Source organism: Ailuropoda melanoleuca, chromosome 6 (genome assembly GCF_002007445.2).
Source record: "Ailuropoda melanoleuca isolate Jingjing chromosome 6, ASM200744v2, whole genome shotgun sequence".
Lineage (NCBI taxonomy): Eukaryota > Metazoa > Chordata > Mammalia > Carnivora > Ursidae > Ailuropoda > Ailuropoda melanoleuca.
The window spans coordinates 115,656,983-115,728,772 of NC_048223.1; the positions used below are offsets into that span (position 1 = coordinate 115,656,983).

General features: G+C 42.5%; 2 protein-coding genes across 2 annotated transcripts; both read left to right on the top strand.

Annotated features, from left to right (window-relative positions):
* The first annotated feature begins 24,705 nt into the window (after window positions 1–24,705).
* On the top strand, window positions 24,706–42,972 carry PNLIP (pancreatic lipase). Its single transcript, XM_011222804.3, has 13 exons — window positions 24,706–24,799; window positions 24,927–24,972; window positions 26,324–26,478; window positions 31,379–31,501; window positions 33,522–33,656; window positions 34,371–34,482; window positions 35,616–35,735; window positions 35,852–35,971; window positions 36,684–36,802; window positions 38,921–39,050; window positions 40,813–40,921; window positions 41,463–41,627; window positions 42,845–42,972. Exons 2-13 carry the CDS (start codon window positions 24,927–24,929, stop codon window positions 42,906–42,908), a joined length of 1,398 nt encoding a protein of 465 aa, XP_011221106.1. The 5' UTR covers window positions 24,706–24,799; the 3' UTR covers window positions 42,909–42,972.
* Window positions 42,973–52,990: 10,018 nt separating this feature from the next.
* Window positions 52,991–68,923, top strand: PNLIPRP1 (pancreatic lipase related protein 1). Its single transcript, XM_011222805.3, has 13 exons — window positions 52,991–53,101; window positions 53,223–53,271; window positions 53,863–54,017; window positions 54,527–54,652; window positions 56,429–56,563; window positions 57,867–57,975; window positions 59,653–59,772; window positions 59,872–59,991; window positions 61,504–61,622; window positions 62,478–62,607; window positions 64,659–64,767; window positions 65,355–65,522; window positions 68,803–68,923. Exons 2-13 carry the CDS (start codon window positions 53,223–53,225, stop codon window positions 68,864–68,866), a joined length of 1,404 nt encoding a protein of 467 aa, XP_011221107.1. The 5' UTR covers window positions 52,991–53,101; the 3' UTR covers window positions 68,867–68,923.
* The last annotated feature ends 2,867 nt before the right edge of the window (window positions 68,924–71,790 follow it).

Genomic DNA, 71,790 nt, shown 5'->3' on the forward strand with positions numbered 1-71,790 from the left:
ACGGAATTATCTTGCTGGGTGCAGAGGTGTCTTTATTTTCTGTTTCTGAATCTGCTGTGGGTTAGACAAGCTGTTCACAGAAAAAAATACGTGGGCAGGTAATTTTTAGTGTTTGTTCTGTAGACTCCCCTTACGGGCACTATGGTAACAAAGCTTGCTCAGCCATAAGCACATATACTCAGGATTGTGGAATAAACACGCACACACACACATTAAAAGAATGACTTATTTAAGCATTGATTACCCAGATTTCAAGATAAATTTTATGTGTACTTTTATGAACTTGCTCAAGTGTTATTGATATAAGCTTTTAAAATGGTTAAAATTGGAAACACATCCTTCAACCCTTCTCTCTTATTTTTTTTCTGTGAAACTCTAGGCAAAAGGAAACATTTACCTATTAAATGGCATTTATAGTCTAGCATGACATGTAGAATTTCCTAGAACTGCCTGGTGAGTTTGGAAAATGTGCCCTGTTTAATGAGCTATTACAAATGGTTTTTTAAACATATAAAATTTATTTCTTACCTATCTACCTATATTTAAATCAAATTTAAATATATCATGGCTCTGAGTTTTCTGAGTCATATTTACTTTAAAATATCACTGTTAGACATCTTTGAGGATTTTTAGGTATAATTTGTATATAGTAAAATGTATACATCTTAAATGTTTGGTTTGATGCATTTTTACGTGTACTATGTAACCTTTACCAAGATCAAGATGTAAAATGTTTCCATCACTCCAGAGAGTTCCTTCCTGGCCGTTTCACTCAGCCTTCCCCCGCATAAAGGCAATCACTTCTCTGACTTTATCACCTTAACATAGTTTTCCCTGTTCTTGACCTTCCTATAGTAGGAGTCATACAATAGTACTACAAGTGTTTTTAAATTTTTTAAAAATTTAATTATTAAGTAGAATTACCATATGATCCAGCAATTCCGCTTCTATATACCCAAAGAAATTGAAAGAAGGAGCTTGCATGAAGATTTGTAAACCCACATTCATAGCAGCTCTATTCACAATAGTTAAAAGGTAGAACGCAAGCGCTCACTGATGGATGAATGGGTAAGCAAAAGCAGATATGCATAATAGAATATTACTCAGCTTTAAAAACGGAGGAAATTTTAGCACATGCTCTGACATGGATGAAACTTGACGTCCTACTAAGTAAAATCAGCCAGTTACCAAAGAACAAATATTGTATGACTCCCTTTATACGAGGTACCTAAGCAGTCAAACTCATAGAGATAAGAAGTAGAATGGTGGTTGCCAGAGACTGTGGGAGGGAAAAGTGTGGAATTATTAAACAGGCACAGAGTTTCAGTTTAGCAACATGAAAAAAGTTCTGTGGATGGATGGGAGTGATGGTCGCACAACAATGTGTCACTTAATGTCACTTCGTGTCACTGAACCGTATATTTAACAATGGTTAAGATGGTAAATTTTACGTGATGTGTTATTAAGTTGAATTATTTCAGTTATTTTTCCATTCTTTTAAAGCTAGATTCAACTTTTTTTTCTTTTTTCTTTTCTTTTTTTTTTTTTTTTGGTTTTTTTGTAGATGCTGCTTTTGGGGGTAATGACAGATAAATACAAATCCTGTGTTAAAAGAGATGTCATACGAAAGCTTTTGTAAAGTGATAAAATCACATGCTTTGAAATTACGCAATAGGTAAAATTTTGGGTATGCCACATATTTTTCNTTTTTGTAGATGCTGCTTTTGGGTGTAATGACAGATAAATACAAATCCTGTGTTAAAAGAGATGTCATACGAAAGCTTTTGTAAAGTGATAAAATCACATGCTTTGAAATTACGCAATAGGTAAAATTTTGGGTATGCCACATATTTTTCCTTTGAGACCTGTAGTCACAGAATAGTTTTAGAATCTTGAAATTCACACATTGTCTTGTTCCAGAGTGCCCTCGCATCCAGGATACCCCCAGCTCCAGCCATCAGGGAAAAGCTCAGCTATGCATAAAGTGAAAGATTCCTGGTCATGATGGGAAGCTTAAGTTCTCAGTCTAGGGTCTAAACCAAGAGAAACTGCAAACCAGTATGACTTCTCCCTCTGAATTAATGGTCATGGCCACCTGCCTTGAGTAGGAAAAAAAAAGTCTGAAAATATGACTGACCTGAGAAATAGCAGGGATAAGATACATTGTGCCTTCGAAAAGAGCATTGTTGTCATTGATATTGAAGTTAATTGTTGACACATTTGTTTGGCTGTTTGGATGTGAATTGTTGGGAGGGAAAGAAATGCCTGCTACGGACTTTTAAAAAATTGTTTTATTTCATCGTAGTAAGAACACTTCACATGAGAGCTCTCTTAACAGATTTTTAACTCCACACAACAGCTGACTCTGGGTACAATATTATACAGCAGATCTCTAGAGCCCATTCATCTTGCTTTGCTGGAACTGTATGCCCCTTGATTAGTAACTCCCCATTTCCCTCCGCTGGGTGCTGGCAACCACCCTTCTACTCTCTGTCTCTACGAATTTGACTATTTCAGATACCTCATATAAGTGAATTCCTGCATTATTTGTCCTTCTGCAACTGGCTTATTTCACTTAGCTGAATGTCCTCAAGGCTCGCCCCCATTGCCACATATTACAGAATGTCCTTGTTTTCAAAGGCTGAAGAGGTATATGTCACACTTTCTTTATTCATTCATCTGACAATAGGATATTCAACTCAATAGCATAAAAAAGAACAACCAGATTTTTAAATGGGTTAAGGACGTGAACAGACAGTTCCCCATAGAAGACATACGAATGACTAACAGGTACATTAAACAGGTACATTAAGCATTTACATAGTTTCAGACAGTGAAATTTGCATGTTTGGCCATCTTTAGAATCACTAAGTCCAAATACAATGTATAAATTTAATTTTAATTGGTATGTTACATCGGTGTTATTCTTGTTCCCCCATGTAATAAATGTATTCTATTATTAATTGCTTTTTTCTCTGAAATGGGGATTTTAGTAGCATGTGCCTCATAGGGCTATTTTAAAAATCAACTTTGTTATAAGACTTATTATTTAAAATACTGCACCCACTTAAATCATACAGTTTGATGAGTTCTGATAATTATATAAGCCGATGAAACCACCACCATAATTAAGGTATACCCCAAAAGTTTCCTCTTGCCCCCTTGCAGTCCATTCTTCCTCCCACCCTGGCTCCAGGCAACCCCTAATTTTCTTTTTGTGCAAAAGGTTCATTTATGTTTTCTAGAATTTTATTTTATTTTTTTTTAAGATTTTATTTATTTATTTGACAGAGATAGAGACAGTCAGTGAGAGAGGGGACACAAGCAGGGGGAGTGGGAGAGGAAGAAGCAGGCTCCCAGCAGAGGAGCCTGACGTGGGGCTCAATCCCGTAACGCCGGGCACGCCCTGAGCCGAAGGCAGACGCTTAACCGCTGTGCCACCCAGGCGCCCCTCTAGAATTTTAGATAAATAAGACCGTATATATCCTTTTGCGTCTGGCTTCTTTCACTCAGCACGATTTTGAGATTCATCCATATATTGCTGCATGCATCAGTTGGCCATTCCTTTATATTGCCCGGTATTATTCCATTGTATGGATATGCCCCATTTTGTTTATCTATTTTTCTGTTGGACATCTAGGTTTTTCCAAGTTTGTCTATTGGGAATAAAGATGCTATGAACACTCATGTACAGGTTTTTATATGAACACATGTTTTCATTTTTCTTGGGTAAATACCTAGGAATAGAATGACTATGTCAGGGAGGTATATGTTTAACTTCAAGAAACTGGTAAATATTTTCCCTGAGTGGTGATATCATATTACATTCCTACTGGCAGTGTATTTTCCAGTTTCTCCATATTCTTGTCAATACTTAGTATTGTCAGTCTTTTCAATTTTAGCCAATCTGAAGGATGTAGTGGTAACTTATTATCTTAATTTTTGCATTATGCTAATATATTTAAACGTATAATGAAAATTATGTCACAGTGAATGAACATAGAGGAAATCTCAACACGGAAATAAAAACTATAAAAAGGAATAAATTGGAAATTCCAACATGAAAACATAAAATATGTGAGATTAAAAATTCTGCAGATGGGCTTAATAGAAGATTGATGATAACAGAAGAATGCAAAGATACATCAACAGAAATTATCCAGTAGAAAGAACGGAGAAAAAGATTGAAAAATAATCAAGAACAAAGCTTGAGGGATCTGTGGAACAACAGCAAAAGTCTAACATACTTATTATAATTGGAGTTTTAAAAAAAAAAAGGAGAGACAGATGACACAGAACAATATTTTAAGACATAACGACTACAAAATTCTTGGAATTTGGTAAAAGACATAAATTTACAGGGGCGCCTGGGTGGCACAGCAGTTAAGCGTCTGCCTTCAGCTCAGGGCGTGATCCCGGCGTTATGGGATCGAGCCCCACATCAGGCTCTTCTGCTATGAGCCTGCTTCTTCCTCTCCCACTCCCCCTGCTTGTGTTCCCTCTCTCCCTGGCTGTCTCTATCTCTGTCGAATAAATTAAAAATTCTTTAAAAAAAAAAAAGACATAAATTTACAGAATCAACATGCTCAGCAAACTCCAGGGATGATAAATACAAAAACCCCACACCTGGGCACCATATACTCAAACTACTAAAAATCAGAGATAAAGAGAACTCTTGAAAGCAGCCAGAGAAAGACGACATATTACATATGATTTAAATGGCTGCTCACTTTTCAGCAGAAACCATAAGAGCCAGAAAAAAATAAAATGTCTTTAAAGTGGTAAGAGAAAAAAGCCATCAAACCAGATATCTATCTCCAGTAAAATATCCTTCAAGAAAGAAGTGAAATGAAGCCATTTTCAGATCAAAAACAAACAAACAAAGAGAATGTGGGCCCACTCCCCGTACTACAGGATAATTCATCAGGCTGTGGGAAAAGGATCCCAAAGGGAACTGGGAATGAAGCACATTGGAAATGGTAAATATGTGGGCAAATAAAAAAGATGACCTTTCTGCTCTTCATTTTTTAAAACTTTGTGACTTGATTTTAATAGTCTTGTGAGATATGTAATGTTAAATAGATGTAATAGATAGGATGACTACAGTGTAAAGGATATTGCATCTAGATATAGCATGTATATAAACATATAGTGATGTAGGTCTATGTATATACACTGGGATACATATATATGTATATATATATCCCTTGAACAACCACTAAAAATATAACATGCAGAAGTATAGTTAAAAAACAGTAGAGAAATTAGGAGTCCCTGGGAGGTTCAGTCGGTTAAGCGTCTGACTCGAGATTTTGGCTCAGGTCATGATCTCGGGGATCCTGGGATTGAGCCCCAGGTCAGTCTCCACGCTTAGTGTCGAGTCTGCTTGAGATTCTCCCTCTCCCTCTGTCCCCCACCCACAAGCACTCTCTCTTTCTCTCTCAAATAAATAAATCTTAAAAAAAAAAAAAGTAGAGAAATTAAAATGAAATAGTAGTAATTACAATCAGTACATTTACATAATCAGAAATAGACACAGCAAAACCTGGTGGAAAGCCTGGGATGTCATTGAAGGCCAGAAGCGTGTGGCCATAGGAGCACAGCGCCATCAGCAGTGACCAAAACCACAGTATTACCTGATGCTCAGCCTGAAAGTCATGGAGTGGGGGGACTTTTCCCACGACTTGAGAACCAGAAGGACGGTTATTTATTCCAGGCAGTTACAGCTACAGGTAGATTGAATAGAGAATATCATTTACTGGAAAGAATGGGAAAAGCCTGGACCTGGGCCCAGGAGGCCGTCATCCCATCCAGACTGCACTCTGGCCCTTGATTTCTCCAATTTCAGTAAAATGGAGAATGTTAAAGATCATTTCAAGGATTCTTTCCTTAAAAAAAAAAACAATATTTGTAATGAAGTTAGAGTATTTTAAAATAATTATTTTGTTAGGTTTTTAAAAGTTGCCATCCAGCACTAACATTGTAAGATTGTTTTTTATTGTACTTACGACATTCTCCTCTGACCATAGACTCCTTTCATTGAATATCTGTATGTTTTCATGTAAAATAACTTTCCATTAATATACAGTAATGGTAGAGATTCAAAAGCCTTTTGATTTTTTTGTAATGGACTTTTCATCATGAAAAAAAATCCTTTTTCACTTCCCTTCAATATATTTAGTTGAGGGGCCCTCTAGTGGAGGAATCCGCATACAGCACCGTAAGAGTTCCTGCTTAGACATTTAATAACCTACGATACCGCATTTTGTATATTAAAAAAAAAAAAATGTCTATGCTTATATTACAGTGAAATTATCAAGATTCAAGTTACCACCCAGATTAAACTTCTAGTTTGGATTCAAATTTAAAATATAATGAAAGAGTACATATATTGGATTATAACACTTAAATTTTCTTCTATCCCAATTAGTTTTTATTGCCTTTGGGTTAACGATGTGCTTAAGAATGTATAAAATAGCGAAAACATTATGTGATGCCCCAAAATGTATTAAAAGAGAAGGCACTTGGGTCCTGAATGATTTCCCTCTTTCCTAGAGCTCCTGCATTTTTCAGGGGAAGTGGAACCCATCTGCATGGACCATGGAGAAAGCGCAGGAAGGAAATAAACTCAGGTCCCACAGAGTGGCCGTGGAAGCTGATATGAACTTTTTGCAGGTGCTGATCAGGTAAATGTCTCCAGATTCAAAGGATCCCACATGCTCTGCTCTCCAGAATTTGTTCTAAAACCATTGCATCAGCATGAATAATGGATATAGATGCTTCTCCCCTCAACTGAACAGAAAAGTCCTATAAATGACAAGTATTTTAAATTTCATTCAGGGGTGTGTGGGTGGCTCAGGTGGTTAAGTGTCTGCCTTTGGCTCAGGTCATGATCCCAGGGTCTTGATATGGAGCCCTATGGGATTGAGCCCCACATCTGGCTCCTTGCTCAGCAGGGAGTCTGCTTCTTCCTCTCTCTCTGCCTGCCATTCACCCTGCTTGTGCTTGCTCGCTTTTTCTCTCTGTCAAATAAATAAATAAATAAAATCGTTAAAAAAAAAAACTTCATTTACAAGCCAGTTTGACTTCAATTTGCTAGTCAATTCTGCTTTTAAAAAGATAAATATATGTGAAACAATTTAATCAAGCAATTACTCTGGTCTGAATTTCATTCATTATTAGTGATGATTTTAAGAAATTGATATAATTCATCCAAAACATCACATTGGTTTTGCTACAGATAACCTCATGGGCTAAATGAACAGCTCAACTTACTTAGATACGAAAATCATCTTAGGCTTACCTTTCATGAGGTTAAGTAATTACTTTCATTATTCATTTTTGATGCATTTTTTTCTAGTTGCAAGTTCCTAAATTGATTCATCATTAAATTTAGTTCCGTTTCATAGAGGGGCAAGATGACAATGAATTACCCGAAGAGTTAGATGTACTCTTGTTTTCCTACATGACTGTAAAGTTGTGATTAATGAAAATTTGGAACGCTTTCATAACTTGCCTAAGTGGCCCCAATCCCACTGTTTCTCTCTAGTTGTTATTGTCATGTTGTCTTGGCAAATCAAGATGCCAGAGTCCCTTTAGATACATATTTTATTGCTGACTGATTCCAGAACATTTTGAAACGGTTTACCCTCCCAGAGTAGGTACTCCTCTCCTGGATTCACATCACTGAAGACTCTTGGGTTCCTACTTCCCTGGGGAGGCTGTAAAGAGGGTAGATGCGGCCATAAGGCAATTTGCAGCCTGTCTATCCTGCAACCCTTAATAGGACAGGCAACACATTGAAGAGAGAACTTCAGATAGTTACACATTAGCCTGGGAGAGCAGTTCCCAAGGGTTTTCGGTCCTAAACCACATGATTAGAAATTCCATGTTTAGGAGAGTGGGGGTAAGCATGATATTCTTTTTAATTGATACAACCTTGGAGTTGACAGATCATGTTCCACATATAAGTTTTACCTGAGCCTCAAAAGTCATCATCAGGACTCATTCAGGAGGTTCTGATTCAAGAACGTGACATAGGAAACTCCTGAACTCACCTCCCCTTGTGGCAACACCAAATCTACAGTTACATATGGGGCAATTCCCTCTGAACGACATCCAGAAACTATCTGAGCAACCTCTACACATTGGGGGAATGAGAAAAAACCCACATGGAGACGGCTCTTGGCATCCCCTCAACGATTGTGAGCCATTAAGAACAAAGAAGCAATTTGGATACGCACAAAGGTTTGAGGGACAACTGAGAGCTAAGGCCTAGCTGAACGAGAAAGTTCATCTCCACTCTGGTCAAGACCAGGAGAGGTAACCGTTTTGTCTAACGCACAGAAACCAACATAGAGTCGAGGAAATTAAAAAACAAAAACAAGACCAAAAAAAAAAAAAAAAGCCCAACAGGTGAGTATGTTGTATGTTTCAAACAAAAGAACAAGGTAAAATTCCAGAAATAGACCTTCATGAAACAGAGATAAGTAAGTTACCTGATTGAGAGACCACACTCATATCCGTGTTCATTCAGTTGGCCATTCCCAATCTCCCAGTTTCATGCTGCAAAGTAAGTGGAGTTAACCTTGGGTAGCTCAAAATTGTGTAACTAAGGACAGCCAGGTTCAATTGCAATCACTCATTGAGGCAGACCTGTCCCCAGGTAGTGTCCATTTTTCAACAGTAGTCACAGAAGGAGGTCAGACTCTCCAGGTCATATTTGCTGGGTAGTCAGTTAAACCTCAGGTGGGCCGCATGCATCTCAAGGCCAGGGATGGTCCTATTACCTTGATGATGCACAATGGCAACTCTGCAGATTTCAATCACATGGGTGCTAGCTAGTTCCACATCCCCGAATAGATGAGGGGCCTCTCAGGAAACGCCAACCATCTCCCTGTAACTTCCTCTCTGTGTTACTTTCATCAGTACTTAAGAAATCTGGTTGCATTCAAATGTCCTAGAAGAGATATTTGGAATTTTTGGCAGTATTTTAGCAATTCCCCAGGAAGCAGCTAGTCCTCGCAGCCAGGCATCCTTCTGTATTTGCAACAGTTGCCATTTGGTGAGCTTACTCTGGGCCAGAAACTGTGCTAAGCCTTTGCATGCATTATTTTGTATATTCCCCACAATAACTCTGCAATGAAGTTACCATCGTTGTTTCCATTTTACCGAGGAAATAAAACAAGTTTCAAGACCCTGAAGCATATTCTATGGATTTCTTCTGATCACAAATGGCAACCTAGGAAATTTCACTTCAGTAAACGATAGAGGAGATGGGGTTTCTCTTGTCGCATACATAGACCCATTGTAAAGCTGGTGCTTATGTGCACTTCCATTGTCTGAAAGGCAAAGTGTCTGCACATTTAACACCTTGGTATTAACATGATGTGTAAATATTTGTTTAAGGGTTGGATCAGAGTATGAGACTGAGAGAGTATGAAGATGCCGTTGACGCTGTGTTTGTCCATGCAGTTTCCATCATCTCCAAATGGATGAAACTTGACCCCAGTTTCCAAAAGTGATCAGCTCCTGTTTGTTTGCTTGTTTGGCAGTTTATGAACTTCATCTTCTTCCTTTTAAAGCATATCAGGTATGGGGATGAGCTAAATTAGGGCCATCCAGATCAGCATTTCTCAAACTTGAACGTGCACACAAAATCTCCCGCAGGTGGTGTTACATTGCAGATTCTCCTTCAGCAGATACATGTGGATTTCGCATTCCTAACTAGCTAGCTCCCAGGTGATGCTGATGCTGGTGCTCCGTGGACCACATTTAGAATAACAGGAATCCAGATTTTTTACAAATGGAGGAAAAGAAATATGTGTAAGAAGAATTCTCTCCTACCCTCTGCAGACAGAGTCTGGGACCATAAAACCATTATGTGTATAGAGAGATTTCCCTGAGAACGTGTTATGTTTTGCCAAACTTGATAAATATTTGATATCTTCTAGTTCTTATTTTTTGAATGAAATAGAACTTCAAATATTATTCGAAAGACTTCCAGTGCTCTGTGAGGATTCTACTAGGGCGAGGGAAGATAAAACTGTTGGAGAAATCATGTTTGTTATAAACATGGAATTAATCCAGATTATCCATTTATGAGTTAGATTCATCTAAAGGCATCTATTTTTCTAAATTTTTCATGACTTTTCTTATGATCTAACTATTCAAAACAGCTTTTGAGAACTAAAAAAATGAATCATAAGGCACAGATTATTCTTCATGACTATAATATGTCTCTCAATGTGATTCAGATCTAACTGACAGTAATCTATCCCATTGCTAAATCCTGATCAGGATACTAACTAGAAAAAAAAATCGTCATTAATGTGTAATCAAATCTGATTTCATAAGAGAAGAAATGGTGTGCGAGCACTTGAAAGGGGTTATCCTAGTAGCATTCTCAAGCCAGATAGTTTTGCAGGATATGTTTGCCCTTCCTACAATATTTAATCGAGAAACGTATTTGTCATGACATGGCAGTGACTAAGGAATGATATCACCCATAAAAAGTTGATATTATTTCCAGTAATTCTTATGACTCATACAATTTTCTCATACATTTAAGAAATACTTTACATAACTGCTTATCCAGGAAAGGACATTTTAAAGAAAGCGTAATTTAATTTAACTCTAAACTACATTTAATTTAACTTCAATTATCCAAATGACTGCCTTACCTGAAATGTTTTCATCTACGTGTTTAATACTCTCTAGACAAAGTTATAGTCATCATATAAATGAAAAAAAGTAATTGGCTTAATTATCTGGTGTTGTGTTAACTGTGATTTTCCTCATGTACTATTAATTATTTGTCAATTATTTCTTATAATCAAGTTTTAAAATATGCGTATACATAATCAATCTCAGACTTGATGATATGTGGCATTCACAATTAAAATATCGAATTATGAGTTAAGTATGTGGCATTAATCGGAGGTGAGATCTGGCTTAATGAGAAGAAATAAAATATGTAGTAAATTCTGTAAAGCATTATAGAAATACAAATAAAACAGGAAAAGTTCATCAGGATAACAATAATAATAATAATAATAATAATAATAATAATAATAATATCTATTAAGGTCCTACTATGTGCCGGGCCCCATTCTACATGCTTTACCTGTCCTGTCTCATTTATTCCTCACAGGAACCTGATGAGTAGGTTCTAGAACATTCCTATATTATAGATGAAGAAGGTAAGATACAAAGACATAGGCACCAAGTCTAAGATCACTTCGGCACACAGTAGGGTTGGGATCCACACCTATGAAATCTGCTTTCTGAGCCCTTACTCTTCACCACAGAAATGTAGAAGGTTTTGTGTTTAGACCAGAGGTTTGTGTTTAGACTTGCAAATTGTGACCCACAGACCAAATCTGTCCTGCCACCTTCAGCCTGTAAACTGGGAATGGTTTTTACAGTTAAAAAAAAAAAATCTAAAGAAAAGTAAAATTTTTGTGACACAACAAAATTATATGAGATTAAAATTTTAGTGCCCATAAATAAGGTTTTATTAGAACACGAACACATTCATTTGTTTCCACATTGTCTATGGAGGTTTTCATGTTTTAACAGCCAAATTGCGTAGTAGCAATGGACACTATCTGACCCACAAAGCCTAAGGTATTTACTACCTGACGCTTTCTAGAAAACAACTTAACAACCCTTGCTGTGGACAGCAAGAGTGAAGAAAACTAAGTACACAGAATTTGAGCCAATGCCACAGAGGATCCATCCAAATGGAGTGAGTATGAGCCACTCAGGATTACCCAGCAATGGGGGCCTCACGTTATGAACATGAGAGTTAATGGGAAAAACCACACGCAATGAAGTAAATAGCAATCAGATACAGAGAAACGGGTATCTAGCCTGCTCTTTCTAGTGGAGCTGTGGGAGGGGGTTTGGGAGAATCCTGGGCAACAGGAAAGGATAAGATCAGGAAAAGCAAAACTTGTGCCCCCAGTTTTCTGGTTATAGCACATACCTGCTGTCCCCCTCACTGATCTGGTCAAAATCAGAGCCAGTAAATCAAGGAAGGACAAATGTTGCATCTACCTATTGCCATCATTACCTGGAAGGGATATGGGACTGGAGGCCTGCAGAGATCTTCCCCAGGGTCTGGGTTGGGGGGGTAGTTATAAATGGGCTTGGTGGAACAGGGGTGCAGCCTGCCCAGACTCGGTGGAAGGAGGGCAGAGAGGCCCCCTGGTGTGTTAAAGAAGCCATAAGCCCATGTGCCCCTGCTATAAAGTGACAACATGGCTGAAAAACTATGTGTCTTGACTGGGTAGTTGTCTTCCAAGAGATTGTGCTTTCTAGCATTATTAAGATCACTCCCAAACAGAGATAACTTGAAGATATTCTAATTCCTGGAGAAGGTGAGATACCAAAGATTTATTTATTTTCATTAACCCAGGTGGGCTGCCATGCTGATCTATTTATGCTACTAGCTGTGAAGTGGGTCAGGCCGATTATCAAAGTACCGGAGATGCACGTCGTGTTGTTCATGATTTCCAAAATACTTTCTCAAACGATTAAGTTCTGTGTAAAGGTGAAAGACATCCTCTATGATGTCATGAACATACACAAAAGCATGCCTGTCAAGACTGGGAAAATGATCAGTGTATGTGTCATCAGTTCGGAAAACATAACAGGATTGGGAGTCTAAACTACTAGAATGATCCAAAAGGGAATGTCTTTATATTAAAGTTAGGTTTCATCAGTTTCTAGGCCTTTCTTTCCCGAAAAGATTGTGAAATACCCTAGAAGTTTTGCTGAGAAAACCCAGATACCTGTGCCAGTAGGTGTTGGGTTCAGTTAGGGAAATACAGTTTAGCATAATCTGGGCATCCCTCTGGAAGGGAGTCATGTAACCCAGGACATTACACCAGTGTTTCCAAAACTTGTGTGTGTATCAGAGTCACCAGAAGAATTTCTTTTTTTAAGATTTTATTTATTTATTTGACAGAGATAGAGACAGCCAGCGAGAGAGGGAACACAAGCAGGGGGAGTGGGAGAGGAAGAAGCAGGCTCACAGCGGAGGAGCCTGATGCGGGGCTCGATCCCATAATGCCGAAGGCAGACGCTTAACTGCTGTGCCACCCAGGCACCCCACCAGAAGAATTTCTTAAAAGCACAGATTCTTGGGATGCCTGGGTTCAGCTGATGAAGTGTCTGCCTTCAGCTCAGGTCATGATCCCAGTCCTGGGATGGAGTCCTACATTGAGCTCCCTGCTCAGAGGGGAGCCTGTTTCTCCCTCTCCCTCTGCCTCTGCCCCTCCCCCTGCTTGTCCTCACGCTTCTCTCCCTCTCTCCGACAAATAAATAAATAAAATCTTAAAAAAAAAAAAAAGTACAGATTCTTTAGTACCATCCCAGAAAAGTCTCTAATTCAGTAGGTTTAATAAGATACATCCCGGAAATCCAAACTTTTAAAATGTTCCTTAGGACCTGAAGCCACTGGTTTATGCCTCTGTTATTTTTCCAAGTACCTTCCTGGATAATCTGCAGAAAGCCATGTGTGGGCCAGATCTTTCCCTAACCCTTTGGAGAAATCAGCCATAATAGCTTCAAAAAGTAACCATCACCAATAAAGTCCCAATAGCATAAAAGAGAAACTCCCCAACTCCTAATCAGAGAGGACTGAGATTCCACCTACAGTATCTGAAGCCTGTAGTCAGCAGAATAATGCCTCCCCCACCCACCAAAGACGCCCACAGCCTAATCCTCAGAACCTGGGAATATGTTATGTTACTGGCACAGGAGAATCAAGGTTGCAGATGGAATTAACGTTGCTAGTCAGATGACTTTAAAACAGCGAGATTATTCTGGATTATACGGGTTGGCCCAATGTAATCACCGGAGTCCTTAAAAGTGGGAAAGGAAGGTAAGTGAGGAAGAACCAGAGAGATGACATCATGACAGGGACTTGGCCCCACATAGCTAACTTTGAAGATGGAAGGAGGGTGCGCACCAAGGAATGTGGGTGCCCTCGAAGCTGGAAAAGATAAACAGATTCCTCCCTAGAATCTCCAGAAGGAACACCATCCCGCCAACATCTTGATCTTCAGCCTGTAAGACGCTTCTGCATTTCAGAACTGTAAGAAAGTGAATTTGTGCCGTGTTAAGCAACTGAGTTTGCGGCAACAACACTAAACTAGTATTTAGTCTCAAGCGCTGCAGCGAGTAACCCCAGCTTAATGTGGGACGGGCACGCACAAAGCAGAGAGCTGCCTTTCTACGCACCCAGCCCAGAGCCCACATTGCTCATTCATTTCAATTCTACTATGCTAGTAGTGCATAACAGACCATCCCCAAATTCAGTGACTTCAAACAAAAGGCATTTAGGATCGCTCCATGGGTCATCTGGACAGCTCTGGTGATCTGGACCAGGTTTGGCTGCCCTTGCTTGGTCTCGCACATGTGTCTGCAGTCAGTGGGCAGGTCGGCAGAGTGCTGGCTGGCTTAGGATGGCCTCATCTGCTTTGGCTGTCCTCCACATGATTTCTCATCCCTCTGCAAGCTAGCCTGGCCTTACTGATCTGAGGCTCCAAAGGGGTTCAAGGAAATGAATGAAAGCAAGGCCTCTTGAGACCTAGACTCAGGGCTAAAAAACTCTCTTTTTTACCACTTCTATTGGCCAAAGCAAGTCACAAGACCAGCCTAAATTCAAAAGTGGATAGATTCTACCTCTTGATGGAAGGAACTAAAAAGTCATGTTCCAAAAGTCTTGGACAGAAAGAAGTATAGGACATTGGGACCATTTTTGTAATTGATCTAGGTGGTTTGTCAGTTTCAGTATACAATGTGATAAAACAATTTGTTCACCTACCTTTGACAAATCTGAGGCATAAAATCTGTTAGAATTCTGCAGAAATTCCTTTTTTTTAAAAAAAGATTTTATTTATTTAAGGGGCACCTGGGTGGCTCAGTTGGTTAAGCAGCTACCTGCAGCTCAGATCATGATCTCAGGGTCCTGGGATCGAACCCCACAACCAGTTCCCTGCTCAGCAAGGAGACTGCTTCTCCCCCTTCCTCTACCTGCTGCCCCCACCCCCGCTTGTGCTCTCTCTCTCTCTCTGTCAAATAAATCTTTTTTAAAAAAGATTTTATTTATTTGAGAGAGAGAGAGTGCAAGTGAGCATGGGCAGGGAAGGGGCAGAGGGGGAGAGAGAGAATCTCAAGCAGATTCCACATTGAATGTGGAGCCCGATGCAGGGCTTGATCCCATGATCTTGAGATCATGACCTGAGCAGAAATCAAGAGTCAGACACTTAACCAACTAAACCACCCAGGCTCCCCTCCTTTCCCTTATTAATAACTGTGGCCAAATATGGTACAGGGGCACCTACATTTTGCCTCAGCACCATTTCCTTACCAGAGAACAGTTCTTCTAAGTTAATGTGTTTTCACATCATTTGTGTTAAATTTGCCTTTTTGCATCATTCCTACTCTGTTCAATTATATTCTCATTTCACACATACACCAAAAACAGAATCAACAGCTCAAAAATGGTTCATTGAAATGAAAAGGCAGTGATGAATATAGTAACACAAGTACCATAGTTCAGAAGAAACTCATAAAGGTAAATAGTAGGCAAGACTCCAATGAGTCTCATGTACGAAATGAATCTCGAGCTCTCAGAACACGTGTGACAATGTGATGGTACCATTGGGGTTTACAGTGATGATCAAAGCTTGGATCGTACTAGATCAGCATTAATTTGTCCTGTACACCCTGACCTCCAGTCTGCAGTGGGATTAGCATGAATATTTTGCCCAAAGCAGAATTGACGGTGCTGCTGTTTTCATATTTTCAAATAATACTTTGGTATGTTCAAGTAAATAAACTGTTTTTCTTCCCAGAACAAGTAAAAATTAATGCTTTCCAGGATGATAGCAATTAATTTTGCCACAAACGGCAGAAAACAACTCGGGCATTAATTAAAATTGCATTTTTTATAGCAAAAGCTGTTTCAAATCACACGATTACAGAGGAGGCTGTAAAACTAACCACCAGCCACAATAATAATAATACATATAATTTTTGGAGAGAAAACAAAGAATGAGCTATCAGCCAAATCCCCTTATCAGATGACATTGTTGGATGTTACATAGTATCAGCAGCAAACTATGTGAAATTATTATTCTGAACGTGCTGGAGACATGCTTCACACTACAGTTGGACAGCCTCCCTTGTGTGCAGAGTAAGAACTGGTTCTTGGCAAGTGCGGCACAAGGAAGAGTGCTTTACACATTTTCTTGACTAGTTTATCATTGAGTTTCCACATAGTGGTTATTTTGTGAGTTGTAACACAGACTGAAAGAGTCACTGGGGTAAGGAAGGACAGAACACTGTGGGGTTTGTAGCAGGGAGGCGTATGGTTCTCCAGCTGTCAAAGGTAGCACCTCCACTCCCCGCCCCACTTGGCTCACATGCAGTGTTCACCCTCTTAGTTAATCCTACTCCAGAGTTCCAGTTGCTCAAGCCAAAATTTTGGAGTCATTCTTAATTCATCTCCATTTCCCATACTCCCATCCAAATCCGATCAGTTTTACCTTCTAAATATATCTTGAATCTGGGCAAATCTCACTATTTCAGTTGCTGATATGAGAGAGCTCTGGGTCTTGTTCACCCCCAGGACCTATGACAGTGACTGGGAAGCAGGCATCTCTTAGGAGGCATGCAGACAATAACTGCCTAACTCCTGAGAGATGCATGAGCGATTTACCAGAATCAGAATATGGAGAGTATGTTAATTGACAGAATCATCTGGTTCATAGCCACGTTTCATAAGATTTAAATCAACAAACAGTTTCTGAGCACATGCTGTGGGCCAGGCATGTAAATTTTTTGATGTTATTTCCCCCTTTCATTTGCTTAAAAAAAAACTATCTTTGTTCTATTGTATTTCCTTTTTCCTTTATCAAAGATCAGTTGACTATATTTTTGTGGGTCTATTTCTGGGCTCTCTATTCTGTTCCATTGATCTATTTGTATATTCTTTTGCCAAGATAACACTATCTTGATTACTGTAGCTTTGTAGTAAGTCTTGAAATAGAGTAGTGTCAGTACTCCCTCTTTATTCTTCTCCTTCAGTATTGTGTTGGCTATTCTGGGTCTTTTGCCTCTCCATATGTACTTTAGAATTGGTTTGTCAACATCCAGAAATTTCTGGAATTTTGACTGGGATTGCATTGAATTAATAGATCACATTTGGAAGAGCCAACAATACTGAGTTGCCCTATCCATGAGCATGGACTATCTCTCTATTTATTTATTTAGTTCTTTTTCACTTTTGTCTATCAGACTTTTGTAGTTTTCCTCATATAGATGTCTTTTGAAAAAGGGTTTTTCAATTTCATGAGGTCCAGTTTACCTATTTTTTAATAGATATTGCCTGGCTAAGATATCTTTACCTGCCCCATGGTAGTAATGATTTTTTCCTGTGTTTTCTATCAAAGGGTTTTGATTTTAGCTTTTGCATTTATATCTGACTCTCAGCACTTTATTTTTTGTTGTTGTTGCTTTTTATTTTTTTTAAGTAATCTCTACAACTGACATGGAGCTCGAACGCATGACCCCAAGATCAAGAGTTGCATGCTCTATTGACTGACCCAGCCAGGCACCCTTCTCAGCACTTTGAATAAGCCATTTCACTGCAGGACTTGCTTGTTTCACAGATAAGTCTGTAGTCGTTCTTATCTTTGTTTTCTCTATATATGATGTGTCTTTTTCCCCCTCTGCCTTTGAGATTTTTTTTTTTTATCATTGGGTTTCAGCAATTTTACTACAATGTGCCTTTGCGTGTTTTTCATTGATTTGTACTGTTTGGGATTATAGCTTCTTAGATATGTGGGTTCATTTTTTAAATCAATATTGGAAATTTTCAGCCATTATTTCTTCAAATATTTTACTTAACACCTGCTCCAAGAATCCAGTTATTTGTGCATTCTATTGCTTATTATTTTAGCTCAGATCACTGAGGCTCTTCCTCTCTCTGTACTTCAGTTGGGATAGTTTCTATTGCCATGTCTTTAGGTTACTGATCTTTTCTTTGGCAGTGAATAATCAGATATTAAATTCATGCTTTATAATTTCTATTCTTCAACTCATGTCCATGCGTCCCTTTGAATCTTAAATATATTTGCATTAACTATACTAGCTATTTTAAAGTTCTTGTCTGCTAATTTTATCATCTCTGTCAGTTCTGGAGCTCTTTCTATTAACTGATGAGTCATATTTTTCTGTTTCTTTGCATGCTAATAATTTGAGATTAGATGCCAGACATTTGCAATTTTACACTATTGAGTTCATTGTTGTCTTCTATTAAAGAGAATTGTAGGAGTTTATTTTTAGTTAATGGGGCAAGTATTTAACTTGCTTGCGGATCAGTTCAATCTTTTTCAAGTTTGTTATGTTTTGTTAATCTAGGTTGGTATTAGCTTTTATTCTTGGGCCAGGTTAGCCTTCCTCCTAAGGCATGGCCTTTGGCGGGTATCTGCTGAAAGCCATGATTGTTCAATGAAATCTCTTACCCTTCGGGCTGAGGTTCTCCCAATTGTGTGTGAACTCCAGGGGTTGTTCAGATGACAAATTCTCTCAATGGTTGGTTTTCCCCCAATAGTTGTTATTTGATCAGCCTCATGGAATTTTACTCTTTAGCCTTCATCCTAAGACTCAGGTGGACCCCATGCCAATTTTTGAAACTCTTCCTCTTTGTAGCTTCCTCCTCTGCAGTACTCTGCGCTGTAAATTCTAACTGCTTTAGCTTCCCTGAACACTGATCTCTATCTTCTCAGCTCGGTGAGACTTCCTTGCTCTGCTTGGAATCTCCCTGCCTGTGCTGGGGTCCAGGAAATGCCTCTGGACATATATCTGGAGTGACTAGAGGTCTCACCTTGTTTGTTTTCCTTTTTTTCACTTATTGCCATATTTTACTGTTTATTGCCCAATCTATGAAAATCATTGCTTTGTTGCAGAAAAATAAGAATCAGACCGGCGAGAGACCAAGTGACACTCGGAGAAGTAGAACTTGGATTTATTTTATGCGGGCAGACAGATGAGCTCGTGCTCCAAAATCTGGGCCCCGGGCAACGGGGTTATAATGCTTTTACAGGGGACTGCAAGCAGTCAGGATCCAAGGGCTATGCTGACTGCTGGTAGGTGGGTTTGAACTGGGGGAGTGGGGGCTGCTTTAGGCGGGAACAGTAGTGCAGGGAGCCTGTGGTGGGAAGCCTGTTTACAGAAGCAGAAAGGGCTGGTTATCTCTTGCTCCCAGTAAGGCTTCTGATTATCTCTAGCTTATTGTTAGTAACTTTCCATCTTCTGGGGCCTCCTGGCCTGGCCCTGCTCTGGGCAGTTTCCCTCTTCAGCTTCATATGTTTTGTCCAGTCTTTCAATATTTATGATTAAAAAAAAAAAGGCTGGGGCACCTGGGTGGCATAGAGGTTGAGCGTCTGCCTTCGGCTCAGGGCGTGATCCCTGCGTTATGGGATCGAGCCCCACGTCAGGCTCCTCTGCTATGAGCCTGCTTCTTCCTCTCCCACTCCCCCTGCTTGTGCTCCCTCTCTCGCTGGCTGTCTCTATCTCTGTCAAATAAATAAATAAAAATCTTAAAAAAAAAAAAAAGGCAGATCTGATGCGTTGCTCCATCACGGCTAGAAGTTAGAAGTCCCGCAGCTTATAATTTTTGAAATGGACTTAGCTACTTGTCTTACAAGGTTGGTTATGAAATACACATGTGTGTTTTTCTCTGGTTTTGCCTGCCTTTGTGAGGATCCTCAAATCACTCCCAGCAGTTAGTTTCATCTCCAAAATACCTTAGGTATAGAGCAAAAATGTTTTTTATTTCGGGGTTTTTTGTTTTGGGGGGGTTTTGGCACAAACTGTTAATCTTTGTTTGTTTGTTTGCTTTTGCTTGTTCTCTTTTTCCCCCTTTCATCGTAGCTCCCAGTATCCAAGCTCTGATCTCAGGGTGTGCTGAATTTTGCATTTCTATTTGCTCTCTTCCTTTCGATGACATCTGGAAAATCATGCTATTCTAGTCTAAGTCCTCTATGATTTGATCCCATTCAAAGTGCTTGAGAGTTGACATCATGAAGAGAGTTTAGAGTAGCCAGAAAATGGGCCGAATGTGTAGGCAATAAGGTTATAAACTCAGAGAAGCTAACCAGACCTTTAAAGCCTTATTTGTGATGTTAAGAGTAAATATGATCTTCTAGAATTGTGTTATCCAATATGATAGGTACTAGCCACATGGAACCATTGATCCCTTGAAACGTGGCTACTGCCTCATGTTGAAATGATAATATTTTGGGGTATTTTAGATGAAACAAATTATTAAAATATAGTTCATCTATTTTTTTTTAGTTTTTTTTTTTTAAAGATTTTATTTTTTATTTATGTTACAGAGAGACAGCCAGCGAGAGAGGGAACACAGCAGGGGAGTGGGGGAGGAAGAAGCAGGCTCCCAGCAGAGGAGCCCGATGTGGGACTCGATCCCGAAACGCCGGGATCACGCCCTGAGCCGAAGGCAGACGCTTAACGACTGCGCTACCCAGGCGCCCCTTTTTTTTAGTTTTTAAAATGCGGCTTATAATATATTCCTACTGGGCAGTGCGGACCTAGAAAGCACAGAACAAGGGAAGGGGGTGGGGTTTTAAGAACAATAGCATGGCCAGTCTGCATTTGATACTTGACTATCAAGCAGTGCGTAGAAGAGAGACTAAAGACTGGACAGTCTGAGGGCAAAGAAAACAATTAGAAGACAGTTGTGATAACCCATGAAAGAATTGGTTATCATATTCATGTTATTTGTCATATTCATCATATCATTTTCATGTCCTATTTCATATTCGATGTTACAAAAGTTGTATTTCTTTTTGATAAAGTTGCCATTTGCTGCATTAGTAGTATGGAAGCAAAATACAAATAAAATAGGTTATCCGAAATATATGTGAGTGACTTTGTTCTGGAAAGCAGATACCCAGTCTTACACACATGCATATACACACTCATATTAACACCTCCTGCTCTATCCATTCCTGACCATTTCTGGCATCAACCCTAGACTAACACAGCCTGGGAGAATTTGGCCTTCTGCGGATTCACACGAACAAGTAACCTAGAGCTGGTAGAAAGAACGTATCCCTCCAGACTTAGGTCTGCTAATTACCAACCGTGTGACCCTTTGCTTAAACTCTCTTGAGTCTCACTACTTTCATAAGAAAAATAGCTAAAGCTTCCACAGGTTCTGTGGGAGACTAAAGGGAAAAACTTTAAAAGTGTGTAAAACTAAATCATTAATGCTGTAAAACTGTAGGTATGCTTGCTATCCTATGCCACAAAGTAAACCATCGTCATGCATAATGGAGGAGGGTTGACTATAATTTCACTCCCTTGGGTCTGCGTGAACTAAGCCTCCTAGCCCTTGGCAAGGCAGTTGCTCTGGATGGCATGAGACCTTCTTCTGCTCAGAGCAGTCTGGCGTCCTCAGGTCAGCACTTCCTCCTTCCCATTGACGACTCTGGCAGCAGGCTGAATTGGATAAGGAAGAATAGGACAGGCTCTCTGAAGGTTAAGTAAATGAGACCCCGTTCGGCTAACACACTGGCTATCTGGCCACACAGATGTCCCAGGGCTTTTCTTTCCCTCAGTTGAGTTGGATATCACAAGGTTTTCAGACTCAGAGCCTAAGCATATGTCAATATTTAATTCCTCTGCAAACATCGCTACTGGATTAGAAACTTCTAAGTTTGACATGTTTATTTTTAAACGTCCAAGGTTTTAGAGTCAAAGTTGAGTCGATGTTAGGTAAGGCTCTGCTGAATTCATGAGACATGAGATTGTTTTTCATATGCCAGTACACTGTCAATGCCACGGGATACCTGGGGGAAGAATGCCAAATCTCTATCACCCTTTACAGGGCCCAGCTCCTAGCCTACAGTCCTGAGACATAAGGAGTAACAAAGGCTGATGGAAAGCAGAGTTGGGGTGAGAGCTCCAACCCACCCACCGGCAGTAGTTGAGAATTTCCTATGTATTCAGCACACTGAACTCCAACTACACTTAAGTTGTCTCTGGGAGCCCAGACAACATTGGGTAAATTTTAACTAAACCTAGGGGTATTATGTGGCTTCAGATTGCTGTAAAACAATGGTCACCATCAAGGACTATATTGAGAAATGCCCATTAGAATTAAAATTCTACAAAAACACAGTGAAGAATTTAGCAATTACTTTTTAGGATTTAAGAACTAGCAGGAAAGGGGATTTTTAAAACCAAAAATTAGGGGGAAAATTGCCGAAGTATTACTATTATGCGTGTATACTATCCAAATCTAATGGTAAAATGTACAGTCAAGGATTCAATGTTTGCTACCTGAACTGTTCTTGAAAGTAGGAGAAATCGTTGTACAACAAAATAATCTCTATTGGTTAAGTTAATGCTAGTTGTTATAACCCTGAAATATCAGTGGTTTAAAATAATAGGAACTTATTTCTCGCTCATGTAAATTTCAAAATGGCACCTAGAGGATCATGTGTGGGTTTGCGTGAACAGGACTGGAACTGGTGCACATCTGTGCACTTGCTCTCACTGGCCAGAAGTTGATTATGTGGCCCATCTTCCTGCAAAGGAGATCAGGTAATAGAGTCTAGTACTATTCCATGTAGGAAGAGGCCAGCAATCTCTGCCACATATTCTAGACGTTCCTAGATCACATGTTAGTGACCTCAAGGAAGCAATATGGTTCATAAAATTTTACAACCCAGCTCAAGAGTTCAGCCAGATTGAATTTAAGGGAAGAGCTGGCATGATAGACTGCTGATTATATACAATTCCCTTCTTAGCATGTATAATGGTTTGGGAAATTGAATCTTCCCCAAACATCCTAAAATTTCAACCTATTTCAGTTTATAAAATAATCCCCCCATGAACTCTATCTAGTCTCACTTTCAGAATTTGGTGACTGTTAGTCCTAAAACTATAGCTTATATTGAATAAAGGCGACCCAAATTATGGATTAAATTTTGTACTATCTAAAATGTCAACCTGGAAATTTGGTGTGAATTATTTGGTAATTCACCAAGAATGTAGTTTACTTCATAGTAAAACCCAGAGTTTGGCTCACTATATATATATTAGTTTGTTTGCTTGCTTGTTTTGAGTAAAAACAGGTTCAGAAAATTATAATTCTTGGGCCTCCTGGGTAGCGCAGTCGTTAAGCATCTGCCTTCGGCTCAGGGCATGATCCCGGCGATCTGGGATCAAGCCCCACATCAGGCTCCTCCGCTGGGAGCCTGCTTCTTCCTCTCCCACTCCCCCTGCTTGTGTTTCCTCTCTCGCTGGCTGTCTCTCTGTCAAATAAATACATAAAATCTTTAAAAAAAAAAAGAAAATTATAATTCTTTACTGTGAGACTGTGTAGGCAGTTGTTGCAGAGCAATTATGCAAACTAAATTGCTTTTCACATTCATTTCCTCATTTGTTCATTCATCCCACAGAGGTGTTAAGGGCCTGCTATGTACCAGGTGGGCTCTACACTGAGGAGGGCCAACAAGGTCCAGAGAATGCCGCCCTTCTCAGAGTTTATGGCCCACAACTGATTGTGATGGGTGTCAAATGAAAGAAGTTTGAAAGAGAGGTGTTCTCAGAGGGGAGAAGGAAACCAACTTAATCAGGGCTGGAGAAGATTCCCTAAGGAAGGGGTCAAATGCTGAGACAAGAAGGATTCAGTGGGGATTTGGCTTGACTTGCATTCATGGAATCCCTTCCTGGTGTCTTCTGTCCGGATTTTAACATCTCCTTGCCCAACTTTTTCGAACTTTCCTCATACACAAATAATTTCATTGCTTTTTTCTGTACCTATAAACTTTGTCAGGGAACTGAATTATTCTTTGACCATTTTTGACCTGCAAATGTGGCAATTTCGTGGGATTCAGCTTATATCTGTGATGGTATCAGGCTGAATGTCTCCAATCTCTTAAAATTATGGTATCCCATTATAGTGTTTTTAAAATTTATTTTAAGCAATCTATCACCAACTGAAAATGTTTCAGTTCTTTTCTATCAAATGCTTCTCTTTCAGATTATTTTTCCCAGACCATTTTTTTTCCAAGTTGAATTTTATTTTTTTCTTATTCCTGATTTTTTTTGATGGTGAGGTCACCAATTCCACCTCTTTGCTCTTGGAAGTACCCCCAACTCCTTTTGTCAGTTCATTTATTCTTTTCTCCATGTTATTGTTGAGAAATAAACTAGTTCTATAGACTATCAAAATAAAATATCAACAACTTTCCTAAAAGGAATGAACCCTCTTGAAGAATGGCTTCTAATTTTGTGCTTTTGAGGGTAAGGCAAGGTTATACAAAAACTGCTCAAACTGTTAGCTTTTAGTATTTGTTTTCAAGACTGCTGTTATCAAATCTGTGAAAACAATTTAGTTTCACACATATCCACAAAGCAGCACAGAGAATTGTAAACTAAAAAAGGGGGGGGCAGACTAGAATCCCTTACTACAATGAAACTACGGTGATTCTGAGCATGATATAATCTCAATGGAAGAGAACAATCTGTATGAACCCTTTTCTCATCTTTCCACAAGTACTGTGGGAAACTTGACCTATTCTATTAATCTTGGTTTATTTATGATTAAAATTAGAAATGTGCACTTGGAACGTCCTCTCTTTTCATGCCACTTTCCCATGGAACTTCTCAAAGAGATAAGGTTTGCTTATAAAAGGAGCTTTAAGGCGCTGTCTGGTTGCACGTGGAACCTGACGGAACTGCCACGGTGAGTCAGGAACATGTTTTCCAAGCCTAATTTACTAGACCAATTTTCCGTCTAACTGAACTTGAATTATGTCAATCTTTTAAAAACTTATTTACTCAGACTCAATCCTATTCTTTACTTTATTTAGATGCTAATAATCTGGACCCTATCGCTGCTGCTGGGAGCAGTAGTAGGTAAGAAAAAATATTTCTGTTGTGCTGGAAGAAATTTCCTGCTTCGTACTTTCCAGAAAGTCTATGACGGCTGAATTCAAGCCTCTATGGCATAAGGAATAGAGCAAAAAAATGCATGGTTGAGAGCACAGGCACTTGGAGTAGGGTTGCCAGATAAAATCTAAGATGCTCAGTTAAATTTGAACTTCAGATAAATATTTCAGATAATCAGTGAATAGGTGACAAAGTTATACTAAAAAGTGTTCATTGTGTATCTGAAACTCACATTTGACTTTTACTTTCATTTGCTAATTTAGCAACCCTGGCTTAGAGCTGTATTACCCTGAGCAAGATTTTTAACCTCTCTGTGCTTCACTATCTTCATTGTGAAATGGGTGGATGATACCACCCCTAATACAGGATAATTGTGAGACTTACGTAAGACAAGTCCTGTAAATCATCTTGCCTGGTTCCTGTCAAATAGTAACATTTTGAGAATGCTGCCCCCACCACGGCTACTACTCCTACTATTTTTTTTAAAGATTATTTATTTATTTATTTGACAGAGAGAGAGAGAGAGAGACAGCGAGAGAGGGAGCACAAGCAAGGGGAGTGGAAAAGGGAGAAGCAGTCTTCCTGCCGAGCAGGGAGCCCGATGTGGGACTCAGTCCCAGGACCCTGGGATCATGACCTGAGCCAAAGGCAGACGCTTAACAGCTGAGCCACCCAGGAGCCCCTACTACTCCTACTATTAATCTAGACTTTATCCTGCTGGACATCCCTTCCTTTGCGTTGTTCTTTTACGAGTTAACATTCAAGCATAGAGTTGTGCAAACCATGGATTTACTGCTTGATTATTGATGAGCGGCTTCTTCATCACGGAAATCCAGAATGCTCCTCAGACATAGGTCAGAGACCTAAATACTCAGCAAGGTAGAGATATAAAGTTTTGGCATTTGCATGAAACTTAAGCTGTCTGCCCAAAGCCCAACACCAGAAGATGACTGCGAAGAATTGAAAAACTCCGCCCTCTCTATCAAGGCCTGGGGACACACGGCTGCTCTTTTCTTGGGCACCAGTGGCCCAAGGAAGACATCCGCATTGAGAAGCCAGACTGGGTCCCAGCATGGGACTGGACAGAGACAGGAGGGGAAGCAGGTGGTCATACATTGTAGAAATGAGGGGCAGAAGCCTGTCTTTAGCTGGGACGCTGAAGCTGTGTTGTGAGTATATCGATAGGAAGATACCTGGGATGCGGAGAAAGTAAATATCTCACAAAATGTAGTTTAACTCATGTTCTGGCAGGGAGACCATTATAAAAAGAGCTTTCTGATTAAACTAACATCCCTGAAACGCTTCTGGGTGATTACAGGAAAAGAAGTCTGCTTCCCAAGGCTTGGCTGCTTTAGTGATGACACCCCATGGGCAGGAACTGTGGAAAGACCTCTCAAAATACTGCCCTGGGCTCCAAAAGATGTCAACACCCGTTTCCTCCTATACACTAACGAGAACCCGGATAACTTCCAAGTAAGAGAACTTATTGTTTTCAGAACTAAGTCCTATCTATTTTATGTCATGAGAATACTAAATTTTTTAAGTTTTCAAAAGAGAACAAATTAGTGGAATTTGCATCTTTGTAGACTTTTGGGGCGGTGATGTTAAGTATTATTTTATGTAACTTGTTTATAAAAGGTCCATTAACTTGATATTGTTCTCTTTTTGTTTTAATTTAGATTCACTTTATTTCCTACTGAAAAATGATTGACATACAATATGGTATTAGTTTCAGGTGTACAACATAGTGATTCAGTATATAAAACCATTATGAAATGGTCACCACCACAATGAGTCTAGTTACCATGTCACCATACAAAGTTGTTACAATATTATTGGCTATATTCCCTATGCTGTACATTACATCCTCCTGTCTGATTTATTTTATAACTGGAAGATTGTACTTCTTAATCTCCTTCACCTATTTCATCCATCCCCCCACCTCCATCCCCTCTGGCTACCATTTCAGTGTGCTCTCTGTATCTACCAGTCTTGTTTTATTTTGTTTTGCTTATTCATTTGTTTTTTAGATTCACATATAAGTGAAGTCATATGGTATTTGTCCTATCTGACTTATTTCACTTAGCATACTACTTTCTAAGCCCATCCATGCTGTCACGAATGGCAAGCTTTCGTTCTTTTTTATGGCTGGGTAATATTGTTTTATATATATATTATTATATATTACACATCTTCTTTATTCATTCATCTATCAATGGACATTTACGTTGCTTCCGTATCTTGGCTATTGTAAATAATACTGCAATGAACATAGGGGTGAAAATGTCTATTCAAATTAGTGTTTTCATTTTTTTTTTCAGATAAAAACCTAGAAGTGGAATTACAGGATCATATGGTAGTTCTATTTTTAATTTAGTTTTTTGAGGAACCTCCATTCCATTTTTATTGGTGACTACACCGATTTACATTCCCACCAACAGTGCATGAGGGTTCCCCTTTCTCCACATGCTCACCAACACTTAATTCTTGTCTTTTTTATAACAGCCGTTCTGACAGGTGTGAAGTGGTATCTCATTATGGTTTTGGTTTGCATTTCCCTGATGATATGAGTGGTGTTGAACATCTTTTCATGTGCCTTTTGGCATCTGTGTATCTTTTTTGGAAAAATGTCTATCCAGATCCTCCACCCATTATTTAATCTGTCTTTTTGATATTGAGTTTTATGTGTTCTTTATATATTTTGGATGTTTACCCCTTATTAAATATATCACTTCTCCCATTCAGTAGATTGCCTTTTCATTTTTGTCAATGGTTTCCTTTACTGCACAAAGACTTTTTAGTCTTACGTAGCCCCATTTATTTATTTTTGCTCTTGTTGTTCTTGCCTAAAAAATATTGCTAAGCAAAAAATATTGCTAAGATCCAATGTCAAAGAACGTACAGCCTTTGTTTTCTTCCAGGAGTTCTATGGTTTCAGGTCTTACATTTCATCTTTACTCTGTTTTGAGTTTATTTTTGTATATGGTGTAAGAGAGTGTTCCAGTTTCATTCTTTTGCACGTGGCTGTCCAGCACCATTTATTGAAAAGCGTGTCTTTGCCCCACTGTATATTCTTACCTCCTTTGTTGTAGATTAGTTAACCATATAAGTGTGGGTTTATTTCTGGGCTTTCTATTCTGTTTCATTGATCTATGTGTCTGTATTTGTGCCAGTGCCATATTATTTTGATTACTATAGCTTTGTCGTGTAGTTTGAAATTGAAAGCATGCTACTTACAGCTTTGTTCTTCTTTCTCAAGATTGCTTTGGCTACTCAGGGTCTTTGGTGATTCCATACAAATTTTAGGATTATTGTCCTAGTTCTGTGAAAAGTGCCATTGATGTTTTTATAGAGATGGCATTGAATTTGTATATTGCTTTGCATAGCATGAGCATTTTAATAAGATTAATTCTTTCAATCAGTGAGCAAGGTAGTCTTTTCATTTATTTGTGTTGCCTTCAATTTCTTTCACCAGTGTCATAATTTTCACTTTCTTGGTTAAATTTATTCCTAGGTATTTTATTCTTTTTGATGCAATTACAAATGAGACTGTTTTCTTAATGTCTCTTTCTGATAGTTCATTATTAGTGTATAAAAATTCAACAGATTTCTGTATATTTATTTTGTATCCTGCAACTTACTGAATTCATTTTTTAGTTCGAATATTTTTTTGGTGGATGCTTTAGGGTTTTTGATATATAGTATCCAGTCATCTGCAAATAGTGGCAGTTTTACTTCTTTTCCAATTTAGATGACTTTTATTTCTTTTTCTTGCCCAATTGTTGTGGCTAGGATTTCCAATACTATGTTGAATAAAAGTGGCAAAAGTGGGCATTCTTGTTTTGTTCCTGATCTTAGAAAAACAAAAGCCTTCAGCTTTTCACTATTGAGTATGCTGTTAACTGTGGGTTTGTCATATATGATTTTTATTATGTTGAGGTACATCTTCTCTATGCCCAATTTATTGAGGTTTTATCATAAATGGATGTTGAATTTTGTCAAATGCTTTTTCTGCATCCATTGAGATGATCATATGATTTTTTTTTAAATCTTTTTTTTAAAGATTTTTTATTTATTTATTTGACAGAGACAGAAACAGCCAGCGAGAGAGGGAACACAAGCAGGGGGAGTGGGAGAGGAAGAAGCAGGCTCACAGCAGAGGAGCCTGACGTGGGGCTCGATCCCATAATGCCGGGATCACGCCCTGAGCCGAAGGCAGACGCTCAGCCGCTGTGCCACCCAGGCGCCCCTGATCATATGATTTTTATTCGTTGTTTTGTTAATGTGTGTCACATTGATTGATATGTGGGTATTGAACCATCCTTGCAGCCCTGGACTAAATCCCACCTGACCATGGCACATGATCCTTTTACTATATTGTTGAATTCAGTTTGCTGATATTTTGTTGAAGATTTTTTACATCATGTTTATCAGGAATACTGGCCTGTAATTTTTTTGGTAGTGTTTGTCTGGTTTTGGTATTAGAATAATGCTAACCTTGAAGAATGAGTTTAGAAGCATTCTTTCCTCTTCAATTTTTTGGAATAGTTTGGGAAAAATAAGTGTTAACCTTTCCTTAAACGTTTGGTAGAATTCACCTGTGAAGCCGTCTGATCCTGGATTTTGGTTCGTCAGGAGGTTAATTACTGATTTGATCTCCTTACTAGTAATTGGTCTGTTCAGATTTTAAATTTCTTCCTGATTTAGTCTAGAAAGATCATATGTTTCTAGGAATTTGTTCATTTTTATAGGTTGTCCAATTTGTTGACATATAACAGTTAGTAGTAGTCTCCTATGAGTCTTTGTATTTCTGTGGTATCAGTTGTAACTTCTTTTTCATTTCTCACTTTATTTATTGGCCCTCTCTGTTTTTTTCTTAATGAGTCTGGCTAAAGCTTCACAAATTTTATTTATCTTTCAAAGAAATAACTTAGTTTTATTGATCTTTTCTATTATTTTTTAAGTCTTTATTTCATTTATTTCCACTGTGATCTTTATTATTTCCTGCCTTCTACTAACTTTGGGCTTTATTTGTTCTTCTTTTTCTAGTTCCTTTAAGTATGAGGTTAGATTATTTATTTGAGCTTTTTCTTATTTCTTGATGTGGCCCTGTATCACTGTAAACTTCCCTCTTATAACTGCTTTTACTGTGTCCCATTGATTTTTGAACATTGCATTTACATTTTATTTGTCTCAAGATATTGATTTAACTACATCTTTGATTTCTTCCTTGACCCATGATAGCATAGAGTTTAGTCTCCGCATGTTTGTGTTTTTTCCACTTTTCTTCTTGTAATTGATTTCTAGTTTCATACCAGTGTGGTCAGAAAATATACTTGATGTGATTTCAATCTTCTTAAATTTATTGAGACTTGTTTTGTGGCCTAACGTGACTTATTCTGGAGAATGTCCACATGTACTTGAGAAGAATGTCTATTCTGCTGTTTTGGGATAGAATGTTCTATAAATAAATGTTAAGTCCATCTGTTCTAATGTATCATTTAGAACCACTCTTTCCTTATTTATTTTCTGTTGGGAGATCTATCCATTGATGTAAACACAGTGTTAAAGCTCCCTATTATTGTATTGTTGTCAATTTCTTCCTTTGCATTTATGAATATTTGCCTTATGTAATTAGGTGTTTCTATGTTGAGTGAATAAATATTTACAAGTGTTATATCTTCTTATTGGATAGATTCCTTTTTCTTTATGTAAAGTCTTTTGTTTCGTATTATAGCCTTTGTTTTAAAGTCTATTTTGTCTGATGTAAGTATTGCTACTCCAGATTTCTTTTTGCTTCCATTTACTTAAAATATCTTTTTCCATCCCTTCATTTTTAGTCTGTATGTATCTTTAGATCTGAAATGATCTAAAATGATCCAGTAGGCAGCTTAGAGATTGGTCTTGTTTTTTTAAGCCATTCAGCTACCCTTTGCCTTGATTGGAACTTGATACCATTTTTATCCTATGTTTATGTTGCCATTTAATAAACATTCTGAATATAGTTATATATAATATGTGTATACATATATATATATAAACTCTCCCAATATTATATATAATCTCCCAAAGTGTGTGTGTGTGTGTGTGTGTGTGTAAAATTGTATACACATACCCATACAAAGCCTTCCATTGTTGGGAGACAAGATCCCTACATCAATATTATAGCAGACATTTATTCTGAGTAGAGCAACTGCAGAAATGTTATGTCTGGAACTTGATCGCAAATAGCTTGCCTGTAATAGGAGAATCCTTAGTCACGAAGCTCTCAAGTCTTGATGGTCTTCTCCTACCTATTATCTCCCACCACGTACAAATGGTTCTATTGGACACTATAATAAACTTGACATTAAACACTTTTCTTTCCAAATAGGAACTTACTGCAGATCCATCAATTATCACAGACTCCAATTTCAAAACAAATAGAAAAACCCGCTTTATTATTCATGGATTCATAGACAAGGGAGAAGAAACCTGGTTGGCCGATATGTGCAAGGTGAGACATGGTTAATCAATTAAGGGAAGATTGTTTCCAAAGTGATGATTGACAATGGGGCAGGCACAGGTTGCAACCAATCAGGACAAATGCCAGCCATTGTGACACCAGAGGATCACCTGACTTTCTTGGGGTCTCAAGGGGAGGTCCAAGAGGTGGTAGGGTGTGGAGAGGACCTGAGACAGTCAGGGCAGCAAGGTTGGCAAGCATTTGGTGGCTCTAGGTAGTGTTTGTTTAATAACTAATGCAGAGATATTTGAAAATTTTAGCAACAGATATTGCCATACTGATGCAATATTAGTTGTATTTTTAATAACTTAATTTTTTCAATAGGTTTTAATTTCTATGTGAAGAACTAAGATAACTTATTTGGCCCAAACTAATTGTTTTCCTTTGATTTTTACTTGCTACTCTTTGATCTCCGTTGGTAGCAATATCTAGGAAAACTGTGTAGGTTTTCATTTTCAGCTTCTGTTGTTTCAACCACAGTGATCCAATTTTCTTTAATTTGCCTTTGGCTGTGTGCCCATGATAATTAAGAATTAAAAGACAGAAAATCAAATAGAACAATCTTTCCTAGCAACTGCTGGTGCTTGAAGAACATTATCCTTGATTCATCTATTCTCCAAGCGTTAGTGGCCAGCGTGGCACGCAGGTGCAGTCATTCCTTCAGAGGTCCAAAAAACAAGGCACAAAGATCCACTTAAACACTTTTAATTTCAGGCCTGTCTATGACACAGCCAAAGGCTGGATTGAATCAACCCTATAGACTGTCTACTGATCCTGAAGACAGCCAAAATAAACGGTTTTCACTTCACAAGTTTTGAAAAATAATCAACAAAACCCTAACTTGTCTTCTAAAATAATTTAAGCTGATGATTATTGGGGGGAGGGTAGGAATAGATTTTTATACAACAATGACGGAAAAAGACAAAGTGATTCTTAGCTCAAAGGGAATGTAAATTTTCAGATATATGCACACAATTTATTTTTGAAATCCCCAAAGCCAATTTGTTTTCCTGGCATGATTTGGCTTTGACATCATGGTTGCTTTATGATGGAGAAACAAATGGATTAACCTAGAAGGTTAAAGGTCCTAGACTCTAGTTCTGACTCTATCCTTAGCTAACCATGACATTAGCAAATCATTTTCCCTTTTTGAAGATTTCTGTCTGTAAAATAAAAGAATTGGAGATGATTTCTAAGATTGCTTCATTCTTCTGAAAGTCTTCTTGGAAAAAGGTGGGGATCTGTATAAATATACATACTCCCAAACAAACGAAATTCCTGCCAGATCTAACGTTCATGAAACTATCATTGACCTGCATCAAACAAAGCTTCCAGTAGATATCTGGTAGGTTATGCTTTTATGCGAAGTAACTCATCTGTAATGTACGATAAAATATGTTCATCCAAAACTTTGATTAGTTTGTCCATCATGGGAAAGCTTACTCATTTACCTTCAGTATGTTTATTTAAGGGGGTCTTAACATAGCATTTCATTTATTCATTCATCCAATGAATACTTACTGAACACCTACTATGTGCCAGGAACTATTTGAGGCACTGAGGATACAGCAGTGAACAAAACATCCCTGGGATGCATTCTAGTAAGGGACAATGTCCTGAGACGCATTCTAGTAAGGGACAATGTCCTGGGATGCATTCTAGTAAGGGACAATGTAGGCTTATGACATTTATGATGCTCTAATGAGACAGTCCACTGTACCCCATTTTATACATCTCTTCCTGCAACAAATGTCTATGCATCTGTTACAGTAGATATCCCAAAAATACATTTCCCATTATGGTCAAACCCTCAATTTGGAGCCAATGTTAAACTTTAAAAGGAAATTCATATCCATAACAGACTAGAAGTTTTGTTCATTGTTTTGGGGTTAAAAATAAGCTTGATATTGTATAGGTCATGGAAGATATTTACCCTCGTTTTCAAATGTGTTCATTATTAATTAATGAATATCCTGAATTCTTTACTTGTTTATTGTGTCTGTTCCATCAGAACCTGTTCACAGTGGAAAGTGTGAACTGCATCTGTGTGGACTGGAAAGGTGGCTCCCGAACTGGTTACATGCAGGCCTCGCAGAACATCCGGATTGTGGGGGCAGAAGTGGCATATTTTGTTGAAGTTCTTAAGGTAACTACCTCTAGGTTTTATAAAAGTCCATGCACATTGCTCTCCAGATTCTCTTTTTAAAAATGCTGTAGACATTCCTCTACTGAGATTTGGCTTTCCCTGTGGTTGAAAAGAAAAACATAAAATCAATCAATCAATCTAGATTTGGGCTTCATCAATATGCCTCTTAAAGTCAAAACACTAGTTTTTTTAAGTGATGTTACTCAAGCAACCAGGTAGATTGTTTCTACCGAATTCCATCAGTATTCCTTTAATTTTACCATCTACTAAACCAAGTTGGTGTGATAATGTCAACTTCGAGATGAAACTACCATGGTTTTGTTTTTGTTTTAAATTTTTTTAACAGAAGCACAATGACACCAAGCTAACCTGCTTTGGTAGCTAAAACCTTAAAAAATGTTAATGTGCTTATGTAATTTCTTTCATTCTTATCTGCTAACTCATATATTTGCTTCGCCACCTCGGGGTAACAATTCCTCATACCCAGTAAGGGTTCCTCTAGGTAAAACAACACAAGAGAGCCCTACTTCCGCCAGCTTAAACATTAGACCAAATGCCATTTTCTATGATAACTGAAAAACAAGTCATGAAAATCAGTTGCTTTGAGGGGCAGCTTGTCTTCTTAAAACTCATGTTTTGTGAGGATCTCCTTCTGTGGCCATCTTGAAGTTTGCAATATTGGAAAACATTCTGAAGAAGTTTTCTTTCCAACAGTCAGCATTTGGGTACTCACTTTCCAATGTCCACATCATTGGGCATAGCCTGGGCTCCCACGCAGCTGGAGAGGCAGGAAGGAGGACCAACGGGACTGTTGGACGAATCACAGGTTGGTCAAAACAGTAAACGCTGAAAAATTAGACTCAGTGTAGCCTATATGGGGTCTAAAAGGATGGAAATTTGACATTTTCTGAATTGGGCCACACGATCAGAAATCAGTATGTTCTGAGGTTTTGTAAATTTTTTGCCGATACTGATCTTTGACCTACAGAGCCATATATATATATAAAAAAAAAAAAAAAAAAAAAAAAAAAAANTTCAGGCATTCACAAAGGAGAAAGTTTCATGAATAGAATAAATAACAGAATAAATAATTAATAGAATTAAACTCAAGGAACTCAAAAATGCATAATTAATTACATTCTGCTTCAATAGCAATTGATAATTAGCCCAATCCTCATTGACCACAAGCCAAGCGTTGCAGGGGACAGGTGGTCAGGCCAGGTTAACCAATTCTGCATGCTCTAGTTAGATAAAAAATAGCATTTCACAAACCTCAGACTGGTTGCATTTGGCCAATGAGGTCACATGTTGTATACACAGGCCCTAAATCAACCTTGCAATTTTATAGGAAAGACTTCGCTATCCTGGATCTGAGAGGTGACTATTTCGGGGAGCAACCACTTTCCTCTTCCATCGTCCCACTCTGTCTCTGACCGTCTGATTCTCTTTTTGATACTTTGGATAAACTGGTCACATTTGGGTTGGTGGGGGCATCTGGATGTCTAACATTAATTTGCTGAAGAGAACATTCTTTCTCATAATCTGTGCTCAACCAGGCACTCTGCAAAGCTGTCGTCCTGGTGACCATGAAAACCAAAGTCCTTGCCCTCGCAGGATTTTACAGTAGAATGGGGACTCTTTTATCCTGACCAGCTTTTAGGAGTCTCCAGAATCTGTCTCTTCCCTTATAACTGCTGTTATTGGCCAGGATTGTCCCAGGGACTAAGCATCCAGAAGTAGAGCCAAATTCCATGGTTTGAGGAAAATTCACTATAATGCAAATAAAAAAATTAGACACAGGAAGTGTAAGAAAATGATAAGGTGTGGAAGAATTAGCTTATCTCTTTCCAGGTGTAAGTCATGGCTCCCGCCAATGCTTGCGCTTGGGTAGGTAATTAATGAAGAAAGGTCAGTGTGGGTGTACACTGATATTAACATGACATATTCTATTTACTTTAGGATTAGATCCAGCTGAGCCTTGCTTTGAGGGCACACCCGAATTAGTCCGTTTGGACCCCAGTGATGCCAAGTTTGTGGATGTAATTCACACAGATGCTGCCCCTATGATCCCCAACATGGGTGAGTTCTTCAATTCGTCTTCCACGAGTATTTTTTGAGTCCATGTATTAGAATGTTTTAGAGTGTTTTGAGTCTATACATCAACATCAACTTTCTCATATTTTAATATTCCTCAGGGTTTGGAATGAGTCAAACTGTAGGCCACCTAGATTTCTTTCCAAATGGAGGAAAAGAAATGCCCGGATGTCAGAAGAACATTCTCTCTCAGATTGTTGACATTGATGGGCTCTGGGAAGGTAAAACCTTTATGTGCATGAAGAGATTTTCTTAGGGGAAAACTTGTGTTTCATTTTCTGCTAAACTTGCTAAATATTTTGGTACAGGTCTCACATTTTCTACAACAAAGGACTTTTGACCCAAAATACAGACTTTCCACTGGGGAAAGTAGGCATGAGGAGACTATAGAAAGAAAATGTATTTGTAGTCAACTTTCCAAGAATCTAATTCAGGGAATGCATTATTAAGTCGTACTTACATCTACATGTACTTATCTCTTCCTTCTAAAGTTATTTTTCCATTTCATTTATGGCATTACCGTTAAAATCTTAAATAGTATTTCGCTTCTAATTGCATCACAAATCATAAATACTTCATAGATGATTTTGTCCTGTGATCACCATGAGTTCACACGAATTAGAAAAATCTATTCAGGGGCGCCTGGGTGGCACAGCGGTTAAGCGTCTGCCTTCAGCTCAGGGCGTGATCCCGGCGTTGTGGGATCGAGCCCCACATCAGGCTCCTCTGCTATGAGCCTGCTTCTTCCTCTCCCACTCCCCTTGCTTGTGTTCCCTCTCTCGCTGGCTGTCTCTATCTCTGTAAAATAAATAAATAAAATCTTTAAAAAAAAAAAAGAAAAAAAGAAAAATCTATTCAACAACCATGTTTTAATTGTGACATTAACTTGGAAAAATAAAATCTGTTGCTAATGTGTACTGTCTGATTTCAAAGGGACTCGTGACTTTGTGGCCTGTAATCACTTAAGAAGCTATAAATATTACTCTGATAGCATCCTCAACCCCAGTGGCTTTGCTGGATTCCCTTGTGCTTCCTACAGTGTTTTCACCGCAGTAAGTAGACTCCACATTATACCTAAAGAATTTTGTGACCATCACTTCTCGTGATGGGTGTAGTCCACTATACGTAACATGCATTCAGCGAGTGTCACTATATGATTGCCACATTACTTATACTTTTAATTATACATGTTTTTATCTTTAATTGAAGTATAGTTGCCATATATATTTATCATAATAGTGATGAGACATTGGAGAACTTTAGAGAAATGTTCTTGTATACTAAGATGTCCCATGTCTACCTTGTTCCCTATCACTTCAGTATGGATCAGGCAAATGTTCAAACTTGTTTTAGAAATAATTATAACAAAAAAAAAGTCTATGGAAATCTGAGCTATGGCTACAGGACGCTAATAAATATGGAAAACTTATCTGAAGTGCTGACCCTATAAAACTATATCATTATGTGCATGTGGATATGTCTGTGCGGTCTCATAATCGCCAAGTTTTTGTTTGCTTGCTTGCTTATGAGTTTTCATCTTGTTGGGTATTCACTAGGTATCTGGGTTAGAATCCTTAAATGTAATCTTGAAAATGATATATCCATTGCCTGTTAATTTTTATTGCTCTTCCTTTCACTACAATTTTTTCAAATAAACATACACAACCTATGTCATTTAATAAATAAAATTTTAAGTAACACACCAGGTGAAGTCATAATTATCAAGATGTATAACTTAGTGCTAAAGAGAAAGGATCTGAAACCTGATTTCATCATTAAATGGCTGAACAATTTGGACAAAATATTTAACCTCTCTCTAAGGCAGTTTTTTCATTTCTAAATGTAAATAATAATGGTAGACTCCGTTGGTTTGGTGGGAGGATTTAATGAGATGATACCTTTTAGTTCCTTAGCTCAGAATCTAAAATATAATAATTCACATTCAACAACTGTTGGCTGTGGGGGTGGGGGGTTTCATGGTTTATTCACAGTACAGCTTATATACACAACGAGCTCACCACCCCCTTTCTTTGGTTTAACTTTATTTTTGTTGTGTTCCCAAATCCCCAATCTCTAGATAATGGGGAAAATAAGGAAAGAAGCTTTAGGTTTCATTCAGTTAAAATTTAGTCTGGTTCAGTAATATAAACAGCCCTTTCAGGTGATACTCAGACACTTTTATAAGAAAAAGTTGTCAGTTTTGCATATTTCTCAGCCTTTGGACCCCTTTATCATCTTCTCTCCAAGCTGGTATTGGGCACAGTGATCATGGTGGGGATGGTCCGTGTGTGTAGAGCAGAGGGGAGGACTTGGGGGTCTGCATTATTGATGGGTGTGTACCTAGGGTCTGCAGATAATGTCTAGGTACATTTACTCTTCTGGCTTGGCCTACTTCCCCGTATGGCTCTGGCCATTCCTGACTGGCTCAGTCTCTACTTAGCTTTTGCTGGATGCAGACCCTAAGACTTGGCCCAGTCCCCGTCTGGCTCACTGATCCAAGAATCTGCCCCTTGCCTCTTCTGTGGAGCAGGATTGCCCCTCCACTGAAGGAATTGTGATGTTTGTCCTTCCCACTCTGTTTCTCCCTCTTCCTCTCTTCTTCCCATAATTCCTGGCCCAGAAAGAGGACATTTTCCTAAGTCACACAGCTAAGACTTAAAGGCCAACTGGGGCATTTTCTGTTCTCATTAGGAGAATTCTGAGATCTGAATCCTTCAGACCTTAATATGCTAAAGCGGGAGCTAAAAAATTTGAGAAAAACCTGACTCCTAGTGGGTCCTATTTTGCATATCGGAGATGATTATCACCCCTTGTTCTTTCTTTTGCCATCTTTCTAAAATAAATTCTAACCATCTGTAGGCAAATGGATGTCTTGAGCAACTTACAGAGGCAAAAGAGAAAAGATTAAAATACATGTATAAATATATCTTTAAATTCCCTTTTTGTGTGATTTTTATGTTTTTGTTAGTATTGTGTTATTTAACAGTCAAATTTGTCATTGTAACTAGGGAAATGCATTTTTTACCTTTGCTGAAACACTATGAAAGTCATCTTTTGCCATCATGACAGAATTGGCTTTAGAATATTTGAACTGCAACCACAGGTGGAAAAAGATGGCGTGCTATTAAAAGGAAGAGTGTCCTCATTCATCATTTGTTAATTTCCCCTAGAACAAGTGCTTCCCCTGCCCAAGCGAAGGCTGCCCGCAGATGGGTCATTATGCTGACAGATTTTCTGGAAAAACAAACGGAGTGAACCAAGTATTTTATCTCAACACTGGTGACGCCAGCAATTTTGCCCGTAAGTCTCTTATTACATGTGCCTTAAGTTCATAATGCTATGTATTTCATCATGTTTGGTGAAAATGTGTGACATTGCTCTTCCATACAAAAGTTGTAAATGCTCCTTCCAACGTGGAAAAATTTTCAAAAGCCATCGTGCTCAATGTAAGTCTAGCTCATTGGGGTAACAGAGTAGAATTTGGGGGCCTGAACTAACGATGATAGAAAAATGAGTTTCTTCATATTTGATTCTGGTGCTGAATTCAGGAGGCTTCTTCCGCTCCAGACTCGTCCAATGCAGTCAGAAGTTTCCCTAAAGCAAAATTCTGAAGTTTTGTACAAGCAGAAAAGTCATCCAGGAGAGAGATGGCAGAGGTTGCAGGAATGGTAGGGAGTTGACAGATTTAAGAGCTGTTAGGTTGGTAGACTCCGTGGGTGATAGAGATTAAAGGATGCAGGGATGGATGGTGAGGCATGTTCCTTCCTGGGTCACAGAGGAAGAAAACTATTTAGACTGGAGTCAGTGGGGTTGGCTGCACTGTAAAAACTAAAGCCAGGTTTTATTCCCTCCTCAGTTTGGCCAGGCTAGCTCTAAATGGCATAAACTGCTAGTTAACTATTGACTAGTACCATGAAGTGGTTACCATAACTTAATACATTTCCAATGGCAAGGGAAAGCTGAATTATAGAATTTTTTAAATAAATGCAGACAATTTAGACAAAAAGACAACAGGACTCTAAATTGTGATAACTCATGAAAATAGGTAAAATAGTACTTACTATGAAAATAGTAAATTGAGGTGCACCTGGGTGGCTCAGTCAGTTAAGCATTTGACTTCAGCTCAGGTCATGATCTCGGGGTCTTGGGATTGAGCTCCACGTCGGGCTCCCTGCTCAGCAGGAAGTCTGCTTGTCCTTCTGTCCCTCCCCTGACTTGTGCTCTTTCTCTCTCTCAATAAATAAATAAAAATTTTTTAAAAAGAAAATAGTGAATTGATGAAAATGTCATGCTCTACCCTTTTCCCAGTTTTTTTTTTTAAGATTTTATTTATTTATTTGACAGAGATAGAGACAGCCAGCGAGAGAGGGAACACAAGCAGGGGGAGTGGGAGAGGAAGAAGCAGGCTCATAGCAGAGGAGCCTGATGTGGGGCTCGATCCCAGAACGCTGGGATCACGCCCTGAGCCGAAGGCAGACGCTTAACCGCTGTGCCACCCAGGCACCCCCCCACACTTTTTTTTAAATTTTATTTATTTATTTTATTTTAGAGAGAGAGAGTGGTTCAAGCTGGGGAGGGGCAGAGGGAGAGAGAGAGAGAGAGAGAGAGAGAATACAGAGAGAATACCTAAGCAGACTCCACACTGAGGGCAGAGCCGGACACAGAGACCTTAATCCCATGACCACGAGGTCATGACCTGAGCCAAAACCAAGAGTTGGAGGCTTAACCCACTAGGCCACCCTGGTGCCCCTTTCCTACTTTCTTTTAAGATAAAGTTCTTATAATATTCAAAAATAAATTGTTGGGTAAAGAAATTGAAAGCAAAATATATGACTGACGTATATTACTTGACATCTATTGACTTTGGAAAGATTCTGTGCTCTTCCCCTGGCCCCATGCCTAGCTTCTGAACATTTAGATAAAGGAGACTATTTGATTAGAAGAACAACCAATACTATATATAAATTACTCAAAATTCGGCAGCAGTGACATCCAAGTTAGCCTGTTTTTGGTGTATCTTCTCTACAAGCTGACAGTTTGCAAATATTTTCCCCCTGTGCAGGTTGGAGGTACAAGGTAGCTGTCACACTGTCTGGGAAGAAGGTTACAGGACATGTGCTTGTTTCTTTGTTCGGAAATAAAGGAAATTCTAAACAGTATGAAATTTTCAAGTGAGTACAATGTTACCCTGCGCCCCTTAAATGTTGGAATCCTTTGCACATATAATGCAGGTTATGGACATTCATAACTATGTGGGAGTACAGCACCACCACACATCCTTCCAAGGAGGGGTCGTTTTATCTTGCACCTTAGTACATTTCAGAATTCTGTTTCTGAATTTTTTCTCTGCTGTTTCCTGAGAAAACCATTGACATTTGGTTTGATGCATGGCACCTGATTTATAATCAGTAAAAAATTATTCTGCCCACAAAACAACCAGGAAAAAATGATACGATGATGTCATCGTTTATTAAGTTGTAGGAGGTTTATGACTAAAACATATCTGAAGTTTTATTGAAGTAAGGGTGGCTTTAAAGTTAATATGAGTTATTGTTGGCAACTGACCTGTCAGTGAGTTGGCACACATGTCTGCATTTATTTAATACATTAGAATAGCAAATGTGCACTGTAAGCTTGTTTTAGAAACATATACACATATATGTATATTTTTGTATGCTCACGTATGTTTTCATTAACTTCTCAACTCCCAAGGGGCACTCTCCGACCAGACAGAACGCACTCCAATGAATTCGACTCTGATGTGGATGTTGGAGATTTGCAGAGGGTTAAATTTATTTGGTACAACAACGTGATCAATCCAACTCTACCCAGAGTGGGAGCTTCCAAGATCGTGGTGGAAAGGAACGACGGAGTATCGTAAGTAATAGAAACCCAAAGAGATTTGCGGTACTGAGCCACCCGTGCTTTCCCCACTGGAAGTCTACTTTAGGTTCAATCTGCAACAGCGTTTCCCCTAAGCCATGGTCACAGTGGCTTCCTAGTACCTCCTGTTTCTTTAGGAAAAAGAGCAGAACTTTCAGAGCATAACTTGGAGAGATTTGTAGATGAGTATGTGTCATTTGATGCAAGTTAAGTGTTAAATTGAGAAACTGGCTTCATGACCCTGAGATGAAAAGAGTGATTTCATTTAGCAACTGTGCCTTGTGTTATGTGTCTGACAGCAGGTCATTGGTTCCCTGGGGGGAGGGAATATGGGAGGGGACAAAGAAGAGAGATTACCAAGGAATAGGAGAGTAATTTGGGGTAATGGATATGTTTACCCTTTTGATGGTGGTAATGGGATGGTGGTACTATTCTTGTCTCCATCAAAGAGAATTAAATGAACCTCAGTGCCATAATTCGTAGGCAGGGAATTTGACTCCAGCACTTTCTTAACTACCACAAAACAAATTCAGTTCACCTTTATTCATATATAGATCGTGTGTGCCCTTCATGTCTTGTGTCCTTTAGCACTAGTGTTTAACCTTTAATTTTCTATTTGCGAGTCTGCCAGCCCTCAGACCCCAGGGAGGGAAAATGAAGATGAAAAGAAGAGAGCCACTTCCGAGCACCTTTTATGTGCCAGGCACTTTGCACATGCTTATATATGTTATTAAAGAAAATTAGCTCCCAAACAAACTAACTTTTGTTCAGTCTTAATGAGTAATGCTAATCATTTCAATTCAGTGATTGAATGGAATTCAGTTATTGCCAAGTAAATGTAACACCAGGACCTCAGAAATTTCCCGGCTGAATTCTTATCACGCTGCTGACCCTACTCTTCCTCAGCTGCATTGATTGACGATGTGCCAAGTGCTTAGTAGATGCTTTAGGATATGACACATGACCGCGCCCTGTCCTTAGGGGCGTCCAATGACACTTCCTCTCTCTACTATTGCACAGCTATGAAAGAACATCGGAAAGGAGAATTCAGTCCTTTATACAGAAGAGGTCTGTGTTCCCTTGGCCAATGTCTGGTCTCGGGCACAGGGAGTGGCTCTCGCTCGGACTGGGGACATGAGAGGCTGTCCTTATGCTCAACGCACCAGCAGTACACCAGGAAAAGCTGACCTTCTTTTGTTTTCTCTCTTTAGGTTCAACTTCTGTAGTCAAGAAACCGTGAGGGAAGATGTTCTGCTCACTCTCACCCCATGTTAGGAGTCACTGACATGTGACCACTGCCCATCTTACTGTTAATAAAATCTAGTGGTGAAGCATTCCATTCCTTTTTTATTGTGTCCTTTTTCCCCATGTCTCTTTTGGATTACGTGATTAAAATCCAAAATATGGAGTTGGTCTGAAGAACCACAAATAACAGTTGAATTTGCTACCTATTATGTGGCATTTGAGCTTGAGAAAATGGTTTACTTGCCACTGACATCATGTCCATTGCTAATATTACTGGTGTCATCCAGACCAGTTAAGGCAGACTTCCAGATCCAAGATGACCCACACGTGGCAAGTACCAACCTTTGCCACGTTCCTATACTCTTTATGTTCTGTGTCTGCTCCTAATCAGACGTTTCAGGAAAGATGGCACATAAGGAGGCAAGGACAGAGCAGATCCAATGCTTCCTGACCAGTCTCGCTGCTCCCAGTAGGTCCCCCCAAGCCCCTCTCCTCTCTGTAGCCTTTTTAACCTTTCTAAAGCACAAATCAAAGAGTCTCCCGATGGTCCCCAGAAAAGAATCCACATCTCTCAGTGAGCCTTTCGAGGTCCTCTTGTCTAATTTTGAACCGAGGACTCTAGCATCATCTCTCATCACATTCCTTCTAGAAATCTACATTTTGCCATTGGCCCCAAGAGGGCCGTGATCTCAGATGCTGCTAGACCTTTGTGCAAACTCTTCCTCTCCCTTGGATGTTCTTTCTCTTGTCTTCCTGCCTGTTGAACTCCTCCTGGTTCTTAAATCTGTAATGTAGACATCATTTCTTCCAGGAAGACTTTCTTCACCTCCATTTCCACACCCCCTAAGACTGGATGAGAGGCTCCCCCTCTGCACCCAGAACTTCCTCCATCTCAGAACTTCTTTCTCCAGATCAGAATTCCTTGTTTACTTGTCTGCATATCTCTCCTTAAGGCATTTGCATGTTGTATGTGGCTGGCAAATGCGTAGCACGTAGTAGGAGACGAAATAAATATTTTCTCAATGACCATCTCACTAATGGAAAGAATGAATGATTTCACCAGAGTCAGGTATTTAAAAATAGGCCTTGTCCAATCACTAATATCTTAAAAGAGCCATCTGTGCTAGGTCTTGAAAGGTGAGTGGGGATTTGCCAAGAGGACATGGTAGGAAGGGCACTCCAGAAAGAGGGAAAAATACAGGCAAAGCAACAGAGATGTGAAAATGCTTTTCATTCTGTGTTTACCAAAGTATATGCAAGTTGATCAATGCATGAAGACTTGTTCTGAGAACCATTAATCTGTATTAATCAGGACGCTTCCACATGAACCGAAATCTCTAACTCAAACTGGTTTGAACAACAAGGAATGTACTGGTTCACATGGTTGGAAGCCCAGAGGGGGGGAATCTTCAGGTTTTGATGATCTTGACCTCTTCAAGAGCCACTTTTTTTCTGCTCTCCTGCTCTCTTGTCTATGGTGTCTAATGGTTTTATACCAAGGCTGGCTCCTCTCCCAATTGAAGAAGGGCTGTTTACCACAATTAAGACTATCCAGATCTTGTCTTTCACATTCAGTAAGAGGCAAAAGGTGTATCTCCCTCCCCATCTTCCCAAACAAAATCACTGAGACTCACTCTGATTGGCCTGTGGCCTGAGAAATGCCCTTGGGAAAACCTAGATCCACTGGGAAATAGTCCGTGACCTGGGGCCAATGTGCCCATTGGCTTACCCCAGTCAGGGTGCACTCCTGGACAAGGTATGAAGCCAGAACACGGACCCTGTGTGTGGAGGAGGAATGAATGTATGAATGGAAGGGAGGACTCCTGGGGCTCTGGCCAGAGCAACTAGAAGGATGGAAATACAATTGACTGAAATGGGGACTGGATTGGGAGGAACAGATTTGAGGAGGGAGGTCAGGTTTAGTCATGTTAAATTTGAGATGGTCATTAGACATCCAACTGCCATGTCAAATGAGAAGTTAAATATACGAGCGCAGAGGTGAGGGTAGAGGTCTGGGTTACACATGTCAATTTTGATGTCTTCAGTGTATACATGAAATTTTTTGAAGCCCTGAATTTCCCTGTAAAGAGATTGGCACAATGCTTAATACGTGCTGAGCGCTTAATAAATGTTTTTAATTATAATTACTATGAATTCCTCTTGGAAATTTTCTATAACACACTAATAATGATGAATGGCAAATAATGAAAGAAATGAATAAAAAGGTTGTCTGCAAATTTACTCAAGTAACAAGGTGGAACAAAGGGTTTTAAAAGAATTTAATCTTTAAAAATACATCTGTGAAAAACCCTTTTGTTAGGAAGGGTATCCATTTTCATCATAATGGAGCAGTTTGCAAGTTACTCTAATTGTTTTAAATGAATTGTTTACTCAAATCATTTGCCTATTTCTGATCTCAGTAAATGTTTAGGAAATATTCTTATTTCTAGAGGCCCAACCCAGATTTTTTTCTTCCCCTTAGGCAGGAGTTCTATGATCCATTCGAAAGGATGAGCCAGTCCATGCATAAATGATTCACTTTGAGCATGTGATTTTTAACCTGTTTCTTGCTGGACTTTTATTTCTTTTTTTTCAAGGTTGGATGTTAAGAGTTGATCAACTCTGTGGTTCAGCCTGCTACTCTGAGAGGGCCCTTCAGAAGGCAACTGACTGCCCCTCTATTTTGTTTTTGTTTTTCCTAACGTACGCATGACGCTTACAGTGCGCCAGGCATGGCTTTAAGTGCTTTATGCATGTTTCTCATTTCATTCTGACAACACACTAGAAAGTAGGCGCTCTCATTATCCCCATTTTCAGGGAAAGCAGCTGAAGCACAGGGAGGTTATTACACCACTTGCCCAGGTCACGGGCTATTTCCTAGTGGATCTAGGTCTTCCCAAGGGCATTGCAGTGGAAAACCTTTCACGTGCCCCCTTGGTCTGCTGGATGACTCAGTGACCTTTGGCCTCACCATTCCTGCTCCAGGATGCTAGGATTCATCCCCGTGCTGGATAACCGCTGTTGAGGTTCAATACTCTGCAAAGGTATTTCTTCTTCTCCCAAATCCCCCTAGGACTTTTGTGCACATATGTGTGTGTGTGCTCACGCGTGCATGTGCACACACACGCACACACGCACGTTATAACCACAGGTGGGGAAGGTGGAAGAAATATCAAATTGGACCCCTCAAGGGCTAGCAAGTAAATCTTGATGTGTTTTTGCCTACTACCTACATAGTTGTAAGCATCTACTGCCTTGAGCTTCCAAAACACCTATATGGCACCGTGATAAGGGTTTGGAGGACCATTCAGTGCAGATAATAGGGTGAATGTTTGTCTAAATGGAGACAGACTATGGGAGGGTGTTGCACGGTGAGTAAATTACCTGGTACTTCCTGAAAAAGAGAAGTCACCCAAATAAAAATTTATTTCCCAACCCTTGGGCAGACCCAACTTGTACCACTGGACACAGCACTGCTACGTCAAGAGCTCAGAATTTCCAGAGTTTCTGACTTCATGGCCATTGCAGATTTCACCTACTGCTCCTCCAGGGCCCTCACTGTGGCTATCTCCAAGGGCTGTCACATTGCCTCTGCTCTCACGTTGATTCTCCTCTCCCCTAATTTATACAAGCCACTTATATGGTGATAAGTTCTAGAAGGTTTGGGGAGCTGGAGGGGTGTTACTTTTGAAGCAACACAAGCAACCCACCCCTGGAAATCCCTCAAGGGTTGCTTTTCTGCAGGTCCACGTCCACCGTGTTGCCTAAAAATGGCCTCTCAACTTCTCTAATCTCCTCTTTGATTTTTACCCCACTCCCAAACTCCTGATCCTGCCCTGTGCAGAGAGATTTAGCAGTGCCTTGGTTTTCTAGTATTAGAGACCACACCTTTGGTGTCTCATCCCCTCCAGCCAAAGCAGAGCTCCACGGATGGAATGTTTTCCTAAATAAAGGCGGTCCTTCCCTAAAAGGAACCCTGACTCCAACTGTTAAGACAATGAGTGGATGGGCTCTGGTCCCTTTGCTGTGCTCAGTCGTTGGCTGAGGGCAGCTGGCGGAGGTGTGGCTTCTGCATGAGTGCCAGGGTGGGTCCAACGGGTGGGGTCTGGCTGCCAGTCATCTCTGCTCTGACAGCAGGTTCTCTTAAAGGTATGTGAGTGGCACCCCTCTGGGGCCACCACAGGGTCCCACCTTGTTTTTTCCTGGTGTCTCTGGAAGTGATGCCACCTTGGTCCCTTCCTCGTTACAACTGAAATTAAGTATATTACTTAATTTAACAAACATTCACGGAATCTCCATGATTGTATTCCAGACTTTGCTCTTGGCACTAAGGATGTGTAATAAATAACACATCCCTCACCCTCCCAGGAGCTTATAGTCTGAGGGAACGGGACAGGGAAACAGTTATGAAGCCGTCTCAGGAAGTACAAGGCACTTTGAGAAGACTGAGGAGTTGGAGTTTACTTTGGGGGAGAGGTTGAGGGAGGGGTAGGATGGAGAAAGTCTTCATAAAATAGGTAACACAAGGGGTTCAGACTTTAGGGCCTACTGCTCCCCAGGTGACACCAGGGTCTGTGAGGCCTCAGACTTTTCCTTGTTAGCCAGCTCACATGAACTGATGGGCTCTACCAATGGCTTTGGGAAGGACTCAAGAAGTCTGGGCTACACTCAACAGCTGAGTTCACAGCCCACAGATAGGTCAACTCTGATAGAAGAAAAAGAAAAAGTCAAGAGCTGACTGATGGTAAGTCTTACACCCACTTCCATTACAACAACACACAGGGACAAATTCTCCCAGTACAAGGAATATTTAGAAATGTGGTTCCGTTGAATATGTGTAAGTATCCGGGCTATGGGAAGGACTTTGAAAACAGCTTTCTCAGGACAAAAACCTCTTTGCACTTAACGGGCTCTGAAAACCAAGTGTGAACCAACCCCACTCTTCCCCCAAATTCAGAAGATTGTTCTCTTACAAGGTGACAAGGTATCTGTATATTCAGAACTTGACATTGAAGGAGAAAACAAGGACAGAGCTGATTGGCTGGAGGAAAGCAGCTATTTGGCTCCATCTGGACATATGGACGTGGCAGATGACAGCTGGCGGCTTCGGTCTCTACTTTGTGACCTTCCAGGAGCCATGCACAAGGAAGACAGGAGAGCTGTCTAGTAGAAATGAAGTCATAGGTTCCAAAAAGATCTATAGATCTGTGTACATATGAAATCTGCCTAATTCCCTGAAGCTGACTGAGATAGAAGTTCACTCAGTATATTTCAGTTGTCACTGTTATTTAAAGAAATTGTTCTACCTGCTGCAGAACGAGTTAATTAGTCTGAGATACTTTAAAGGCTTAGCTCCATCTTGCCAGGGGTTAGTCCAATTTAATCCTCCAGGGCATGTACTGGGAGCCAGTGCATTAGAGCACAGTGTCTACTGACAGATGGGGGAGTTTCCTCGCTGTCTTGGGGAAGAATATACCCCCCTCTGATGCTGTGTGCCCAAGACCAGCACCAGTGAGCTCAGTGAGAACTGCGCTCTCCAAACCCCTCGCCTGGCTGAGCTGGGAATTTGTACTGCTGGCTACTGCCGCACATCACACCAGCACCAAACTCGACGGCTTCAAACAGTAGGCATCTATTAGTGCTCACGAATCTCCAGGTTAGCTGGGTGCTTCTTCTGTTCTTGGCTGGATTCACTCACGTGTCTTTGGTCAGAGTGGGTTGAGTCATCTGTGCTGTTAATCTTGGCTGGGTCTCTCCCATCCTTGGGGTCTATGGCTTTGAGTTGGTCTAAGATGTTGCTGCCATCACATTTAATGACAAATCAAGTCACACATCTAGCCCAGTTACAAGTATGGGGAAATAGACTCCAGTTGTTGATGGGAAGAGCTGCAAGATCGCCTGAGAAGGGCATGGGTGGGGGAGGGAGGGGGTGAAGACTGTAGCCATTTTCACCATCCATCTCACCATCCCCAACTTGTGTGTCCGCCCCAAAGAAGTCTGGGGGAAGGTCAGGGGTCAGAAGGGTTTTCCTAGCAATGGGTCAGGCTGACCTTGTCTCTGGACTTCTCATACTGCCTTGTCCTCCATGCTATTGTCAGAAGAGAGGGCACCATTTTGGTTCGCTTGCTTTTGACTTTTGCAAAAAGAAAGAGGAGAGGTCCAGTACCATTTGTTTCGTCTTGAACGACTAATGCCAATGAACACAGGGCTGCTTCTTCTTATCTTAAAACAATGCAACGGTCCTTATCAGGTTTCCTGATCATCAGCCACTCTTGATAAATCAGAAGGATCGTGACTACAAGGCATCACAAATAATACCTTTAAAGAAATCTCCCATCGTCCATCACTGAGCCACCAACCGCGCTTTTGCACAAAATGAGAGTCAGCTGATTTAGGATTGTTATTTTATTACTGCAGACACCCCTCTTGCGTGCTTGCCCAGCTCACAACTTCACCTCCATGTCTGGGTGCACAGGGATGGGTCCCCCGGGCAGGCACACCCAACAGGATCCATATCCCTTTGCTAATTAATCGAGGGAGAGCTTCCGACCTAACCAAGCCAATTGTCTGGTAAATAAAAGTTCTGGGCTAAGATGCACAAAGCCTCCAGCGGTATCAAGTCTGAGGCAAAGGGGCTCTGAGCAAACCCGCTGAGGTCTCTAGGTGGTCCCGTTTTGGGGCCTTCCCTGCGTCTCATGGTTTAACAACTTCATGGATTCCTTGAGATGCCACAATGTTCTTCCAATAAATCTCTCCTTTAAAAAAAATTTAGCTAGTCAGAAGGTTTCTATTGCTCACAACCAATAGAATCATAACTCGTATACTTCTGAGTTGACTGTTGAAAGAGCTCATGGTCTCTGCTTCACTATTGTCTCCAGAGTGGGGTGGGGAGTGTCGCCAACATACACAGGGATTTTGGATAATGAAACCTGGGGCAGCAACCTTTAACAACTTGCTAAATGTACATGTCTTTTAACTCTGAAATTCCACGTGTAGGAATTTATCCCACAGATACACCATCCTTTCAGATGACAAAATGTGTAAGAATATTCATTAAGGCATTGTTTTTAATAATAAAAGATTGAAAACAATCAAATGTTCATCAGAAGATGATTGATAAATATCCAAATATCAGAGTACTGTGCAGCTGGAAAAAATACTGGAGCAGACTATATGCACTGATAAGGAATGATTTTCGGGACCCTGGTTAGTTATTCAGAATCAGGTTGCAAAATAGTGTGTAATATATACTAACCATTTATATTTTTATTTATTTATCTTTATTTTTAAAAATTTATTTATTTATTTGACAGAGAGTGAGCACATGCATGTGAATGGAGGGGGGTGGGGGGGGAGCTTGCATGCTGGGGCAGAGGGAGAGGGAGAGAGAGAATCCTAAACGGATTCTATGCTGAGCACGGAGCCCAATGCGGGGTGTGATTTCAAGACCCTGAGATCATGACCTGAGCTGAAACCGAGAGTTGGATGCTTAACTGACTGAGCCACCCAGGTGCCCCAACCATGTATATTTTTAAGTAAACTATAGTCTGTATATACATATCCCTGGAAGGACAGACAAAGAGCCGGTAAAGGAACCATGTTAACTCTGTACCATATCAGACGTACAGGAGCACGCATTACCCATTTACAAACATGAGTGAAATGCAGTTTTTTAAAGAAAGAAAACTACTCTCTGAAAGCCCAAGTCCCTATCTTCCAAGATCGGGAGCCCACACACACTGTCACCTCCAGACCCACGTGGCTGCTGCAGATTAAACCCTCCTGTCCAGCTTGGAGGATTTCTCCATCAACTCCGATCACCTTGAGGTGGTTTCAGCCATCGACCCCCTGAAGCAGGGCCTTTCCCTTGGGGTGAACATGGAGCCCACGGATGAACTGGCAGTGAGGGGAGCTGAGGGGAAACGGCTTGGGGGCCTGACCTCCCGCCCCCGGCAAATCATGGCAGATCATGTGATGACTTTTTTCCCTAAATCTATTCAGATTCTTCCATTCTCCCTGCTCATCAGAAGACCAACATCTCTTTCTTTCCCTTCCTTTAAACAATGTCCTATCCCCCTTCCCCAGCCCTGAAATTCACTCTCAGAATAAGGGTAAAATGCCAAAGAATTCCATCCATATGTACCTTCAACCTTTCATTAGTTCATAACCACGTCAGTGCCGGCCATGGTTCTAGAGGCTGGAGGTATAGCAGTGGCCCAAAGAGATGAGGTCTCTGTCCCTCTGTCTTTATGGAATTACATTCCAAGTGGGGAAAGTTTTTACAAAAGTTTTTACAAAAAAAACCCAAAAAACAAAACAGATAAACCAGATAGATAATTAAAACCCATGACAAATGATCTGAAGGAAACATAAGGTGCTAGAGAACTGTGTCTGGGGTCAGGTAGGAGTCTGGCAGTGAAAGGGCTTCAGGGGTGCTCAGTGGCGGCCTCACTAAAGAGGTGACATTTAAATTAATTGTTGAATGACAAGAAGGAGCCAGCCCAGTGAAAGTCCAGGGAGGAGAGTTTTAGGGCATGAGGATAGTAAGTGCAAAGGCCCTGAGGCAGGAAAGGATTTGGCATGTTCGATGGCAGCCAATGAGGCCAATGTGGAGGGTAAGGAGAAGAGGTCCAAGAGGCAGACAGGGTCATCTGACATTGCCTACCAGCCAATTTACCTACTCATCCACCATTAGGTGACCATGAATCTCTTCGCTGCAATGTCAAAGCAAAGCATAAATACCTTTGACTTCACCACAGTCTATAAATTGCTCCAGCACCTTCCTAGACCACATGAGCAGCCTTCCAAAGTTTAAACATCTCATCACTTAGGTCAACCATACGACTCAAGTCTGCACTGTAGGGGGAAATTTATTTTCTATTTCAACTATTCTCTGTAAGTATCTCACCTGTTCTCCGTGGTTGACCCTTAACAACTCTGATAGACAACTCGTATACCTGAATGCTCAGATTACCTGAATGCTCAGCAAGTCCTTATTTCACCTTCTTTGGTCTGAATTCAAGTCCCATCTCATCACTCATTTCCTGGGTGACTTATCAAAATGAAGCAATTTACTTGTTTCTCTGTGCCTCAGTTTCCATACCTAAAAAGGGGGGCAAATAATGGCACTCAGTTCATGGGGTCGTGGTAAGACGTAAATTAGGTAATACGTGCCCACTGCTCTGACTGCACCCGGAAGCCTCAGTGACTCTTGGCTGCTATTCTTTATACCCCCAGGGAAATCTTGAGCATTTCGACAGCAAGGCGATCTTCCAGAATTTTGGTTCTTTAGGAAGGGGGTGAACTTTGATGTTCAGGTGTATTTAACTTGGGCGGGGGGCGATAGGACACCTGTGGTGTTTGCCCTGTGAAGGCTTATCTGCCTGTGGTGTGAACTGGCCAGGCTGCTCACAGATGCACAGGTCAGTGGGGCATTCATGATGGCCTCCCGGGGGCCTAGTCTTGTAGGACGGCTGTACAATCTTCAGAAAGTCTGGGGAAATTCCACAGACGTGACGTGGCCTGATGACATGGGTTTTTAGAGGCTCCTGAGCCTAGTTCTGCAAAATTTTAGTAGGATAATAGACTAACTGTTGTTGTTTTAAACCATTATGTTTTGCGTTGATTCATTACCTAGCCCTTGCTTGCTGGCACAGGTGGTTAAGGGAGGATTCTGGTATAGGCTATGGTGGGGCTGCGGAATCTGTCTCCAGAGCTCATGGACTCAGGTATTAGACTGCTAGAGAGAGAGAGAAGGAGAGAGCATTAGATAAGACAGACAGAGACAGACAGACAGACAGGAGATTTTCTTGATCAGAACTATTTGGGGGACATTCCCATCTAGTCTAAGTGATAAAAACTACCCTCCGTTATTAGAGTTTGCTGCTGTACCCTTACTGGGATGTGTAAACTACTTGGTGACAAAATAGAAAACCAGAAAGTGGGGCCCACTTGGCTCCTAATTACATGCACAGGTCCATAGGTACAAAGGCAGGGACCTTTCACCCCCTTTTAATGAAGCATTCTTTCATCTTCCCAGACTTGTGGGAAGATTTGACTACTGTTTTGTGTGTTTGTGCAGATTACAATATTAAGTGCACACAGCACGTTCCATCATCAGCTGCTGTTTCCTTGAAGCCAGCTCCAAAAGATAAGACTCTGGTATAAAAAGAAGGCCTGGGTCCTTCAGTGAGAGGGAGGGAAGGCCTGGAACATCCCACAGGGTAAGTCCCCTTTGCTGTCCTCCCAGCAGGGGTCGAAGCAGAGAGCCTTGAATTCCTGAGGGTCTGGGCTCTTTGCTGTGGTAACGTTTGGTGATGCTGAGAGTGTCCGAATTTATCATAGATGGTGAGCTTCTGGACAATCGCGCTGTTTCTGCTGGGAGCAGTCAAAGGTAGGAAACATCGCACCTGCCCCCCCCCACCCCAAGAAGGGCTTAAATGCAACATCTCAGCACTGGCCAGAGAAAGCCTTACCCATGGCAGGGCAGGGCTTTCAGTGGCTCTGGCCAACCCTGAGGTTCCAGAGGGGGGTGGGGCTGTGGGGTGGAGGGGTGCTGACACTCTGCCTGGGAGAGTAGGCACTTTGCCAGGGACCCACTTCAGAGCATCTCCCCACTGACCTGTCTTCATGTCCAGGTGCTCTAGGCTAGACTTTTCTAGGTAAAGCATTAAACACCCGCCTGGGTTAACACGCTGCCTTCTCAGTGGGCTTTATCCCATCAGTCCAATACATAGATCTGAAGCGCTGGGGATGGGAGACAGCTTCTGAGTTCTGGCGGCCGTTCTGAGCGCCGCACAGCTGGGGTCTCTGTGGGATTCAATGGCACTGGTCCCAGATCAGAAGGTGGCACTGGGGGTGAGAAGAGAGGCAGGGTGTCTCCATTGTCTTCAGACTGTCCCCAGGCAGGGGAGTGAGGACGGGAGCAGCTGCGGCCCCCCAGAGCCTGGGGAGCTGTGTGGGCAGATTCACCCTCTCTCTACAGCAAAAGAAGTTTGCTATGAACAAGTTGGGTGCTTTTCTGACTCGGAGCCCTGGGCCGGGACTGCAATCAGGCCCTTGAGAGTTCTCCCCTGGAGCCCCGAGAAGATCGGCACCCGCTTCCTGCTCTACACCAACAAGAACCCAAACAACTTTCAAGTGAGACCTCTGTCACTTTAGCATCATTGTGACTGGGGGAGGGGTTGTGCCCACCCGCAGACTAGACGTTCCTTGTCTCTGTACCCACCTGCCCCACCATGCTCTGTCCCACCTTACCCCTCCAGCTCCTAGCCAGACCTGGACAGAGTAGGTCTTCTGTAAAATGTTGGCTCGAATGAATGAATGGTTCACATTTGCCAAAGCCTCTAACTGGTTATGGGATTCTGGTCTGGGGCCAAGAGTTTGCCATCCACCAAGAACCCTATGGAAGGTAAGACTGTGAGCTATAATCCAGCCCCAGTGGAGGTAGGAATTCCTGACTGGGCGGGGGGTGGAATGGGGGCAGGGGTAGGCAGGAAAAGGGGAATCAGGGAGGGCTTCATGGAGGAGGTGGCTTTTGTGCTAAGCTTGGAAAGATCATGGCATTGGGACAGGCAGAGATGGGGAAGGAGAGGGCTGGCCCAAGTGGCTGGGCTGCAAAATAATGCAAAATTCTGCTTTTGCCACAGACTCTCCTTCCCTCCGATCCATCGACAATTGAGGCATCAAATTTTCAAACAGACAAGAAGACCCGGTTCATCATCCACGGCTTCATAGACAAGGGAGAAGAGAGCTGGCTGCTGGACATGTGCCAGGTAGGGGTCAGCTCCCAGCCCCGCAGTCCTCCCCCCTGTCTGCTAACACCTCCCCCTCCTTTCAGCAAGCGCAGTAGATGAGCTTGAAAACACGAAATCCCTGCATAGGAAGTTACCTTTACACAATTCATATGCCTCTCTTTGCAAAAATAAGAATCAACTTCCACATTTCTGGATCATATCCGTGGCTGGAAGTGGTGGCATTTGCTGTGCAGGCACACAAGTCCACGATCTTACTTCTGGCTAAATCAAGGCCAAAGATCTGCTTCCATTTTTAGGGACGGCATTTCGTTTGCCTGTAAATGAGGAATTATGATCTTTTTGTTCAAGCCTCTTCCACGTCCCTGAGGTGATGTGTTGCTACAATCATTTATTTGAGAAATGGAGAACTAAGATGGACCAGGAGACCAAATGGCAGAATAGAGAGTGCCAAAACTATATGGAGTGGCTATTGGTTAGAAGGACAGACAATGGAAGAACACACACACACACTCACACACACATGCGCACAGGCACCCACACACAAATACGTAACATGCCATCATCCTTTCCTTTGATGTGTACGGTCAGGCAATCTGTTTTTCTGACACCTAAGAACATACCCTTAGCAGCCTCCCTTCCACACACACAATAATTCCCACCTATATTGCCAACAGGCAAAGTCTAGAAAATTAAAGTCATTCTGCGGTTGGCCTTGATTTACCAGGCATTTAGCTCTTGCCACCTCTTCTTTCCTATCATTGATAAGTATCTTTTTAAAAAAGATTTTACTTATTTATTTGAGGGGAGGAAGGGGCAGAGGGAGAGGGAGAGAGAATCCCAAGCCGACTCTGCACCAAGCATGGAGCCCCATGTGGGGCTTGATCTCACGACCCTGAGATCATGACCTGAACCAAAACCAAGAGCCGATTGCTCAACTGACTGAGCCACTGCTACCCGGGGGCCCCTCATTAATTAGTATCTTAGTGGATAAACTGTGGGATAGAGTTCACACCCCAAATTCCTCTGGTTTGTAAGAGATTCCTCAGGGTTGCTTTAAAAATAAAGGTCCTGAGATACAGCTCTCGGCCTCTCTGCGTGTGCGATCACACATGTGGAAAATTCTAAGTGGATTTTCAATTCATAGCACCATTTTAAACTCAAGCTGGTCGCAGGAGGGTCTAAGGGTCTATCAGTTTCTTTGACATCCTGGAAGAAGTTTTCCATTCCGAATTCTTCAGTCTTTTTCAAATCAGTGCAGTTCTGTTTTTCAAATGTCTGTTGTGTGTCTCCTCCATGAACTACTGTGTTATCTTGACCGTAAAAACGTGCTAAATGCCCAGCAGGCTGGGGTAAAGGCAAGGCCAGTTATTGGTGGCATTGCCACGAGGCTAACAGGACAGCGAGGAGTCAAATCCACAAAGTCCTTTATTCCCTGGCCACCAGAGATCGCACTTGAGACCTTTCCTCTTCAAAATAGGGCTGTTGTACTGACGCCCTTGTTTCCCCACCACCTAATCAACTTGACTGAATCTGGTCACAGAAAACCAGGGAGTGGCCGGCTTTGAATTAATCTACAAGCTAGAGGGGGAATGGATTTGCCTTTCCTGTAACAAGCACCCCGAGGGCTAACTCCCAGCTGACGACAGGACTCTGGACAAAGCCTAGCGTGTCTCAGAGCCCCCGCGAGGAAAAGACACAACGCCCAGTGCGTCACTCCTAGTAACTATTTCAGAGCCCTGGTGGGATGTGGTCACGTGCCGCTATGATAACATCCTGGCGTCTCTCCAACACCAGAACTTGTTCAAGGTCGAGGAGGTGAACTGCATTTGCGTGGACTGGAAGAAAGGTTCCCAAACCACGTACACGCAGGCCGCCAACAACGTGCGAGTGGTGGGCGCGCAGGTGGCCCAGCTGCTCGGCACGCTCTCGGTGAGTCCTCGGCGGGGCCGCTGCCCGGGTGGGCGGCACGCACTGGTCTCTGCTGGCGGCAGTAGCCGCTGGGAGTTAGATAGTTAGAAAAGGAATAGAAAGGAGGGTACTTGTTTCAGAATTTGACATCTAAAACTGAAATTTGCCGTAATAAAGACTCAGCAGTGGAGGAAAAATCACTAAGAGGTAACACTTAGGATGTGGGGGCTTTTATTATTATCTTCCATTGACGGATAAAAAACTAAGGCCCAAAAAGATCAAAGGATTTGCCCCCAAAGCATAGCACAGGTCAATACAAGAGTTGTCTAGGGCCAGGGGCCCCCCACTACACCAGGCGGGTCTCTCTGTGGGGCAAACTCGGCCTTGCCGGGGAGAGCCACCTGGAACCAAAGGGGCAGCATTGGCCCTGTTGATGGTCCTGTGGATGTCGTTTGTCACCATCAATTCAGTTGCTTTTATCTACCCTGGTCTTCCATTTTGCCTAATTCCTCAAATCTTTAATCCTTTCAGTGAAGTCACGAACTCTTCCTGGCTCTATTCCACACCAGATAAAGGCCCCGGCCTTCTCTGTCTTAGAGTTAAAGGGTCTGCCAAAGAACCGGTTGGTTCTAACTACTTCCGCACCCCTGCAAACCTCAAAACCGGTGTGTTTGTTCTGGAGGTCCTGAAGGTCAACGAATGGGTACAAATGGGTGAACACCTCTGAGACCCACGTGTGCAAACCCTCGTGCCCTTATGTCACTTGTTTGTTCTACGGTATTGGGGGGCGGTGCTCAGTGTCAAGAGCTCTGCTAAGAGGTCAAGAGGACGCATCCCAGCCCTGGAGGGGCTCACAGTGAAGACTTGCAAAGACAACAGAGCATGGTCAGGGTTCTAATGGGGGGATACAGCCTTAATCGGAGTGCATGGGGGCGCAGCTAATCCAGGCTAGGGGGTGGGGGAGTGATTAAGGACATCTCTCAGGGAGGGACATTAAAGTTGAGAGCTGATGTCTAGGCTGTATTGACGTGAGCTGGGCACGTGGTTGGGGAGTGGACGGCAAGAGGAAGAGGAGACCACACCAGACCCAGAGATGAGAGAATATGACGTATCTGAGGCCTGAAAGTTCCGCATAGAGTTTGGGTAGAATCTAGAAAAATGAATGTTGAGTCAGAAAAGTTCTGAGGCCCTTGGAATGAGTTTGGGCTTGATCCCAAGGGCGGTGGGAGCCATAGACGGTTTTCAAAGAGGAATCAGTTTAGGTTTGCCTGTTACAAAAGCCGCAGCACAAAAATGTCCTGAAAATACAATCTTCCCTCTGCAGGCAAACTACAGCTACTCACCTTCCCAAGTCCACCTCATCGGCCACAGCCTGGGAGCCCACGTGGCTGGAGAGGCAGGCAGCAGGACTCCAGGCCTGGGCAGGATTACAGGTAAGGGCTGCGGGGCAGGGCCCCTGGTTTTGTCCCCCGTAACCCCAGAATGTGGTGCAAGCCTACAGGACAGCTAGAAGCTGGCCGAAGTAGCCTGTCCCCTCGGCTGTGGCAGCACCGGTTAGAGCCCGCACGGACCTATCGGGAAGCCCCCGAGAGGTTCCTCTTTGTGGAAGGAGACGTGGTGCCTTTGCTCCCTCTTGTTTCCCTTTGCTTCTTCATTTCTGTCCCCAACCTTTCTCTCTAGATCCGTGTTTCCTGGTGGTGTGGATCATTCAGCAGGACTGGGCACCCAGGAACACAGAGAGGAAAGCTAGGGTGCACGTGAGCAAACATAATTAAGGTCCACATTGTTAGTCCTTCCCCCTTCTCTTTGAGATCAAGGGCAGAGTGGAACATGGAAGTCACACGCCTCCATTGCCTCTGCTGGTAGAGGAAACGCAGCCACCAGTCACATCATTCTTTTAACCCAAGCAAAGCCTTTAACAACAGCAACAAAATATATCTACATAATACCATCATAATAACATAATGCTGTTATCATTACTACAGTAAGCATAGAGGAAGTGCGGACTCCTCCCGAACACTGTGCCAAGTGCTTCACATTTTCTCATTGAATCCTCAGAACTGAAGGAACAGGCTCAGGAAATTGGGTAACTGGCCCCAAACCATGCGATGAATCAGGAGCAGACCAAGATTGAAACCCAGGGCCGCTGCCGAGCGGCTCAAGCCAGCCCTACTTCAGAGGCTCTCTCCCTTTTGCTGCCTTTTTTTTTTTTTTAAGATTTTATTTATTTATTTGACAAAGAAAGAGAGAGAGAGCACAAGTAGGCAGAGCAGCAGGCAGAGAGAGAAGCAGGCTCTCTGCTGAGCAGGGAGTGGGCCTCAATCCCAGGACCCTGGGATCGTGACCTGAGCTGAAGGCAGCCGCTTAACCTTAAGACTGAACCATGCAGGCGCCCTCTCCCTTTTATTTTCAGCAGACATTTACGTTCATGCTTTTTCAACTGCTCTGGCCAGAACTCCAAAGAGCTATTGACATATTCAGGAGCCCTGACATGGAGGAAATAATAATAATCAATATTTTACTTATATGTCCATGACAATATGCCAGGCACTGTGCTAAAAGCTGTATATATATAGATATATCTATATATCTATATATATCTCATTTAATCTTATTATAGCCACATTATTACCCAGATTTTATAAATGGGGAAACTGAGGCACAAAAAAAAAAGGTTGCGTGATCTGCCCAAGGTCATGTCATTTGCCCAAGAATTAGTTGAGTAGGGATTTAGAACCAGGCTGCCTAATTCCAGAATTTATGTTCTTAATTATGACACCATGACTCGAGAAGAGGAAAAGAATGTTAAAGAAGGAAGATCTGCAAGTGAATGGGAGAAAATAATGTGACGGGAAAAATCCTGGGTCAGATGAATTTAAATCTCTTGGCTCACCTGCCCTTCTCTATCCAGGCCACTGGAGCTCTCTTCTGAGGAGCAACACTGAAACTCTCTGTCCCTATATTCAGTAGGCAGGGCCATGGCACTGCATGACTTCAGAGTGTGGCATCCCTTGGGTTGAGCAATGCATAGCCTGAGCAACTGTACACGGTGGTCCTGCTGGTACCTACAGCCCTGTCTATTGGTCTGCAGCACTGATCATCTCTTTTAGGGTTGGATCCTGTAGAAGCAAGTTTCCAGGGTACTCCTGAAGAGGTTCGACTCGATCCCACAGATGCCGACTTGGTCGATGTGATTCACACAGATGCAGCTCCCCTGATCCCATTCCTGGGTGAGCCCAGTGGTGTTTTAGCTGCAAGCACATGCCGTTGTGTTTTAACCAAGCGAACCCTGTATGGTGAAAAGCTCATTGCTGTTTCAAACATTTCAGGTTTTGGAACAAGCCAACTGCTGGGTCACCTTGACTTCTTCCCCAATGGAGGAGAAGAAATGCCAGGATGCAAGAAGAACACCCTGTCCCAGATTGTGGACCTAGATGGCATTTGGGAAGGTAAAGCCAGAGCAGGGTGGGGCATCACTTCCGGGGGGTGAGGGGGGCCGGAATCTTCCACATAACAAATTTCAAAAATGAAAACACATTGCTTTTTAAAAATATACAATTCCCCCTTTTAGACTGCACTTCTGAAAAAAAATATAGCTACGTATTATTTGTTATATCTCCACTCTGCTGATTTTATACTTCCTTAAAGCACTGTCGTGGGTGTCCTGGACTGCTCAAGTGACAAAGAATGACGAAACCATTGCTTAAAGTCATAACTCCAGCAATCAATTGGTAGCTACCTAATGAAGAAAAGAAATACCATGAAGGCAAACATCCTAACTCTAAGAGAATTTTTCTGCCAATTCTCCCTCGGGAGTCAGTGATACTGTCCAAGCGCATGTAACTGACTTCAATTCTGTAGACAAAAGGAGAATGTTCCCCAGTCATTTCCATGGCAAAGTCATTTGCACAATGAGAGTCATTACTCCTTTATGTTGGGTCAGGATGAGAAATGATCACCGGTAGGGACGGCTACGCAGAGCCTGCGCTGTTCCAGGTGGTTATTCCTTATCATTGGCGGAGGGCCCCTGGGGGAGAGGCCCTCCTCCAGATACAGATTCTATATCTAATCAGGTCAAAAGGACAATGAATAAGTGAACTTTTCAGCCCAACTCATCACTCGGCCCCACAGAGGTTTAAACCTTTAGTGGTCTGACCATATCTAAGGAGTATAGATTTTTATTGAATTTGACCAAAATGGCTCAGCACGTATGGATGCCATCAAAGCAAATATTAAGAATGCAGATTCATGTGTTTGTCTCTTACAGCCTTCTGAGGGTTTACATGGATAGGGTTGCCTAAGCTCTCCATCAGTAATGGTCAAGCAAGTTCAGGTCATGTCTAGCGGGTATGCTGTGACCTCTGTCCCATGACAGGAGCTGGGGGGGCCAAGGAAGGTTATCAGGAAAGGCAAGATGCTAGGAAAGAGAGAAAAGTGCCCCCTAAAGCTACTCAACTCTCCTCTTTATTCACCTAGACACAGCATGAAAATGTCCTAAATGTCCTTGCCCTGGTTTTGTCACGTCTGAGAGATCATGTCACATCTGGCTGTGTCTTCAAGGACCTCCAGCCTGGGGCCTGGGACACGGGATGGCATAATGGTTAGAAGCAGGGGCTCAAGCACCAGATGGGCTTGGGTTGAATCCCCAGTTCTGCCCCTTCCTCGCTGTAATCTGTACAACCAAGGCTGTAATCTGTATATCATTCCGTACTTAGGAATGGTACGGTACTCACGGCCTAGAAAGGTGAAGATTATAGGAACAATGCATGTAAAGTACTCAGAACACTGCCTGGAACACAGAAAGCTGCCTCTTTATGTTAACTTCATTTTTTCTGGACTTATCTCAATTTTACCGTACCTTAAATTTCTGAATATGGTCCCACTTTGGAGCCTCTCCACTTGAAGAGAGATTTGTTGGCCCCATGGCCACCTGTGTAGATTTCCTTCTCTTTTTCCCACAGGAACTCGGGACTTTGTGGCTTGCAATCACCTGAGAAGTTACAAGTATTACTCAGAGAGCATCCTCAACCCTGCTGGGTTTGCTTCGTACCCCTGTGCTTCCTACGTGGCCTTTGAGTCTGTAGGTGATCATCCCTCCTTGACTCCCTCTGTGGGACGGTCGTCCTGCTGTGTTGGGAATTTGCAGTTTCTGACCATCCCTTCCTTGTTTTGGATTGCCCCTCAGAGTTTATGATCCTGGCAAGCAGAGGGGAAAAAATTTTTAGGCAGGAGGTGGCTAAAATTCTAGATAAGTCATGTGGTTGAGGAAGACGCTGGGAAATGAGAAGACCAGTCATTTCAATGATCTAGAAAGGTTTCCTCCAGAAGGCAGTGTTGGAATCTGGCTTGGGAAATCACAGAATTTAGGAGGAAGAGAATTTAGGAGGCAGAGCAAGGACAGAAGAATGTATGAGAGAAGAATTCATACGCCAGAGAGAAGGAAAGGTGAATGCTTGGGTTCTAGATGCCAGGTTAGGGGTTTGGGCCTCTGAAATTGGCGGCAGCATATTTACACCACGGAAATTGGCAAATGCTACGCTCAGGGCTTTTAATCCCAGAGTTGGCTGTTAGTCGTTCCCCAGCACATCATGTGATGGGAGGTGTCATTGATCTAGCCTGGGGCCCAGGAGTCAGTCAGTATATCTTGACATGATGTCCATCAGTGTTGGAGGTCCTGTCCTGGGTGAAAGTAAGTTAGAAATCATCTCTCCTAATCTCCTTCCTGTTACAGGTGAGGGAACTCAGGCGGTAGGAGAATTGCTCCCCGAGATGTGTGGGTCAGAAAAAGACAGATTCCTCCCCCTGCTTGTGCTCCCTCTCTCGCTGGCTGTCTCTATCTCTGTCAAATAAATAAAAATAAAATCTTTAAAAAAAAAAAAAGAAAAAGAAAAAGACAGATTCACACTTTACAGCTAGATGTCTCTCTTCTCTTTAGAACAAGTGCTTCCCCTGCCCAGACCAAGGCTGCCCCCAGATGGGCCACTACGCTGATAAATTTGCCGGCAAGACAAGTGGAGAGCAGCAGAAATTCTTCCTGAACACAGGAGATTCCAGCAATTTCGCTCGTAAGTTGTGCTCACCCTCGTCAAGGAAGTTTAGCTTCTGTTAGACAAGAAGGGCTCAGCTCTAACCTGAAATACTCAGGAGCACGTTCTGACTATCGTAGTGAAAGGATACGTCTGCCCAAATGCCCATTTAAGACCTAACTAAGGATTTGGAAAGAGTCTGCATTTCTTCCATTTTGTGATGATAACATGAGATGAATAGAAGCATAAATGATGGGATAATAGCAACTTGCACATCTCTGTGGCAATTTCTACCCCTGAATTTTTACCAATCTTTTTTTTTGTTTTGTTTTTAAAGATTTTATTTATTTGACAGAGAGAGACACAGCAAGAGAGGGAACACAAGCAGGGGGAGTGGGAGAGGGAGAAACAGGCTTCCCACTGAGCAGGGAGCCCAATGCAGGGCTCAATGCCAGGACCCCGGGATCATGACCTAAGCCGAAGGCAGACACTCAACAACTGGGCCCCCCCAGGCCCCCCAGATTTTTACCATTCCACAGTCCATTGTTCTTTTCATTTTTATGTCTATGTCACGCGCACCTGTTCTTCTATTCATTCATCACACATTGATTTGGGACCAGCTCTTTGCTGGGTTGAGACCCTTAAGAAGTCCAGTTCCTATCACCCCATTTCCTCCTCTCAGTCCCTGATGCCCCTGGCAGGGGTCCCTCTCTGGTGGAGGGTGGGTGGAAATCAGGAAGGGGTGATTTGTCTCAAAAATCTGCAAAATCTTCTAGGACGTAGGGTAGAGACAGGACATGGTTGGGCCACTTTGTGCCATCCTGCTCTGTGACAGTCCCCTAAGAAGTTGCACTGTGAAAAAGACACTGTGTTTATAATAATGAACGTCTTAGCTAGGTTTTGAAGTCAGGTTTATTGAGGTACAATTTATACACAGCAAAATTCACCAGCCTCTGTAGCGTAGAGTTTGATGAGTTTTGATTGATGAAGAGCCGCGTAACCATCTCTGCGATCAGATGTGGAACGCTTGCATCACTCGACATATTTTTTAAAAGGACACTGGTTAATCACTCCTTCTACTGTTGTAGGGATGCATGAAATGCTGGCCCGTATTTTAAAACAACAAATCAGACATTCAAAAACCACATATTCATTCCTCAACCAACACTTAGTTATGAACTTATGCTAGACACCGGGGGTGCGGGGATGAGCGAGACAGTCCGTGCGTGAAATGCACAGCCCAGCAGAGAAGACGGCAGCGAGCAGCAGCCACACTCTGCCTGGGCGTGGCGGGTTGCTGCTTTGGCACCCTGGGACAGGGACCCGACCCTGGAAGGGACATGCACAATCTCTATGAGGATGTGAAAGCCGAGCAGGAGTGAGGCAAACGATGTGTGTGTGTTTATGTACATATGTGTGTTCGTGTGTGGGTGTGTGCATGTTTGTGTGCACGCATCCATGTGTGAGCGTGTGAGCGTGTGGTTATATGTGTTTCAGTTGTGTGCATGTGTGCTCATGAGCACTGAGACAGCACTGCACGTGCGGATCTGGGTAACAACAGAGGCCCGCTCTCTGCTGGACACCACCTGGGGCCCTGGGGCTGCACGGATATGACACAGCTCGCAGGACAGCGCTCTTGACCACCTTTCCAAACATGGCAGCAAGCCCTTGTCCCTTCTCTTTTCATCTCATCCCATCGTGCGTTCCCTCTAGAGCAGAGCTGTCCAACAGAACTTTCTGCAATGATGGAAACGTTCTCTGTTGTCCAATGCAGTAGCCGGTAGCCTCATGTGGAAATTAAGCACATGAAATGTGGCTAGTAAGACTGAGGAATTAATTTTTGATCTTATTTAATTTGGATTTAAATTTAAGCAGCCACTTGTGGGTAGTGGTCCCTTTCCTGGTCAGTGCGGGTCTGCAAGCGGATACTGCTAGAAACATACTTCTCATAGCCTGGTTTAGTTGTAGATTAACAGGTAGGATTTCTTATGCTTTGATGCCTTTGTGTAAGGGGTGGGGACAGGATTCTGAAATTTGGGTCAACTGTTTTGTGCATGAATAAATGGAAATCTTTTCTATCCCTTGTGTAGGCTGGAGATATGGGGTTTCTCTAACACTGTCTGGAAAAACAGCCACTGGTCAGGTCAAAGTTGCTTTGTTTGGAAGTAAGGGAAATACTCATCAATTCAACGTCTTCAGGTGAGTGTCCTTTTTTAGCATCACATCTCACTGGCTGATATACACAGCCTTCAAATCCATGTATTGAAATGCTTATCCTTTCTTTATCAATTGATTTTATTTACTTTATGTGGTAAAGTCAATCTCAGACTTCTGCTGACAGTTTTCTTTTCTCAATGATAAATCCAGGCATTAATTTTCTCTCTTTCAGTAGTTCCACTTTTAAAAATAGATTTTTAAAAGACTGTATCTAATATTACCGTAGATGTCATGTTTTCTGGTTAGCATAGTAACACATGCTTGTTGTGTTAAACTAAGTGGATAACTTATTACTATACAAATAATTCTTCCAGAAAAAATAATAATATGAAGGAATTATACAGTTTTCTATAAGAATATTTTGAGTAGAAATTAACTTGAGTTTGAGAAAACAATATTCAAATAATAGTGTGAGGCTGCTGACATATAACTGGCCTCTCCATTTCTCCATCCCTTATTTGAGAATTAATTTTTAAAAACTGATCTCATTAATCTCGAGTAGAAAAAAGTGGTTTGGTCATTAGAGCTTGTTTCTTTGCATGGAAATGTTTCTATCTCTTTATTTCAAGGGGGATTCTCAAACCAGGCACTACCCATTCCAATGAATTTGATGCAATGCTCGATGTTGGAACAATTGAGAAAGTCAAATTCCTTTGGAATAACCACGTGGTAAACCCAACCTTCCCCAAAGTGGGTGCAGCCAAGATCACCGTGCAAAAGGGAGATGAGAAAACAGTGTATGTATATCTTTGCTGGTTTGTGCCTAAGGATGTTGGTAGAGATTAGTGCTTGTAATGGAAACTCACCCCAGAAAGTTAGTCATGGTTCAGCCAGAAAAGCCAAGACAGTTTACCCACCTGGGACCCTTTCTTTGTGGGCAAACAATTGACAGACGGCATAAAGCATTTCTGTTGGGTGTTCCCAGCCTTATCTGAGAAGGCTACAGGTGGTATCACCTTGCCTTCCAGGAAAGATAAGGAGAAAAAATGAGAAAGAGAAGAAAGAAATAATTTCTGAGGATATAAGCTTATAAGTTTGAGCTAGAGAGTAGCTACCTTTTAAAGAGCGGAAGATCATGAAATTTCAGGATAATAAAAAAAAGGTAATTTTAACAAAAGATATAAAATCTGAGCTAGGACAAGGGAGAGCTGAGGTAATGATCCTTGCAGAATCCTTATCCTGACTTTCAGTGTCCTTTGTTGCGGCAACTGGAGGGATGTGGGTGTAGTGACCTGAGGAGGGGGCAGAGCGATTGTCCCCAAAGCTGGGACCACACCTGTGGTCAGCAGAACCCTCCTGGGGTGGCTTTGTGGCAGGGGGTCCTGGGAATGTGGTCACTGATGGTCTTGAGGTCTGGGAGGTTTGGTGAGGTTGCTCAACTCGGGCCTCAGCGACCGTGACTCCCCCAAGCAGGGAGGGTGGGTTGGCAGTCTTCGCAGTCACACCTCAGGCCGGATGACGCCCTGTGGGGTCCTCCCTATCCCTGTGAGTGGGGGAGGACAGAGGGGCTGGCCCGACCAGGTGGCCAGCAGCACAAGGATCTCTCAGCTAGAGCCGAGCACTGAGGAAGCCAGTGGAGAGCCCTGTGCAGGCTGCAGTGCGCCCAGGGCCTCCCTGCCCACCCCCATCGGAGGACAGTGAGCCTTGAAAGTGAGTTCCGAGGGCCTGTTAGGAAATGGACTGTGGCCTGGATCCTGGGACCATGTGGTTAAGAAGGTGTCGGAAGAAGATGGTATCATTAGAACCTTAAAAATGCAGACTGTTCCCAGGAGCTGACTTGCTCATAGACAGATTTGAAGAAGGAAACAGACACAAGACCAAATCAGTCAGGTCATTGTACCTTCCAGGTTTTCTGAGGAAAGGCTATGACTTTCTACACTTTCTAGAAATGGAACAGAATGTACTCGAGCCCACCCCTGAGGTCTTGAGTACATCAACTGCCACCTGAACCTTCCAGTGGCCTGAGTCCCTGAGTCCCTTCTTCCCTTGAGTCCCTGAGTCCCTTCTTCCCCTGCCTGTCCACTGCAGAGGAAATCTATCTTAAGAGAAGCTAGAGATGTTGGACATCAGATTTTTAAAATATAGTTAGATCAAAACAGCATCAAACATCGCAAACTGGTTTGGGAGTAAAAAAAAAAAGCTTTATTTGTTAAATAACTCAAATATTTTGCTGTTAGGAAGACAGTCAGTAAGTAACATTTTTAAAAAATCAGCATAATCTTTGGGAGGCTATGGAAAATCAAGATCTTAGTCCAAGCGCTTCTTGGATACCCTTCAAATTCTTCTAGTTGCCCCATTAGGATTGCAAGTCCTACTGAGAAGCCCGCTGACTAGAATTCATCCCCAGTGACGTGGCTCCAAAGACAGATATAGTTCTCCCTCTCTTAGTTTCTTCCCCACCCCCAGCATCTTCTTCCCACCTTCCTCTCTGACTTTATTAAGTACCTACTGTGTGCCTGGCTAACGGTAGGGGATGCAGAGGCAGAGCCTGTTCTCGGAGAGTTTGCGTATTAGCTGCTGAGCACCCCTGGACCTAAGGTTCACGTGAAAGGTCAAATGACAGAAGACAGAACTCACCTGAGGGGCCCAGAGAGCGTGGCTGGAGAGGAAGTGTGAAAGCCAGGGGGCCAGAGGAGGCAGTGATGGGGGGGACAGGGGGCCACAAGGATCTTCTGGGCTGAGGGATTTCCACTGAGAAGGACACGAGCAGGGGTGATGGGCTTGGTGTGTGAGTTTGGGAGAGCCCCGAACACAGGCGGCAGGACTCAAGGTGCAGAGAACCGGAAGTAGGATCGGAGACAAGGTCAGGGCAGCAAGGAAAGACAAGTGAAACACAAAAGGGACCATGGTGAAGATGAGGGAGAAAACCCAGCAAAGCTTCAGAGGTCAAAGGCGGTAAAGGAACTTGTGGTTCTTAGAATAACAGGCATGATAGCCACTTACATCTGCATTGGGGTTTTTTTTTTTTATCAGTTTATACATTTTTACATTTACTGTCATGATACGTTGCACTATTAACACGGGATTCTCAGCAATCATGGGAGGGAACTGAGCCCTTTTCTACAAATGAAGACACTGGTGCTCAGAGACCCGAGTAACCAGCCCCATGTCACCCCTGGAAGGCAGGGAGTGGGGAACCCAAGGGAAAGAGCCACTGACTCCAGGTGTGGAAGGCAAGGTCAAGGGAGGTTTGAAGTGTGACTCTCTGCCCCAGACAATGTGGACTGTGGCATCAAGCCTGTCTTCGCACCCTGGTTTTTCTACTTACTGAGAGCCCTCCATGCCTCAGCTCCCTCTCCTATTATGTGCGACCATCCTCCTCACACAGGGCTTGTGAGGATGACGTCTGCACAAAGGGAGTCAGCGCCATTGCCCGTAGTGAGTAGGAGCTCAATTCACTGTCGCTTTTTTTTTTTTAAAGATTTTATTTATTTATTTGACAGAGATAGAGACAGCCAGCGAGAGAGGGAACACAAGCGGGGAGTGGGAGAGGAAGAAGCAGGCTCACAGCAGAGGAGCCTGATGTGGGGCTCGATCCCATAACACCGGGATCACGCCCTGAGCCGAAGGCAGACGCTTAACCGCTGTGCCACCCAGGCGCCCCCACTGTCGCTTTTATAAGGTTGAATCCCATCTCCAGAGGGGCTCAGTCAAGAGCGAGCCCGTCTGTAAACCAGTCTGCTGTGCTCAAGGCGGGCCCACAGGGACTTGTGGAGAAGGAGGCCAGTGAGAGGTCCCGTCGCTGCCTCAGGGCCCCGCAGGCCTGTCAGAATGAGGACCCAGAGACCAGGGCCACTCTGAGCAACGGCTGACAGGGGACCTTGTCGCAGGCACCAGCCACCTGTCTCACTCCAAGCTCCAACTGGTTCTCCAGGAGCTGGTTGAAGCCACATCCCTAGTGTTCCCCTCCTTCCTTGTGAACCGGAAGTCCGCCATTCCCATTTCCCAACAACTCAGAACTCCAGAACTCCACGTAAAGCTGCCCACCACTTACAGAGCTTTCCTCGCTGTCGGCAGGCACAGCTTCTGCAGCGAAAGCATCGTGAAGGAGGACGTGCTGCTCACCCTCACGCCCTGTTAACGTCCACGCGCCATCCGGGCACCCTGGTAACAGCAATAAAAACCACTGACGCATCTACGCTCTCACACCGTCTGTCACTGATGTCAGCTGCCCCTGTGGGGACATTTGGGGATAGATCATTTAAGTAAGTCCTGAGTGTTTCCAGACGTTTGGGTTTCTTGCCACTGACTTCTGACCGCACACGCCCTTCTTCCCAACTTCCGCGGTCCTCACGTTCCCTGTCTGCTCCTCACCTCAGGGGGTGGCATCGCCCAGCTGGAGGATGGGCGTGGGGGGCCTCAGCAGAGCCGTCAGCCCCGCCCCTCATCTTTCAGGTGAGGAAACGGAGGCCCAGAGAAGGGGAGGTGGCTGCTCAAGCCAGAGTGAACCGGGGTCCCCTGAGGCTGGGGGTCCATTCCCCTTACTCGGATCAATCACCTTGAAGGATTATGGAAAGGCCATGCTGTGATGTGGCCTCCCTGTGGTGATGGAGCTGCTCGGCGGCCCCGCCTCCGTGAGGTCTAAGACTCCCCCGCATCCAGAGATGGCATATTTGCTGAGCACCGACGGGCTTCCAGTCCCCACGCTTCCTGGACCCCAGCGTGTGCCATCCCAGGGCAGGGCTCAGCATGGAGGAGGGATGGCTTCTGAAAGGAGTGCCTGGTGCACACCCCCTTTCAGTCATCCAATCAGCTGGGGCCACCGGGGAGCTCTCAGCCAATCAGACCGCCACATGAGCCCCACCTGCACAGGAGAAGGTGTCCTTCAAGGTGGCCCAGCCTATCCCATAATCATTCCCTGGAGCTTTGAAGGACCAGGAAGGTCACCACCTCCCCTGAGTGACTCCCCTTTTGGTCACCAGGCCTCACATCCCATCACGACAGTTTCGGTGCCTTGGCCTCTGTTCCTCACCATTGGTGGTACATTAAGCTCTGATTGAGCTTCAAACTTGAATGTGACTGGACTGCAGATTGTTTCTTGAAAGCAGATTTTGGGGTAAGGATTAAAGGAGCGACTGTGTCCAGGGTCTCACAGTGAAGGGCACAAGGTGAGCGCTCAATCACAGTGGTAATGAGGAGGGTTTTGAAGACGATGGCGGTGGTAGGGGGACATGCAGGACCTTGGGTGGGGACACCGAGCAGGAGAACACAAAGCCTGGGCCTGAGGCCCCTTTGGCACAATTTTGTCCAGCGTTGGCCTTGAACCCACACCCTGAGCAAGGCAGCACCACGTTGGCATAAGAGCTCAATCAGTGGACTGTAGCTTCTGTAAATACCACCAAACGCCAGCTCTGCACCAGCTTCTAGAAGCCGAGGCAGCAGAAGACTTGGATTCAGTCCTGGAGGTGTGGAACAGTAGTAGGGAACCCAGCACCTAGATAAACACCACCATGCCAGCTGATAGTGCAAAAACAAGCATGTCCCAGGACAGGATGGTCCAGGAGGGGGAGGAGCAAGATAAGGAAAGCTCTGGAGAGCTGTTGGTTCTCGGCCCAGGATTGCAGGAAGATGGCCTACTGAGACTGCAGGCTGGGAGGCCAGCTAGGAGGAGGAGGCCTTGCAGCTATGCAGAGAAGAGATGATGAGATATGAGAGTGGCAAGTGGAACTGAGGTATAATGGAGGGGGTGGGCCTTTTGGTTGGCCATGAGAGCCCTTCTTTCTGGTCAAAGACAACCTGCTTCACCCTCTCCCCAGACTGACAGATATGGCCAAAGACTTGGGGAAAAATTACTTTAAGACAAAGAGGACCCTGAGAAAAGTATGCGGTACAGAGGGAAGAAGCAGTTGGGGAGAATCCCCAAGGCTCTGGGCCACATCAGGAGCGCTCGGCTGAGGCACTGCCCTGAGCCACGGGAGACCTGGGGTGACCTGGGTCCCACCTGCAGTATCCACGTCTATGTGCTCCAGGGGCAGGGGAGCAGCTGGTGGAGACCCCAGCTGGAGTGGAACTAGGCCCTACTCTCTCTTCCCACGTCCTTTTCCTCAAATGCCTGTCCTATTACCAGATGCACAGCAGGAAAAATACTCCCAGGAAGGCAGAGAACAGCAGGTTCCAAGACCACTGCTGTGTATTGCGGCTACTTATCAGTGCGGTTATGGGACGTTTACTTCCTGACACCATGGGGGAGACCAAGCTCAGCCCCACAGACCCGCAACCCAATCACACCATCCCGGGAAGATAGGGAGTTTGGGGCTCTCTGTAGTTACCCGGGGGTCCACCTGCAGTATCCACGTGGCCCAGGCCAAATCTGGTTTGGGGGTCAAATCTGATTTCAGGGACTACCTGGGGCCAGTTCAGATTGGGCTACGTTTTTGTTTTATTGTTTATATAACAAAAGAGGTGCAGTGGGGTGATGAAAATAGGCCATATTCACATTCAGTTTATTAGCATTAAGATCAGAGGCCATTCAGTCTGGTCAGGAGCAAGGGAAAAGGCTCTGAGCTAACAGGCTTCTGGTCAAACTACCTTCCAGTCAAGGTGACCTTGAACAAGGGGCTTCTGCGGAGGCTGCTTTTAGGCAGCAGGCCTCAGCAATGGAACCTTGATCAAGGCCCGAGGGCCCACAGCAACCACCGAGCTGAAGGCACACAGGCTCATGAAACGACCCACCTCAAAATAGCCATAGGCCCCAACTGACCAGTTACAACCAGGCACAGTTCCTAAGATTACCCCAAAAAGGGACCACTCCATTGCTCCCCACCCTCCCTCGCTCTGCCCTGTAACCATGGCCCAAATCTCCGCCTCGTGGTAGACGGTCTCTCCTTTGCTGTCCTGCCCTTTACTCCCTTGCGGTGTATACAGTAAACTCTCTCGTCCTGCCTCGGGTGAATTCTTCCACTGCCCGCACCACCGACCCCCTCCACCCATCCGGAAAACCCCCCATGGGGTAGACCCCCATCTGATCGCTCCAAGGCCTCAGCCCAGAGCCGTGCCTTCCTGGTA

What these genes read in the sequence shown, in the direction of transcription:
- PNLIP (XM_011222804.3), top strand. Translation starts at nt 24,927, where the DNA reads ATGCTAATAATCTGGACCCTATCGCTGCTGCTGGGAGCAGTAGTAG. An exon ending in CCCTATGATCCCCAACATGG is followed by an intron (nt 35,736 to 35,851) that starts GTGAGTTCTTCA and finishes AATATTCCTCAG; the next exon opens with GGTTTGGAATGAGTCAAACT. An exon ending in CATTGATGGGCTCTGGGAAG is followed by an intron (nt 35,972 to 36,683) that starts GTAAAACCTTTA and finishes CTGATTTCAAAG; the next exon opens with GGACTCGTGACTTTGTGGCC.
- PNLIPRP1 (XM_011222805.3), top strand. Translation starts at nt 53,223, where the DNA reads ATGGTGAGCTTCTGGACAATCGCGCTGTTTCTGCTGGGAGCAGTCAAA. An exon ending in TCCCCTGATCCCATTCCTGG is followed by an intron (nt 59,773 to 59,871) that starts GTGAGCCCAGTG and finishes CAAACATTTCAG; the next exon opens with GTTTTGGAACAAGCCAACTG. An exon ending in CATCAATTCAACGTCTTCAG is followed by an intron (nt 64,768 to 65,354) that starts GTGAGTGTCCTT and finishes CTTTATTTCAAG; the next exon opens with GGGGATTCTCAAACCAGGCA.